The sequence below is a fragment of the Cupressus sempervirens genome, chromosome 9 (genome assembly GCF_028749045.1).
Source record: "Cupressus sempervirens isolate cs-2001-9-10 chromosome 9, ASM2874904v1, whole genome shotgun sequence".
NCBI lineage: Eukaryota > Viridiplantae > Streptophyta > Pinopsida > Cupressales > Cupressaceae > Cupressus > Cupressus sempervirens.
This window is the reverse complement of record NC_143126.1, coordinates 769568375-769640463: the sequence shown is the minus strand read 5'-3', so window position 1 is coordinate 769640463 and position 72089 is coordinate 769568375. Positions and strand designations below refer to the sequence as shown.

The following is a 72089-nucleotide window of genomic DNA, read 5'->3' as shown; positions in this document are numbered from 1 at the left end:
TCCTTTAAATCTAATCAATTTCTTCATTCATGGCTTCAATTCAACTTTCGTTCTTTAATGCATCTTTTACAGATCTAGGTTCAAATTCATTAAGTATACATACACCTTTTAATTTTTTCCTTTTCATTGTACCAAATGACTAATCTCCAATTATTTTCTCCTATGCATGATGGCTTCTGACATATCCAAAAAGTCTAGGCTCCTTCTTTCTGAAATTACTAGGTTCACCATGATCTTTTGAATTATACTCTGGTACCATTGTCTATGAATTGGGTTGAACTAGAGATTTTGGGGACTCAGGTGGTGAAGGTTGTTGATTGCCACTATTTTGAACATTAGGAATAGTATCAGGATCATAGTAAAAAAACACTTATGTAGTCTTCAAGTTCTTACTGCTTTGTTCTTTTCTCTTTTCTACAAACTCATCAATCTTCACATGCACACTTTCTATAACTTTATGATTAGATACATTCAGATATTTATATGCTTTTCTCTTATTGAAATATCCCAAAAGTATTCCTTCATCACTTTTCACATCAAATTTTCCTTTTCTAGACTCCTTCATAATATAACATTTAGTATCAAATACTTTGAAGTAACACACATTAGCTTTATAGCCATACTATAATTCAAAAGGTGTTTGATTTGAATCCTCCATCAATTGAAGTTGGTTCAAGGTATGAACTATAGTGTTCAATAATTCCTTCTAGTATTTGATAGCAACATTATTTTCTATCATCAAGGTCCTTGAAAAAATCATGATTAATCTATTCCTTCTTCTAGCAATGCCATTCTACTAAGATGAGAAGTTGTAGAAGCTTTTCTTTTGATTCCTGTCTCATTGCAGAATTCATTGAATTCATTAGAAATGAATTCTCCTCCTCTATTTGGTCTTAAACATTTTAGTTTATTTCTGGTTTCCTTCTTTACTCTAGTTGGATTCCATTAGAACTTTTGAAAATATTCTGATTTATCCTTCAAATACATAATAGTCATCATTCTTGAATAATCATCAATGAATAAAATAAATTACTTATCTGTCATGTAGCTTTTTGTTCCAATAGGTACACAAAGGTCTATATGGACTAGCTCCAACACTTCTTCAAAATGATAGTTTTTGCTTCTAAAACTTGTCTTGCCCATCTTAGCTTTTTGTTCCAATAGGTCGACAAAGGTTTGTATGGACCAGCTCCAACACTTTTTCAAAACGATAGTTTTTTTTTCTAAAACTTGTCATGCCCATCTTGCCAATTTGACAATTCTTGCACATGCCCATGTCAGGTTTCTTCAACCTTGGAATGCTTCTAACCCTTTTGTTCTTGTTTATGTTTATCAAGTTATTGAAATTTATGTGACATAACCTCTTATGCCATAACCACCTTTCTTCTACTTGAGCAATGAAACATGAGCTTCCATTAAGATCTAGGCAGAATAGATTACCTTTTGTTTTCTTGCCAGTCCCATCCAGATTTCCTATCCCATCCAACAGATTTGCCTTTCCATTCATGAATTCTACCTTGAATCCAATATATTCAATTGAGCCACACTAAGTAGATTATGCTTCATTCCTTCAACCCAATAAAAAGTATCACATCTGAGATCCTTAGTTAGTGTAATACAACCTTTACGTTTCACATAACATTGTTCATCAATACCAAATCTAATATGTCCACCATCATAGTGTACCAAGTTCTCAAATTTAGATTTGTCACCAGTCATATGGTGAGAAAAGAAACTATCAATAATCCATGTATCATTCTTAATAATATATGAGATACAAGCCATCTTATCATTCTCGTCATCTACTTCATCATTAACAACAATGTAGACCATTTCATCTTCATCTTCACTACTTTCAAAATCTTTAGCAATGTAAAAAGATTTCTTACCTTTTTCCTTGTAGTCCTTATATCTTTTGAAGTCCTTCTTGCCCTTGTACTCATCATGCTTCTTTTCTTCTTCGCCTTCTTTGTTTGGACACCTTGCAACAATGTGACCAACTTCATCACAAGAAAAGTAGATCAAAGGAATTTTGTCTTTCTACTTCCCTTTTCCCTTGAGAAATCTTCTTGCAAGTAATGCTTTGATGACTTCGAGATCTTCATCATAACCATCTTCATCCTCACTATTAGATTGCATTTTAAATTTTGCTTCATTCTTCTTGAGTGATAGCTTGGCTTGAACTGCAATCAAAAACCTACTTTTATCTTGGCATGAAATTCTTGTTGGTTTTGTGGAGGTTTTTTATTTAAAGCTAAACACTCTTTGGATTTCTCTTACTAATGAAATTATGTGGTTCATCTAGAAACAAAAAATTGATAGGCAATGAGACCTTATCGAGTTTTCTCTAAAACTCACCCAATCTCTTATCATCTCACACATCATTGTCATCATTGAAGTTCCAAGGGAGAGATTCCTAGTGATGCTTAGAGAAGCTAACATCTTATTGTTCCAGGAAGATGTCTAGATTTCAAATTTTGTTCCCAATGACAAGGACATTGCAAGTCTCAATCACAGTACCACTAGTTCTACACCTCAGCAAGTAGATTACCATAGATTTACTGAACCCAAGCAAGTCCAACATGAGGCCACTTAACTTTTTGACAATAACAACCATAGGGAAGCTACTTGTAGAAACCAAGTTGAAGATGGTATCTATGAAGATAATTGCAATTTGAACAATATCAGTTTTAGAAGCAACTATAATGATGGGTGGGATTGATCTCTTTTGTTTGATCATTTAGCTCTTTTTGATTTAGTAGACCTATTAGATGAATACCTAGGTCCTTTGGAGCTTAGGCCTACACTTTTGTAAATTTTATATGCCTATTGATCTTATTTTACTTCTATATTTAGTTGACCAACTATCTCTAATAAAAAATAATATATTATAATAATATTGTTGAAAATGTAACAAGAATAAATGACATTGCATACATAACATAATACTTTTTGTATTAGATTGTGATATATTTTCAATTATAATAATTATCTATAAGATGTATACATTGTAAGTTTCCAATTTATATATATATATATATATATATATATATATATATATATATATATATATATATATATATATATATATATATATATAACAATAATATATAATTTAAATTTTATAAAAATTGTTGTGAAATATAAATTGTTAATAAAAATATAATTATATACCTTTTTTAAAATTATATATCGAGAGTTCAACAAAAAAAGGGAGGCTGAACCTCAACCCATCAATTCAGGAGTGTTAAAATACAAGATACAAAATATTACAGCTAATTACAAAATTACATAATAAGAGGTTTTTACAGAGAATAATTCAAAAAAGGATCTACAAGTGATGCTAGGAGTGCAAATTATCATCATGGTTAATCGATCCAAGTAGTCTAGCCAAGATTGTCCTCCATCCAAACAACCTTCTTCTACTCCAGAGAATGTGAAGTAATGCCAAGATGATCAAAATTGGGCTCTTTGTTGCCTCTAATATCTTGTAGCAGCTTCTTAAGAGCCTCATCAAAAACAATTTTGTTGCCACAAGACTGGCCCACTCATAATCATTTGTTACCTCATAAATGAACATCAAAGCATGGCCATGCCTGAGGAATCACAAAAGCTTCTCCCTCTCCAGAATCATCATGCAACAGACCTAGGTAGCAAATTTGAAATGGGTGAGTTTTCTAAAAGACTCAGTAAGAGTCCTATCAATGCCTTGGAATTTATACTCATTCCTTAATTTCCAAAAAAATGAAAGTGTTAGGATTAACCTCAAACAGAAATAAAAATTACATGCAAATATAACCAATACAAAAAAATAGTAGATTACATAAAAGAGAACACAAGACACCAAGATTTAGCGTGGTTCACCCAATCCCTGGTCTATGTCCAGCAACAACAAGTCCAATATTATTATTATCCAGTGATTACAACCTGATTACAACCTATAATCTCTTACAACTCAATACCACTACAAGAACCAACTTTTGCATAACACATTATGAAAATCCCTAACCCTGAGTCTTTTTATACAATTTTTTTGCCACTTACAAAATTAGGGCTAGAGTAATAGAAAAATAGAAGCCAATGCCTTTTACAATAATAGCTCATTTTTGGCTTCTAGCGTGCTACCTCCAAAAATTGCTATGTGGCCATTGCCCATCAAACCTGCCCTATATTTTGAGAGGGAAGACACCTCATCTTTGGGGTGCTGCCCCAAAATTCTTGTAGAAATAATCTGGAGGGAAACCACATTGATTAAACCTCTGAGTCTGATTAGGCTCCACATCACTAAAATCTCCCACTTGGAGACTGATCAGACTCCACAATAATAACCTCCCACTTGGAGACTAATCATAGCACTACCAAACCTATAGCTCCCACTAGAATATTAAACCAACCTAGACTCTATTGTTCATTTAGTCTTTTCAATCTAGAAAACCAAACGAAGCTAAAGAAAAATTCATCTTCTCCCTTGTCACTACTTTTGTAAACATGTCTGTTGGATTATCATGTGTATGTTTCTTCTCCAACTTTAACTGTACATCATTCAAAATTGACCAAATGAAATGGTACTGCAACTATTTGAGTTTTTTCTTTGAATGTAGAGCTAAGTTATTTGCAAGATGAATGACACTTTGACTATCTATAAACAAATAATTATCCCTTTGTAGGTGTCCCAATTCTTCCATGAAGAACTGAAGTCATATCATCTCCTTGGTTGCCTCTGTAGTAGCAACATACTCGGCCTTTATAGTGGATAAAGCATTAACATATTGTAATCGAAAAATCTAGCTCACTGTTGCCCCACCAATAGTAAATACATAACCTATAGTACTCCATCTAGTAGCAATATCCCTTGCCAAATCTGAGTCAACATAGCCCTATGAACTGTTAGTAGAGGCCCCAAATTGTAAACACTTACTGGATGTTCCTCTCAAATATCTAAGAATCTATTTAATTGCATTCCAATGCTCAATTCCTAGATGACTCATATACCTGCTAACAACTCCCACTACATGTGCAATATCTAGCCTAGTACATACCATAGCATATATCAAGCTTCCTACATCATATTTCTATCTAAGAAAATAAACCCATACTTTTCTAGTTGCATCATCAATAAATGTAACATAATAATGAGAGCCACCAAGGGAAAATACTTGAGTTGGTCCCCATACATTTGTATGCACAAGCTCTAATTTTTCACTTTTATTTTCCGTCCCAGTCTTCACAAAACTCACTCTATTTTATTTTCCATATACACAACTTTCACAAAAATCCATATTAACACATTTCAGACCTTGTAAAACTTTCTTTGAACAAATTACTTTCATACCTTTCTCACTCATGTGCCAATGTCTTGTAGTGCCTGCCCCTAGTTCGCATTTTGTTATCATTGCTGAACTCTTTTAGAGTTAATTTTATGTTGTTGGTTAGCAGTATTGTTTTGAGATTATCAGATATTGTGCTATGGATTCAGTTGATATGTGATGAGATTACTTAGACTCTACATTTTATGTATGTATGATGATTATTTTTAGTATTCGCAATTATTGATGATGATTATTACATTGCTTTCAATTATTAATGATGATTAATAAGATGATTTATTATCATATGTGTTTTCTTATGGATACTTACCCCATACTTGCATGTGTATGGTGTGTGTGTTTGCTTTTGTATGGCATGTCTGATGTGGTTAAGGAAGGGAGTCGTAGTCACCTGCTAGTCGGGATCTACACGATGCACCACTTCCGGCCATTGTCTGTTTAGTTTAGTATATATTGTGCTTGTACATGCATGGTTTTTATGCAGGTTGCAGGTACCGGGTATTGACTTCCCTGAATTGTCAGGATGAGCGTACCCTATCACATTATCTCAACGATAAGAGAGGGGAGATAAATTCTCAAGTCCAAATCCCAACCCTTTAAGCCATTTATTCTAATTGAAAAATTAGGACAAGTATCTAAGTTGAGTACCCTCCGAATGCATTAGATGATGTAATTCATGATATAAACCCCTTGGTTTGATTTGTATGTATTTTGGCTATGATGGATTTTTTGTATTTTTACCTTTGTGAGTCTTTGGAGTATTTTCTATTAATTAAGCCTAATTAAAAGATTTAATTAATGGTTTAATTAAATGCAAAATTAATATGGTATTTTATTATTTATTTAATTTAATTAATTGAGAAATTAATTAAATAAAATAATTAAATTGGAAGATAAAAGTTATAATATTAAATTTGGAATGTAACAATATTTATTTTAATAATAATATATTTGGAGCTCATTTTTAAATAAATGACTAAATAATATTACTATTAAAACTAATAAATATTTTAGCAATAAAATTTTGGAAAATGAAATTTAAAAGTGAAAAATATATTTTAAATTATTAAAAGATTCTAAATCTCATATGATTAAAATATAAATATATTAAGATTGAAAAGAGGAGATATTAAAGTTAGTTTATGAGACTTAATAAATTAATTAATTTGGAAAGAGTAAAGTAAATTGGAGTTATAAGTTTGCGTGAGAATTAACATGTGTCAACAACACGAGAGTTAGTGCATCAATTAAGCACAAGGTGTCTACAATTCTATGACTCATAAAAAAGAATTGGAAAAGACCCATGCTTAGTTGGTGACACCTTTCAGTGGTTTCAAGAAGCATTCCAAAGGTTTCAAAGGTTTCTTGAGAGCTCTTGATATTCAAGCATTCATAAAAGCTTAAAAGAAAAGTTTAATGGAAGCTACAAGTTTAATGAAAGTTACAGGTTTAATGGAAGCCACGAGCTACAAGCAAAAAAAAAAAAAGAGAGAAGCTTCAAGCTTACATGCATGAGAGAAGATTCATACGCTCATATATTTTCTACTTGCTTCTATGCTCCTTCTAGCACCTCTAATCACTTGGAGGATTCAATCAGCTTGGATTCTTAGAAGAATTGCAAATGATGGGGAAAGAAGAAATTTTCTATGGACTTCTGAGGCATGGCAAATTAGCATCAGTGTCCAGGTGCACTCATCATATTCTCATATTTCCTTTGCACTCTTTCTCTTCCTGTCTTCATCATATCTGTTTTATGTGTCTGAATACTCTCTATGATTGAATCTACTATTTGAAATTGGAATCTTGATATTTTATTTGGATGAGAAGAAAGCAATAGAAGAATCCTAGATCCAATTAAAGAGAAGAAATTAGATCTTAATCGGGTTTGGGTTCGAAATTATGTTGTGAAATTAGAAAGACAAGATTTGGAATTAAAATAGAAATTTTAAAGTGAAAATTCGAATGATTAGATGTAATCTTTCTATCAATTATATTTTCAAATGCATATGAACAAACCCTTTTATGGTTAAATTTAGAGAACAATTATTTTAACAGGAAATTCTTAATTCATCACAAATTGTCCTGTCGCTGCCCCTTGGATAGACCTGAATTCAGTCATTCATAACTTTTTATTGGGATCGAATTTATTCGATCGCTCTAGTCAGAATCGGCGTAGCTTGGCCCTCTCCAACATATTTAAATTTCAGCCCGATCCAACAGTTCATTAGGGAGATATGGCCGTCGCACTGGGACTGTTTTATTCAAGAACAAATGTCTCTTCATCTTCCATAACCAAGAGTTCTTTATGCTTAAACTTCACAAGAATAATATATCAAAGTAATATAATTAGATTTAATAATTATTTAATTAGTCTAAAGACTAATAAGAATGTTCTAAATGAATTAATGGAGATTTTTAATGGAAAGTTGTGGATGGAGCTGATGAATAGAGATATTGAATTAATAGAGAATAGATGACTTTCAATATTAAATATTATTTAATATATATAGTTAAGAGGTGGTAATTTATAAAAGTGTTTAATGATGATTATTAAGAGACTCAAATTTTAATGATATTGGATTTAGATTTAAATAAGAATTATTATATTGACAAGGAGTCATAGTTACATTATAACATTGTTATAACATAGCTACGATTTGAATTATTGATATGCCTTAAAAGTTAGTTAAATAATAACTAATGGGACTTATGGAAATATAGTTTGATGGGTTTATTATTTATTAATGTTTGTTGGGTCTAACAAACTATTAATAAATAATGGTTTAAATAGTTATCAACAAATTTGATTAGAGATAATCTAGTGGAGATTATTTAATGAATTAAAAATATTATTGCAATCTTCCCTTATTAGAATCTTATTAATATGCATTAGTTTTATATGGTCTATTATCTAATCTAATTAAATTAAATTTAATTAAGATTAGTTAATAAGAAGTGTAATTAATTATTAGTCAATCTAAGTAAATGGATTAAAAGAAAAGAGATTTTAATATAGTTTATATAGTGAACTTTTTATAATGTATATTGAATACTATTAAACAATTTTAGAATTGTTTAATGAAGATGATAATGTTAAGAATTTGAAAATTATTCATGTTAAAATCTACAATGAGTCTTATTGGTTTGATAGGGATCTTTTTCAAACAACTCTTATATAGACAAAACATTATTAGAACAATCAGAAAATGGAGTCTAATGGTTGATTTTAATATTGATTAAATAATTGTAAGATGATAATTTATATTATGTTAATTTAAATTTAGAAACTCAAAATGATATTGGATTAAGATTGAATTATTATGTTATTGGTTAATACGTTTGAATACCTTAATGGTATTAAGAGTTAGCTAATGAAGTTCTATGTAAAAGTTCTCTAGATTGATTATTTATAGTTGTGATAAGTTTATTATTTATTAATGTTTGTTGGGTCTAACAAACTATTAATAAATAATAGTATACATAGTTTAAATAGTTATCAACTAATACAAACATAGTTACTCTAAAGGAGATTAGTTAATGATTGAAGTACTGTAAAAGATATTAATCAAATTGAATTGGTTAATAATTTGGAAGATTATCAGTTAACTGAATCAACGTACATAGGAAAAACTTATTTGAGATAATAATATTTGGTATTGAAGATTTATTATAACTTGTTATTATTAAAATATAAATGAGAACATTGTTGCAGAATGATGAATGTGATCTATTAATAAGATTCCCAATATAGCTTGTCATTAAATATTAGCAAGCTATTATTATTATTGAACTATGAACCTGAATATTTGTGTGTGGCTGACCTTTAGTTATTAGTCAACTAATATTCATTGGGTTGATGGTTTGGTTGTGAAATTATTAATTAAATCAATTAACTAGAGTTAATAGGATTTAGTTAATAATTAAGTTATGTAATAGAGATTTAATTGATATAATTCTTTTAATGAGATTGTATAAATATTAATAGCAAGTTGATAGGTCTTATTCCGATGACTTGAATAACGACTTTAGATATTTTAATGGTGAAGACTTAGTAATATATAATTGAGAATTATTAGAACGATTAAAGGTCAAAGATTGTGAACCAATATTAATTGATCATTCTAATAAAGTTATAATCTCTTATTCGAAGAATGATAATTGGTCCTCTTATAATATAACGAATAATGATCCTAGAAAAGTTGAAAGGTTAATTAATTAGAATGTGGATCATAGTTAAATAAAGAGAACAATTTAATTAAAGGCCAATAAGTAAATATTTATCCTTAAGTTATCCTTCAAATGTAATTCTTAATAACAGAAGGATAATGCTATCGGGGAACAAATGGATCAAATGATGAAACTTAAGACACTTGAAAATATACTTGCAAACAGAAAACTGGAAACCTCTACACTGATTCAACTATGTAAGATAGAAAAACCAAAACATGTGTTTGCATTGTGTATTCTATATGCTTCTTGTTTTGGGTTTTGGGTTGACTAGCATTGACCAGTCCTAGGTTGTGACCAGAGGCTCGGGGGTTATGAGATGTGATCGCATGTTGATCTTATTTGGTCTCGATCTTTATAAACCCAACCATGGTTATGTGATCGTATGCTCTATGAAATGTTTGTTATTGTTCATCAGTCTTCGTGTGTGAAGCTGAGATGTATATGTATCTGAGACACTTGAGCTAATCATTTTTGAGTCATCGATCAGTTATCCTTGGATTGCTTTGTAGTCGCCATGATGGGACTAAAGTGTTGATTTATTTTTTGATGATGTCATATTGTGACATGTTTGACTCAACCATTTTGGAGTCTTCGATCAGTATGATTTTAAGATATTATTGGTTGCTTATTGAGAATCAATGGATTGTGATGATATATTTTGGTTATTGAGAACCAATTGATACTTATGATTATCAGTGATGCCTTCAGTTGCCAATAGAGAACTGTTGTGATCATGATTTTCTATGGATGCTTTTCGAATGCTCATGGAGATTTGATGATTCTTATCTTGGAGATTTGATGATTCTTATTATGGATATTTGATGCTTTTATCATTGATATTTGATTATTCCTTTTATGAATTTTCTTTACAGTCACTTGTACAGGACTGTGGTGATTTATGATTCCATGAGCTTAGGGTAGGTTATCTACTTGTAGTGTCGGGAAGTGGCTTGCAATGGGGGTCGGGGCCCCAAGTGGCTGCCAGGGTAACTCATTGTAAGTTTGGTTAATAAGTGATAACATTTACACACTAAATGGGGATTAAATGAACCTAAAAAGATAATTGTTTTGGTTCTCGCCCATGCCTTGAGCGCTTGTATAGGCTAGGATGGGAGTAGTGAGAACGCATGGTTGCGACCTTGCATTCCATAGTATGCCTCGTCAGTATGAGAGGATACTAGTGGCCACATGAGATCTGTATGGACCCATGGAGTTTAGCTAACTACCAGGGTAACTTGTACGAGATAAATGCGATGACACTTATCTGCTTGTAGAGTAGGTTTCCTACATGTCATTGTTGTGCCTCTGAAAATTAGATGTCGATTTTGTGTGTGATTGAAACTTTTGAGTTAGTATACTTTTAGGATTCCTAGACTTTAGAGATTTGTGCTATGTGATTTTGTTAGCCTGTTTGGGACTTGAGACTATCTCCTCAGCACGGTAGGAGTGGACCACTTAGGTTCCACGCGGTCGGGTGGTAGTAATTTTTTCACTCTTATCATTTGAGATCCGTCAGAGACACCGTGGCTGGAGCATTCTTGATTGGTATTTATCTTCATTATGTTCTTGGAGCATTATGATAGATGATATACCTTATGATGGATGTATTTACTGGTATGTTCTTATATTGATGATTTGCATATGTTAGACGATGGTATCCTATGCTTTACTTTGCATATTAGTAGGATGTTTTAGGAGTGACATTCCTACTATGTTATAGCTGATGATCTCTTCGGTGCTTTGGGATGTTACGCATGAAGGGATGGCTAGGATCTACGATGGTCTAATGATGATAGATGGCTAGGATCTACGATTGGGAGGAACCGTGCACTTAGTTTATTTTGTTTGATCTTTATGATAGATGTATATGTCTTTTATGATGATGTATCATGTGATTATCTATACTTTGATGTATCATGGATTGGAATAGGATGATGTACCTTATTTCACATATGTATATTCTTTTAAGCCTTCATACCCTGTGACATGTATAGTGGATGATTGGGCATTTGAAAATGTATTGTAGGAACATTGGATTTATCATTATTATTCATGTGGATTTTGTACTAGATGGATTCATGTATGTTAGTTAATTTAGATGTGATACAATGTTAAGGGATCTTTAAAGAATGTAGCCTGTTATGTATATATGTTATGTTTATTTTCATTTGAATTGTTGCTATTGCTTCCGCAAATGTTAAGAATGGTTTTATCTTTCATGTTTAAAAAAATAATAATAATAATTGTTTGGCAAACTTAGCAAAATTCTTTGGATCCCTTGGCGGGGCATTACATGTCTATTGTGCCATAGTGTTGTATCAAAATCTACAATAGCTATTTGTTCTCCCTAGTCAAATGCAACAACTATTCTTGAACACTCATTTTTCTCTAAAACAATCAAAGCAGAAGGAACAATATAACCTGTACAAAGATATAGGGTGCCTACTTTCAAACCTTTTGTTACTACAAGGGAACCTTTTAAAACCTTTCAATTTTTATCATTAAAAGTAACTACACAACCTTCATCACCGAGTTGTCCTACTAAAATTAAATTCCTAGTTAGCCTTGGATCATGTCTTAAATCATGTAGTAGCCAATGATTCTCATTCTGCAACTTAATCTTAACTTTTCCTTTTACAATAATCTGACAGGGTTCATTATCCCCCAAATAAACAAGCCCAAAATCCCCCTGGACATAATCAATAAAATAGCCTCTATGAGGTGTAGAATGAAATGAAGCACCAAAATCTAAAACCAATGAATCATCAACACTTTCTAAAGATAGAAACAAAACATCCTCTTTTGATTTGTTACTAACAACATTTGCCTCTGTGTTCCCTTATGGTTTATGTCCTTTGTTTTTCTTTCGAGCCCAACAATCTTTCTTCTTATGCCCTATTTTACCACAGTACCAACAATCTCTCGGTTCTCTGAATTGAGATATCTTCCCCTTTGACTGTCCTCTTGATTTCCCAAGATTTCCAAAATTATTTCCTCTCTCAATTGTTCTGCCTGTGCTTTGTGCATTCAAAGCACTTCCTGATGTAGATCCACCTGAGGATTTCCTATGAGTTTCCTCCCTCAAAATAACATTGATCACATCATCAAATTTTAGGGTATTAGATCTAGAAATTGAATTACTCACAACCATTACCAAGCCATTCCATCTTTTAGACAAAGAACACAAAATCAAGAGAGCCCTAATTTCCTAATCAAAATTAATACCCAGAGGAGATAACTAGCTAGTAAAAGTATTAAACTCATTTAAATGATCTGCAATAGATCCACCTTCTATCATTTTCATATTAAATAAATGATTCATGATAAATATCTGATTTGAAATGGAGGATTTTTCATACAATTTCACTAGGGTACCCATCAACTCTTCTGCCATCTTCACTTTTGTAATGTTAAATGTCACTGATGGTGCCAAGCATACTCGAATGCTTCCAAGTGTCTTTCTGTCTAAAATCTCCCAGTCTTCATCTGACATAGTTCCCTATTTCTTGGATTTTTCTTAAAATGACTTCCATAAGTCATTCTAATAAAGATAGTCTTTCATTTGCATCTTCTATAATTGAAAGTTTTGCCTATTAAACTTCTCCACCTTTAGCTTACCCTCGTCTGACATAGCTCCCACTCAACCGTGAGACCTTCCTGCAAAGGATCGCTAAAATTAAATGATGATGATTTGGCTTTTAAAAAAATGATAGTGATCTAGCTTTAATACCATTTGTTAGGATTAACCTCAGATATAAATAACAGTTACATGCAAATATAACCAATACTAGAAAATAGTAGATCACATAAAAGAGAACATAAGACACCAAGATTTAAGGTGGTTCACCCAATCCTTGGGCTAGGTCCACCAACAACAAGTCCAATATTATTATTATCTAGTGATTACAATCTGATTACAATTCGTAATCCCTTATAGCTCAATACTGCCACAAAAATAAATTTTTGCATCACACATTATGAAAATCCCTAACCTTAAGCCTTTTTATACAAGTTTTTTGCCACTTACAAAATTAAGGCTAGAATAATAGAAAAATACTAGCCAACACCTTTTACAAAATAAGGTCATTTTTGGCTTCCTACATGGGCATTGCCCCTTGACCTTACCTTGTACTACAATAGGAAGCACACCTTGGGCACTGCCCCTTGACCTCATCTTGTAGATGTTGCTCCCAGATCCTATAGAAATAATCTGGAGGGAAATTGCGCTGAATAAACTTCTGAGTTTGATTAGGCTCCACATCACAACACAAAGGATGGAAGATGAGAGAATATGCCAAAACAAGTTAACATCTTTGTGATCATGAGTATAAACATGTATATAATTATATAATTTAGTTAAATTAATAAAAAATTAAAACACTTTTAGCTTCAGTGGGAACACCTCTCAAACAAGATTAACTCTATTTTGAATTTGCCAACCTTAAATTTAAAAAATATTTTTTCTTTGATCCTTTTCTACTGTTATAGTAGCTTTGATAGCCATTGTTGGTTTGCATAAATACCTTGCTCAACAGAGACTATGATTTGACATACGACCATAGAAAGTTATCTATTGATCTGTATACTTTGCACAATTTAGAATTCCAATTATGGGCTTTTTTATCTTATATATCCTACCATGCTTGCAAATAATATGATTCATCAAGATTTTCAATGCTGAACATGTCACATATAAAGTGAGGAATCCCTTTATCATGCTCATGTCTATCAACACAACTTCAAAGAATTTACCAGTTGAAAAAAAATATCACAACCAAATAGATTCCTAAATTGGTGGGAATTATCTCAGAAACTCTACCGCTAGAAAATAGAAGAAGAGTGAATTCTAGCAACAACAACAGAGGGCTAGAATTAGCAACAATAATTTATACCAATCCTAGGCACATTTTCTCTTCCATTTCTCCTCACTCATAATGGCCTAAACCATTTTTTTTAGGTTTCTCTAATTTGTAATTAAAACCATCTTCTTGGGTTTCTAGGGTTTTAGAAATTTTACTAAATTCTAATTCTAATTTTAATTTGGAGACTGCTTTGGAAGAATTGTGCATCTAAAATTCCCTCAATCTATCACCACAATGCATTACACATGTACTTAGAATGTCAAAGGTTCAAAAATCTCCCAAAATTGCATTAAGGTTTTTCAATTGGACCGAAAAGCAACAGGGTTTTGAGCACGAATTAGCCTACTATGTTGTTGTGATTGAGTCCTTGGGAGCTGTGAAGGATGTGGACAGTATTTTTGTTATTGCCTCAGCTTTGAAAGCTAAGATATCTAAGAACCCTTAAAATGTAGAAGATACGAGAAATTTTGCAGACTTGGAAAACCATGAGAATGGGGAATTGCCAAAATCTAAATTAAAGCACTATGCATGCAATATTTTAATGAAGAATTTTGGCAGGATGGGAATGGCATAGAAAGCATGGGAAATTTGGCATGCAATGAAGGAAAATGGGATTCAACCCATTATTTTTACTTAAAACTATTTAATTGATGCATTAGTGAATGGGAATTGTGTAGATAGGGCTGAGAGAATTTTGGAAATGATGATCGAAGAAGCTAGAGTTGGGGTTAGGAATGGACCAGATGTTGTTTCCTATAATATGATTATCAAGGGGGTTTGTAAAGGTGGAAGGGTTGAGGCAGCCATGGACTATTTAAGACAAATGGAATTTTATCACTATTTTCCTAATTAGATTACATATTTGACCCTTATGCAGGCATTTCATGCAGAGGGTAGGTTTGATCAGAATTTGTCAATTTTCCAGGAGATGTCTGATAGAAAGTTATAAATTCCTTCCCATGCATACAATTTAGTAATTTGTAGACTATGTAATGAAGGTAGGTCATACAAGGGCAATAAGCTTCTAGGTGATATGTTGAGGAAAGAATGCAAGCCTAATTTGGCAATTTATACGACCCTCGTTGATTCTTTTTTTAAAGTGGGTGACAAGGAGAATGCCCTGAAACTTTTGGAACAGGTGCAGGAAAGGGGATACAAATTGCACAAGTTTACATGCAGCACAATTGTTAATGGACTTTGTAAAGTTGGTGAAGTTGAATAGGCTTGGGATTTTTTGGAATGGTATCAGGTGCTTGGTCTTGATGTCAATGCATTTTCTTATAGTGCAATCATTGATGGGCTAAGTAAAGCTGGTAAAATAGAGGAAGCAGAAAAAGTTTTTAAGGCAATGATTGAGAGGGGATGTGCTGGAGATGTATTCTGCTTCAATACAATCATTAATGGGCTTTGCAAAGATACAAAAATATAGAAGGCTATGAAGATTTTGCATCACATGGAAAAGGAAGGTTGTGAACCAATAGTTTACAGCTATACTATATTGATTGATGGGCATTTCAAAGTGTACAATTTAGAGGCAGCCTTAAAACTGTGGGATGAGATGATTGATAGGGGTATTTCCCCAACTGCAGTGTCATTTAGAACCCTTTCAACTTGTCTCTATCTCTCAAGTAATGTGACTAGAGCATGTAGAATATTGGATGAGCTAGCAACAACGAGTGTGGTTCCTAATACAGCATATGCTAATATGATAAAAGTAATGCACAAGGCTGGCCGTGTGAAACAGGCATGCAAGTTAGGAGATGGAATTATAGACAGGGGTCGTGAAGTTCCTAGAAAAATCCACTGTGCATTCATCAATGCACTATGAAAAGCTGGAAAGGTAGACCTAGCCTTCAAAATTGTGCATAGCAAGATTGACATTGGGTACAATATGTTAGGAAGAATAAAAAAGGTGAATTAAGTTCCAAACACTTGTAGAACTTGACAAGTAGATGTGCTGGTCATATTTTATAGTAGCGAACCAGATGCTTGGTGCAAATCAAAACATTGAAGATAGATTTTGGACAAAGTTTTCCAGCGATTTTGGATATTGAGGTGAGATGCATTCTATTGAATAGTTAAGTGTTTTTAATTAATTTGTGGAAGCACAGTTTTAAGCATTGTATATGGGTTTAGTTTTCTGACTTGATTTCTAGAATTGCCAATTTCAATGCAACATGCATTGGAGTATAAACCCTTCCCCGCCATCATAAATGATATCAGTAGTCACAAACACTTTTAATTCTTATTGCAAAAAAGCAATGCTCTCTTGGGAAGGCCAGACAATATTGTGTCATAAGTTGGCTGTTGTATTTCGTTCGAAAATGAAGGCTAGTTTGCATTGAGGGACCTGTATCATTTCATAGAGAAAATACATAGAGATATGTGCATTTTATTTTCAAGAATTCAATGCATTCAAAAGGAAGCTGCAGTAATTCAAAGAGTTGTTTTATTTTTATATTCTTTCTCAATTGGCAAAATAGTTGATGATTCAATTTCTATATTAATTTGCTCAGTGTAAGTTTTACTCTCTTTTGGTTGGTTACTATTTTATGATAGTTCAATTTGCTGATTATGTCTATTTCTTTTTGAGTTATAGAGACAATAACCTCAAGCCCAATTTTATTGGCAAAATTGTTTGACATCAACCTTTTTCAAATGCAATTTATTCCTCAAATATGTTCCAGGAGGTCTTTTTGAGGTTGGAGCACTCCTTTAAAGACATGATTTTCTTGTAGTAAGGCTATGTACCTAGTTGTTTGATTATCAATTACCTTTTATGATCATTTGTTTGTTTTTCATATTTATTTTATGAATATCTCTTAATGCTATAGACATCCACCTACTTGATACTGTTGGTGATGAACAATGCTTTATGGTATGAAGATATGGGAATCAAGTGTTGTTGACAAAGAATTATCATATTTGAAGATCATAAATGGTCAGGCTTCAATAAAATTTAAAGCTTTATGGATTGATCATTGACATGATAACAATTACATATAGAGAAAGTAAGAGGATTATATATGTATGATTCGTTTCTAAAATCTAATTTATCATACACCTGCTTGGTCCAAATCACTTGTACTTGAAGAATCAATCTCTTATCGTAATAAGGACTTATGCTTGAAATAACTTGAAGGCATAAGAAACTCTAGCCTTCTCCTTGATTGTAGAAGAAACAACTATGCTATATAAAATTATATGTACTTTATTGATCCAATTGGCACTCACATGTTTAGATTTTTTGCAAAAATCATAACAATCTTGATATACCCAGCCCTAGGTATTTTATCATACCAATGCTTCCCTTCCCGACCTACTGCTAGGGTTTTAAAGGGTCACCTTTCAAACCATTAGTTGTTCTCAAACTATGGGGCAAGTGCTAAGCAGCCACAGTCAACTCTAAGAAAATGTGATTAGAGGCATGATTTAATTTCTAATGCCAAATGCCTTCTTATCTTCAAAATAGATATTATCTTGATGCCTATTTTGATTCCACTACAAGTTGTATGTGATAAAATCTTGTAGTGTCTCTCATGTTTGTAGTTTGCACCTTGTTTATTTTGATTCAAGAGATACTTGATACTCTTATTGTTATTTATATTTTGAGATAACTTGAGGGTGAGATGTATACTTTGATTCAATACCATAGATGCTTTATTGCTATACTATTCAGTTTATCATATTTGTATGTTGATGCTATTTTGAGATGACAATAGATCTATGATGATATTTTGGTTATATGGTTTATTGGACATATTTGTTGATTATGTTATTAGATGGATTTTATGCTATGGTTATTTACGTCATTCTTGTATCTTTATGCTTTATGAGAACATGAGTGATGTAAATGGATTAATTAGGTATTTAATACATTTCGCTTCGGCTATTATATTATGCAATTGCACTTAATCATGTCTCTTAGTGTGTATGATTTATATCCCTGGAAATGGCACATGGAGTTAGTGATTGAGCTATTCATATTTACCAATGTCGTCCCTATATGGTTGATGTATCCTTATTTTAATTATTTAAATTAAAACCTTTCAATGATTAGTAAATCCAAACTCATCTGCATTATGTGATTAGACCAATGAGCATGTTTATGCATTTAGAGGTTCACTTTGTCACAAAAGTGTTAAGTGATTTTCTATGATTTTGAGTTTTTGAGTTTTAAATTTTTTCAAATTTAATTTCTGGCAACTTTGCCTTAGGTGAATTCCCATTATGGAGAAGAACTTAATTTTTGTTTGGTTCAATTTGGAGTCGAGCTACTCTAGTTGGCTATTTGCCCCAATCAACTATTCACTCAAAAAGTGAATAAGTATTGAAAAAGTGATTTCATTATTCACTTCTCACTTTTTGAAATACAAGATCTAAGAGCTTTTTGAGAATCCTCTTCTGAAGGATTTGAATTATGTTTGTTTTGGGAGCTGTGAGCATGGGTTTTTCATGAGGTCAGTTTCGTTGGATCTGGCTCAGGGAGTTTATGTTTTGTCATCACTTTTAGCAGATTTGGCAGGTTATTTATTTTATTGCATGGGTCTCAGTTTCTGCCCCTTTTTTAGGTAGGTAGGGCCTTCCTGTTTTATTGCTTTCGCTTTGTTTTAGCTTCTATTTCTTGTAGCAGTATGTTAGGAGGCTAAGAACTAGTGTTGCCCTCCATTTTTGTTTTTTGGTTTTGCCTGGTTGGTCAGGTATGAATGTTTTCCCTATTTTTAGGATGGGGGTTTCGGGTTTTGTGCTATTATGCTGGCCGTTTTGCATACGGTGTTCAAACTCATTTATTTTTAGATTTTTGGGGTTTTTATGCCTAAAGGCCAAATGGGTTTGAATTTCAAATTTTTTTCAAATTTTTGGGTTTCTACCTCATTTTGTGTGTTGCTCTCTTTTTTTGAGTTTTCTTGGCACAATGTGGGTCGTGGACCTGGATGATCCGTTTGGATATCAGTCAGACCACTATTGCATTTTTATGTTGCATTGGGATGTGTATTGTGTCCATTCTCTCAATTTGTTTTCAGTTGAGGGACTTTCTACTTTGTGTTCTCATCCAGTCCTTGTGATTTGATCTCTGTGATGGTGGTGTGCCACACATGAGTACGTGCACATCCATTTTTTGGGTGACTGGCGGTGCCCAATTTTTTTGTTGTACTTCTAGAAGTTATGATCATTGGGGTTGGGTTGAGAATTTGCATGCCTACAAGCACTCATCATTGGATGAGCATGGGTAGGGTAGGGTGGCATATGGAGGGGGCTTCTATCTCTACAACTTGATACCTATTTCCCAAGGGTTGGCATGCAGAAGCCTTGTAAACAAGTGATAACTAAACTTAAACATTGGGTGGTAATAAAATGTAAAGATAATAAAAATAATTTGGGATGTGCTCCTTCCATTGGGAAGTGGAGTGCTACTAGTACCAGCTTGGGATTGTTGATGTCAAGCGACTCTTCATGATGTTAGCCCCTACTTAGTAGCCCTTTGAGTGTCTGACCAAGACCTGTACTTTATGCATTGTCTATTTCTTGGATTCAATCATCATACTACCTAGTGTGTGTGTTAGCCATGGATGTTGCTTGTGTGTGTTTGTGGTTGGATCATTATCTCCATCTGCATGGTGGGTGTGGACCTATAGGTATCCCATGGTTGGGAGGCATAGCTATCTAGACGACTACTAGAGATCGATGTACAAAGATAGTCTACTATTCTAGTCCAACCGTTGCTGGATGTTTTCACTTGGTACTTCGGGTTTCAGAGTATGCTTCTTGTGAATATGTTTTCATTGGAATACTTGTGTATCATGTTTAGATAACATTAGATTTGACGCATTTCCTTATTATTATGATTAGCATGTGATAGGTGATGTTATCTACTTGTAGGATTATCTTATGCTTTGTTTCTAGTATGCTAGATTTCCTTATGCTTATGTTGTAGCATGCTTAGTAGTGATGTCCCTATTATGATAATATCAAAGATCTAGTTGGTGGCTTGGGATGTTATGCATTGGCGATGGCTAGGAACCATGATGGTCTTATGACGCTATTGACAATTGGGAGGAAGCATGATGGTCTTATGACGCTATTGACAATTGGGAGGAACCATGTACTTAGTTGTTTTGTTCACTACAATGTTAATTTTGTTACTACAATGTTGCTTTCAATACACTACGATGTTCCCCTTCTATACTATTATTTCTTACTATTTTTTAGATAGTGTTGTTTCTATCTTTTAGATTTGGTGAGAGTGTTCTATCCTTGAAATGTGGACCTAGCGCTCCTTGGTGTGGGGGCTTTATACTCTATTTTTATCCTTTGTTTTTTTTCCTTAAGTGTTTCTTGTTTTCTTGGGTGACCATGTGTCAGCATGGTGTGATACAATAAATTATCTCACACACATTAGAATTGTATCATGTGTTCCCTAATTGTGTCACATGCCTCTTGAAGTTTTTTCATGCGATTCTTTCCAGTATCACACCCCCTTTGAAGAATTGTTGTACGATACCCTTAAAGTATTGCATGCCCTTGTGAGTTGTATCGGTTAGAGGTTTTAGTGGCAGATATGGTTCTCAGAACCAAAGTGCTCAAAATTCTGGATAGGATACATAGTATTCTCAATCCTCAAAGAAGGGCTAGACCCATTCAACACACTTTAAGCGTGGACAATGTCATAAGTTTCAAAAAGGGTTTCGGACCAAGGTTGGATAGGACTCTGGTTTCTCCGGTAAGAAAGGGAATAACTAGAATCAAGGGCAAAAATCTCAGTAGGATCATCCTCCTTAGAGCAGTCAACAAAATTCTAGAAGGGGTAGTGCACCTTATCCTAGTGCTACCCAGGGTGGTCACGGAACATGTTCCAACTTTGTTGGAAACTGTTATTCTTGTGGCTAGCTTGGCCGTAAATCTTTTGAGTGCTTCAAAAAGCCATCTTCAGGACCTAGTAAGGGTGCAGTGAGATTTGAGCCTAGTGTATGAGATGCGGCTAGGAATCACAGAGTGTTTGCGGTGGTTGGCAACAGTCAAGCAGATCATCAAGGTATAGTACTCGAGGCTACAGGTACATTGTATGATATGTCAACTTTAGTTTTGTTTGACTCTAGTGCTTTAGATTCTTTTATATCTCCATCTCTTGTTCAATGATGTGGGCTAGTGGTAGTGCGTTAGGTTGATAGATGGTAGGTTGAGTTAGCCATGGGTTCCAAAGTGGCTATTGACTCACTGGTTAGGAGTTGTGTTTTGAATTTGGGAACCTTTACCACCATAGTGGATAATTGACAATTGATTCACCCGCCCCCTCCCATCTCTTAGTTACTCTAAATATTCTAATGGGGGGGACTTGTCGCATTCACCAAAATCTTTAAGGGAAGCAGGGAGACACTTTAATAGGGTTGTAGGTTTTTGGTTATCTGGGCCACTAAGCCATTCAAATATGTATGTAAGGGAAAGAGGGGAATTTCCAAATATGATTCCACTTATTCTCTAACATATATTTTCTAGAACCCAAATAAAGAAGAGTGCAAATACTAAATTCAAATTATAAAGGGGAATGCCATACATGAAAATTTACTCTTTGGCCCTTATATGATAATGTGTATGTAAATTGAACCAATTGCTTAAATAATGTAAATCTAGATGCTATGTGCATACAATTAGCCCAATAAAGATATAGATCTAGGGTAAAGATATGAAAGGAAATAAAATATGAAATACTCATTTTTAAATGCACTGAGGAAGATGTATTTTGGCTCTCAAATTCACAGATCTTAACCCTTTTCTCAACATCTGACTGTGGATCTCGTAATGAAATGATGAAAGGAAGAAAACCCAAAAATCTCCAAGCAAAAGGATAGAAAGGACTAGGTCAACTTATTGGAAGGATGTCTTATGAAATGATTGACATAGTTTAACGACATTGTAACAAGCTTCTCCAGAAAGCTCCTGCAAAGTAGGTTCGAGATCTGTAAGCTCTAATTGATATCTTGCTTGCTGCAAATAGAAAAGAAGGATTTTTGTGGTTGGGTTTGATGAGGGCTTACCTCGGTCAAGCCCTGTGTTAAGGAATTAACTATTAATGAGAAATATAAATGAGTGAAAACAAGATAAATGTTATGATTCACCTTGTCCAAACCCTTGTTAAAAAAGATTTTGTATGTAATTTGTTGTAAATCTTTGAATTAGGAATGTAGGGTATCTCCACACTTTTCTATGGATCTACCAAAATGGTATCATGGTTTCATGGATGTAAATGTGCATCAATGAAGAAGATAATAAATGCTTGAGTGTAGATTTCCTCCCTTGATGACCAACAATAAGCTAGATCTTGAAGATTAAATGCTCACAAAGTGTTCTTAATTGCTAGATAGAAATCTCCTTGCTTTATTGTCTTGAATACTTGAACTCCTTGAATGAAAAAGCCATAAACCTTGACTTGAGAGCAAGAGCTTTAAAATATCCTCTTATGTTATGAAAATGAAACCTTCAACTCTCCTTATATATGAGTTTTTGAGTGGGAAAACAATACAAGCTAACTAGAGAGCATAATAGAACTAATCAAAATCCAGAGGCCTTTTAGGGCCTGATCCCCAAAATTTGGGGGGCTAGGTTACCTAGGTCGACCTAATCTAGAATAGGTCCATCTAAGTTGACTTGGTCCTAGAGGTCAAGTTTAGAGTACCACTGAAAGAAGAGACATATACCATAAGAGATAGGATGCAAAGTGGATGAAGATAGGATAAAACAGTGTTGAGCACAGGTACATTCTATTGGAAATATAAGAGGAGTAACTTAGAGGGGAGGGGTGAATCAATTACCACAAAAATAAATAACAAATCCATTATATTTAAATACCTTTAATGTATTAATCACAGTTAACTTAGTTGCAAAAATAGAAAGAAAATAACATGAACACATATGACACTGATATTTAACGTGGAAACCCAACTCAGGAAAAACCACCAATTGTAACTAGTTAGTGTTTTTCAATCTTCTAAAGTGAGCCCTATTAGGAGCCAACCCTATTAAAGGTTAAAAAATGCACTATTAGGTGTGAACCTATTAAAGGATTTAATCACCATGTTAGGAGTGGCCTTGTTAGAGGTCTTTAAAAATCTATAAATGCCACCTTGTTAGAGGATTTGGCAAATAGTTGTTAAGCTAACTATGTTAAGAGATTTGATACACTACTACAATTGTTAGAGAGTAACAATGATATGACCTAATTGCTGATGCAACTAAATTACTTATTTTAGATCTATATTCTAGATTTGAATACTTGATTATCCTTGACTAGATAAAACATTCGAGCTTGGTTAACTCTGCTATCCTTCCAATTTGTTTCCTTGATTTATCTTTTACAACATCACCTTATATTTATATCTTCTGCCTAGTCAAGTTAGCTTGAATATACTTACAAATATTCAATATTCATCTCTGAAGTCACCTAGACTTAACAAATAAATTCATCAAACTAAATATGTTGATTCAATAAAATCCTTCGTTAGCCTACCTAGCTTGGTCAACACTAACTTAGAAAAGAATTTCTTAAGACTTTCTAAGTTAACCACATGAACTTAGTTAACACTACATTCTAAATTGATATCCTTTGGTAACTGAGTGAGCTCAGTTAACACTAGTTCTATGCCAACTTCTCTTTGGTGCCTATGTGAACTCAGTAGACATTATCTTCATGAAAAGTTTCTTTCATGTTCTAGTGAATCTTTCCAAATACTATCTCTAAACTAGGTTTACTCTAGAATACTTGATAGACACTAGAAACTGTCTTCATCATCTGAGTGAGATCAACAAACACTGATTGGCAAAGACTTGAAATTTTGTGTAACATCAAAGACAATATACAATTGAACAATTTTTTTCAACAATCTCCCTCTTTGACATTGATGACAAAACAACATGTCATAATAAAATAAAATTTTAGAGAAAAATAAAAACAAGGATAATATCCTTAGTTTCAGTCTGATTCTCATCCATGATTACTCCCTTTGTCAGTGTGAACTCCCTCTGATATCAATCTCTGATTGTTGTGACTACAATATCAAACTCTCACTCTTTGATATCAACTCAAGTTCATTCCCCCTTTTTGACATCTCTAACTTACATAAAGAATACCTCTAACATGTGATAGAAAACTCTCTCTATTAGACATAATGTTTCTCTAATGTATGATAGAACTCTCCTTCTTTGACATCGCATGCCGAATATAGCATTCAATGAACTTCCATGTACATGATGTATTGATTCATATGTAATTTTCCCTTTACAATATTGCATCAACTTGACTGATAGGGGAATGACCCTAGTTTACCTCTTACATATAAAAATGCATCCCTAGGTAACGGCTTGGTAAATATGTCTTCAATCTATTCTTTTGTGTTTACATATTCTAGTCTTACCTCCTCTACTTGCACCAATTGTCTTAAAAAAATGATACTTAATTTCAATGTTCTTGGTTTTGATATGCATCATAGGATTCTTCAAAATGTTAATTGCACTAGTCTTATCACAAAAAACAACAACTAGATCCTTGATCTCTTCCTTCATACTTTTCAACAATTTTTTTAACCAAACAATATTTGAATAATTGACTATTGTAGCAACATATTTTTCTTCTGTTGTTGAATGAGAGATATAGTTTTGTTTCTTGCTTGTCCAAGATACTAGACTCTTTCCAAGATAGAATGCTCCACTACTAGTGCTTTTTCTATCATCAATGCTTTCTACCCAATCAATATCAGTGAATTCTTTCAACTCAAAGTTGCCTCCTTTCTTATACCAAAAACCATAATCTTTAGTACCCTTTAGATACCTCATGACTCTTTTGATTTCCATAATATGATTTTCTTTTGGATTAGCAAAGAATCTTTCCACCATTCCAACTACTAATTCTATATAAGGTCTTGTATGCACCGCATATTGAAGTTTTCTAATCATTGATTTGTATGTAGTTTGATCTACTTCTTTTGAATCATCATCTTTGGAAAGCTTATGTCCAGCAGACATAAGTGTTCCAACTGGTCTAGAATCCTCCATTCCAAATGTATTCAGTATCTTTTTGGTGTGCTTTGATTGAATAATATGGATATCACCGTTCTTCTATTGAATTTGCAGGCTAACAAAGAATTTGATAACTCCAAACATTGACATTTCAAAGTCCTTACTCATTTCCTCAAAAGAAGATTTTCATAAATCATCATTTCCAGTAAACAATGTATCATCCACAAAGATTTATGCAAACACAATCTTCTTATCTAGTCCTTCTTTGATGTATAGGTTGTTGTTATCATTAGTTCTTTGAAAGCTAATATTTATGAGATACTTGTGTAATCTCTCATCCAAGCTCTAGAGGCTTGTTTGAGACCATACAAACCTTTGTGTAATCTACAAACCATGTCCCTCTTGCTAGGATCAATGAAACCTTCAGGATGCTCAATATAGACTTCCTCTTCTAAGATTACATTTAAGAATGTTGATTTCACATCCATCTAATACACTTTGAATCATTTGTGTGTTGCATATGAAATGAGTATTCTAACAGCCTCTACTCTAGCAATAGGAGCACACATTTCTCCATAGTCAATACCTTCCTCTTGAGCATAGCCCTTACAAACTAGCCTTTCCTTGTTTCTTGAAACTTCTCCATTCTCATTCAACATATTTCTAAATACCCATTTTGTGCCAATTACATTCTTATCCTTAGGTATAGGAAAAAGAATCCATGTCTTATTCCTTTCAATCTGATCAATTTCTTCATTCATGGCTTCAATCCAACTTTCATTCTCTAATGCATCTTTTACAGATCTAGGTTCAAATTCATTACTAAGATATACACCTTTTAATTTGTTCCTTGTCATTGTACCAAATGACTAATCTCCAATGATTTTCTCCTATGCATGATGCCTTTTGACATATCCAGAAAGTCAAGGCTCCTTCTTTCTGAAATCACTAGGTTCACCATGATCTTTTCAATTATACTCAAGTACCACTGTCTATGAATTAGGTTGAACTGGAGATTTTGGGGACTCGAGTGGTGAAGGTTGTGTATCACCACTTGCTTGAACATTAGGAATAGTATCAGGATTATAGCAAAAAACACTTATTTAGTCTTCAAGTTCTTACTGCTTTATTCTTTGCTCTTTTTTGCAAACTCATCAATCTTCACATGTGCACTTTCTTTAACTTTATGAGTAGATACATTCACACATTTAAATGCTTTTCTCTTATTGATATATCCTAGAAATATTCCTTCATCACTTTTCACATCAAATTTTCCTTTTCTAGGTTCCTTTAGAATATAACATTTAGTATCAAATACTTTGAAGTAACACACATTAAGTTTATAGCCATACTATAATTCAGAAGGTGTTTGATTTGAATCCTTCATCAACTGAACTCGGTTCAAGGTATCAACTACAATGTTCATTAGCTCCTTCTAGTTTTTGATAGCAACATTATTTTTTATCATCAAGGTCCTTGATAAATCCATGATTCATCTATTCCTTCTTCTAGCAATGCCATTCTACTAAGATGTGCCTAGTGTAGACACTTTTCTTTTCATTCCACTCTCATTGCAAAATTCATTGAATTCATTAGAAATGAATTCTCCTCCTCTATTTGTTCTTAAACATTTTAGTTTATTTCTTGTTCCTTTCTTTACTCTAGTTGGATACCATTTGAACTTTTGAAAATATTCTGATTTATCCTTCAAATACATAATAGTCATCATTCTTGAATAATCATTAATGAATAAAATAAATTACTTATCTATTATGTATCTTTTTGTTCCAATAGGTCCACAAAGGTCTATATGGACTAGCTCCAACACTTCGTCAAAATGATAGTTTTTGCTTCTAGAACTTCTCTTGCCCATCTTGCTAATTTGACAATTGTTGGACATGCCTATGTCAGGTTTCTTCAAGCCTTGAATGCCTCTAACCCTTTTGTTCTTGTTTATGCTTATCAGGTTATCAAAATTCACATGGCATAACCTCTTATGCCATAAGCACCTTTCTTCTACTTGAGCAATGAAACATGAGCTTCCATTAAGATCTAGGTAGAATAGATTACCTTTTGTTTTCTTTCCAGCCCCATCTAAATTTTCTGTCCCATCCGACAAATTGGCCTTTCAATTCATGAATTCTACCTTGAATCCAATATATTCAATTGAGCCACACTAAGTAGATTATGCTTCATTCCTTCAACCCAATAAGAAGTATCACATCTGAGATCATCAGTTAGTGTAATACAACCTTTACCTTTCACATAACATGTTTCATCAATACCAAATCTAATACATCCACCATCATAGTGTACCAAGTTCTCAAATTTAGAGTTTTCACTAGTGATATGGTGAGAAAAGAGACTATCAATAATCCATGTATCATTCTTTATAATATATGAGATACAAGCCATCTTATTATTCTCGTCATCTGATTCATCCTAAATATCAATGTAGACCATTTCATCTTCATCTTCACTACATTTAGAATCTTTAGCAATGTAACAAGATTTCTTACCTTTTTCCTTGTAGTCCTTATAGCTTTTGAAGTCCTTCTTGCCCTTGTACTCATCATGCTTCTTTTCTTCTTCACCTTCTTTGTTTGGACACCTTGCAGCAATGTGACCAACTTGATCACAAGAAAAGTAGATCAAAGGAATTTTGTCTTTCTACTTCCCTTTTCCCTTGAGAAATCTTCTTACAAGAAATGCTTTGATGACTTCAAGATCTTCATCATAACCATCTTCATCCTCACTATCAAATTGCATTTTAAATTTTGCTTCTTTCTTCTTGAGTGATAGCTTGGCTTGAAATGCAATTAAAAACTTGGTTTTATCTTGGCATGAAATTCTTGTTGGTTTTGTGGAGGTTTTTAATTTAAAGCTTAACACTCTTTGGTTTTCTCTTACTAATGAAATTATGTGGTTCATCTAGAAACAAAAAACTAACAGGCAATGAGACCTAATCAAGTTTTCTCTAAAACTCACCCAATCTCTTATCATCTCACATGTCATTGCCATCATTGAAGTTCCAAGGGAGAGCTTCCTAGTGATGCTTAGAGAAGGTAACATGTTGTTGTTCCAGGAAGATGTCTAGATTTCAAATTTATTTCCCAATGATGAGGACATTGCAAGTCTCAATCACAGTACCACCAGTTCTACACCTCAACAATTAGATTACCACAGATTCATTGAGCCTGAGCAAGTCCAACATGAGGCAACTTAAATTTTTGAAAATAACAACCTTAAGGGAAGCTACTCATAGAAACCAAGTTGAAGATGTTATCTATGAAGATAATTGCAATTTGAACAATATCAATTTTAGAAGCAACTATAATGATGGATGAGATTGATCTCTTTTGTTTGATGATTTAGCTCTTTCTAGTTTAGTAGACCTATTAGATGAATATCTAGGTCCTTTGGAGCTCAGGCCTACACTTTTGTAAATTTTATATGCATATTGATCTTATTTTACTTCTATATTTAGTTGACCAACTATCTCTAATATAAAATAAAATTTTATAATAATATTGTTGAAAATGTAACAAGAACAAATGACATTGCATATATAACATAATACTTTTTGTATTAGATTGTGATATATTTTCAATTTTAATAATTATCTATAAGATGTATATATTATATGTTTCCTATATATAAAGTTCTATAATATATAATTTAAATTTTATAAAAATTGTTGTGAAATATAAATTGTTAATAAAAATATTTATATAATTATATACTTTAAAAAAAAAATTAAATATCGAGAGTTCAAAAAAAAAGGGAGGCTGAACCTCAACCAATCAATCTAGGAGTATTAAAATACAAGATACAAAATATTACAGTTGATTACAAAATTACATAATAAGAGGCACTACAGAGAATAATTCAAAAACGGATCTACAAGTGATGCTAGGAGTGCAAATTATCATCATGGTTAATTGATCTAGTTAGTCCACCCAAGACTGTCCTCCATCCAAACAACCTTCTTCTACTCTAGAGTATGTGAAGTAATGCCAAGATGATCAAAATTGGCCTTTTTGTTGTCTCTTATATCCTGTAGCAGCTTCTCAAGAGCCTCATCAAAAGCAATTTTGTTGCCACAAGACTGGCCCACTCATAATCATCTATTACCTCATAAATGAACATCAAAGCATGGCCATGCCTGAGGAATCACAAAAGCTTCTCTCTCTCCAGAATCATCATGCAACAGACCTAGGAAGCAAATTTGAATTGGGTGAGTTTTCTAAAAAACCTAGTAAGGGTCATATTAATGCCTTGTAATTTATACTCATTCCTTAATTTCCAAAAAAACCAAAGTGTTAGGATTAACCTCAGACAGAAATAACAGTTGCATGCAAATATAACCAATACCAAAAAATAGTAGATTGCATAAAAGAGAACACAAGACACCAAGATTTAACTTGGTTCACCCAATCCCTGGGCTACGTCTAGCAACAACAAGTCCAATATTATTATTATCCAGTGATTACAACTTGATTACAATCTATAATCTCTTACAACTCAATACCACTACAAGAACCAATTTTTTCATAACACATTATGAAAATCCCTAACCCTAAGTCTTTTTATACAAACTTTTTTCTGCTTAAAAAATTAGGGCTAGAATAATAGAAAAATTGTAGCAGACACCTTTTACAATAATATGTCATTTTTGGCTTTTGGTGTGCTGCCTCCAAAAACCCCTATGGGTGAATTGCCTGTCAACCCCACCCTATATTGCAATAGGAAACACACCTCATCTTGGAGGTGCTACCCCCAATCTCCTGTAGAAATAATCAGGACGAAAACTACATCGATTAAACCTCTGAGTCTGATTAGGCTCCACATTACAAAAATCTCCCACTAGGAGACTAATCAGACTCCATAATAGTAAACTCCCACTTGGAGATTGATCATAGCACTACTAAACCTATAGCTCCCAGTGTAATATTAAACCACCCTGGACTCTATTGTTCATTTAGTCTGTTCAGTCTAGAAAACCAAAGGAAGCTAAAGAAAAGTTCATCTTCTCCCTTGTCACTACTTTTGTAAACATGTCTGTTGGATTATCATGTGTATGTTTCTTCTCCAACTTTAACTATCCATCATTCAAAACTAATATACCTAGATGACTCATATACCTGCTAATGACTCCCACTACGTGCGCAATATCTAGCCTAGTGCATACCATAGCATATATCAAGCTTCCTACATCAGATTTCTATCTAATAAAATAAACCCATACTTTTCTAGTTGCATCATCAATAAATGTAACATAATAATGAGAGCCACCAAGGGAAGATACTTGAGTTGGTCCCCATACATTTGTATGCACAAGCTCTAATTTCTCACTTTTATTTTCCTTCCCTGTCTTCACAAAACTCACTCTCTTTTGTTTTCCATATACACAACTTTCACAAAAATCCATATTAACACATTTCAGACCTGAAAAAACCATCTTTGAACAAATTAATTTCATACCTTTCTCACTCCTATGCCCAAGTCTATTGTGCCATAGTGTTGTATCAGAATCTATAGTAGCTATTTGTTCTCCCTGCTCAACTACAACAACTATTCTTGAACACTCATTTTTCTCTAAAACAATCAAAGTAGAAGGAACAATATAACCTATACAAAGATATAGGGTTCCTACTTTCATACCTTTTGTTACTACAAGGGAACCTTTTGAAACCTTTCAATTTTTATCATTAAAAGTAACTACACAAACTTCATCACCGAGTTGCCCTGCTAAAATTAAATTCCTACTCAGCCTTGAAACATGTCTTAAATCATGTAGTAGCCAATGATTCTCATTCTGCAACTTAATCCTAACTTTTCCTTTTACAATAATCTGATAGGGTTCATTATCCCTAAAATAAACAAGCCCAAAATCCCCCTGGACATAATCAATGAAATAGCCTCTATGAGGTGTAGCATGAAATGAAGCACCAGAATCTAAAACCCATGAATCATCAACACTTTCTAAAGATAGAAGCAAAAAATCCTCTTCATATTTTTTACTGACCACATTTGTCTCCTTGTTCCGTTATGGTTTATCTCCTTTGTTGTTCTTTTGAGTCCAACAATCTTTCTTCTTATGCCTTATTTTACCACAGTACCAACAATCTCTTGGTCCTCTGGATTGAGACCTCTTCCCCTTTGACTTTCCTCTTGATTTCCCATGATTTCCAGAATTATTTCCTCTCTCAATTGTTCTACCTATGCTTTGTGCATTCAAATCATTTCTTGATGTAGATCCACCTAAGGATTTCCTATGAGTTTCCTTGCTCAAAATAGCACCGATCACATCATCAACTTTTAGGGTATTAGATCCAGAAACAGAATTATTCACAGCCATTACCAAGCCATTCCAACTTTTAGACAAAGAACACAAAATCAAGAGAGCCCAAATTTCTTCATCAAAATTAATACCCACAGGAGATAACTAACTTTTAATAGTATTAAACTCATTTAAATGATTTGTAACAGATCCACCTTCTGTCATTTTCATATTAAATAAATGCTTCATGATAAATACCTTATTTGAAATGGAAGATTTTTCATACAATTTCACTAGGGTGCCCATCAACTCTTTTGTCATATTCGTTTTTGTAATGTTAAATGTCACTGATGGTGCCAAGCATAATTGAATGCTTCCAAGTGTCTTTTTGTCTAAAATCTCTCAGTCCTCATTTGACATAGTTCCCTATTTCGTGGATTTTTCTTCCAATGACTTCCATAAGTCCTTCTGATAAAGATAGTCTCTCATTTGCATCTTCTATAACTGAAACTTCTGCCTATTAAACTTCTCCACCTTTAACTTACCCTCATCTATCATAGCTCCCACTCAACCGTGAGACCTTCCTGTACAGGATCGCTAAAAGCAAATGATGATGGTCTGGATTTTAAAAAAATGATAGCGGTCTGGCTTTGATACCATTTCTTAGGATTAACCTCATGCATAAATAATAGTTATATGCAAATATAATGAATACCAAAAAATAGTAGATCACATAAAAGAGAACATAAGACACTAAGATTTAACGTGGTTCATCCAATCCTTGGGCTAGGTCCACCAACAACAAGTCCAATATTATTATTATCCAGTGATTTCAATCTGATTACAAACCATAATCCCTTATAGCTCAATACTGCTGCAAGAACCAATTTTTGCATCATACATTATGAAAATCCCTAACCCTACGCCTTTTTATACAAGTTATTTGCCGCTTACAAAATTAAGGCTAGAATAATAGAAAAATATTAGCCAATGCCTTTTACAATATAAGGTCATTTTTTTCTTCCCCTATGGGGGCATTGCCCCTCTACCCTACCTTGTACTACAATAGGAAGCACACTTAGGGCACTACCCCTTGACCCTATCTTGCAGACGCTGCCCCCAGACCCTGTAGAAATAATATGGAGGGAAATCATGCCAAATAAACTTATGTGTTTGATTAGGCTCCACATCACAACACAAAGGATGGAAGGCAAGAGAATATGGCAAAAAAGATTAACATCTTTGTGATCATGAGTATAAACATGTATATAACTATATAATTTAGTTAAATTAATAAAAAAATTAAAACACTTATAGCTTCAGTGAAAACACCCCTCAAACAAGACTAACTCTATTTTTAATTTTCCTGCCTCAAATTTAAAAAATATATTTTCTTTGATCCTTTTCTACTGTTACAGTAGCTTTGATAGCCATTGTTGGTTTGGATAAATACCTTACTCAACAGAGACTATTATTTGACATGTGGCCATAGAAAGTCTTCTATTGATCTATATACTATGCATAGTTTAGAATTTTAGTTATGGGCTTTTTTATTTGATATATCCTACCAAGCTTGCAAATAATATGATTCATAAAGCTTTTCAATGATAAACATGTCACATATAAGGTCAGGAATTCCTTTATCCTGCTCATGTCTATCAATACAACTTCAAAAAATTTACCAGTCATAGAACAATATCATAGGAAAACATATTCCAAAATTGGTGGGGATTATCTCAGAAACTCTAACGCTAGAGAATATAATAAGAATGAATTCCAGCAACAACAATAGAGAGCTAGACTTAGCTAGAATAATTTATAACAATCCAAGGTACATTTTCTCTTCCATTTCTCCTCACCAACAATGGCTTGAACCAATTTTTTCAAGTTTCTCTAATTTGTACTTAAAACCCTCTTCTTGGGTTTCTAGGGTTTTAGAAATTTGACTAAATTATGATTCTAATTTTAATTTGGAGACTAATCTGGAAGAATTGTGTGCCAAAAATTCCCTCAAGCTATCTCCCAATTCATTACACATGTACTTAGAACGTCAAAAGTTAAAAAAATCTCGCAAAATTCCATTTAGGTTTTTCAATTGGACCAGAATGCAACAGGGTTTTGAGTACGAATTAGCCTCCTATGTTGCTGTGATCGAGTCCTTGGGAGCTATGAAGGATGTGGACAGTATTTGTGTTTTTGCCTCAACTTTGAAAGCTAAGATATCTGAGAACCCTAAAAATGTCGAAGATACAATAAATTCTTCAAACTTGGAAAACCATGAGAACAGGGAATTGCCAAAATCCAAATTAAAGCTCTATGCACGCAATATTTTGATGAAGAATTTTGGTAGGATAGGAATTGTAGAGGAAGCATGGAACATTTGGCATGCAATGAAGAAAAATGTGATTCAGCCTGAGATTTTTACTTACAACTATTTAATTGATGCATTGGTGAATGGGAATTATGTAGATAGGGTTGAGAGAATTTTGGAAATGATGATCAAAGAAGCTAGAGTTGGGGTAGGAATGGACCAAATGTTGTTTCCTATAATATGATTATCAAGGGGGGTTTGTAAAGCTGGAAGGGTTGAGGCAGCCATGCACTAGTTGAGACAAATAGAAGTTAATCATTATTTTCTTGATCAGATTACATATTTAACCCTTATGTAGGCCTTTCATGCAGAGGGTAGGTGTCATGCCCAAAATACAGAGGGCAAGAACAGACAATTTTTTTTTTATATATTAATAATTAAAATTAAATACACTAAGTGCGATATGTTTTTTTCACAAGTTAAGGTACATGTATAATGTAAGACAGAACAGGTTCTCCTTTCAGGACTAGATCATTAAATCTAAACATTTTTTGCTAAATTGATTAATTCAATTAATTAATTTAAACAAGCCAAATTAAATTATTTAAAGGATCTAGCTCATTATCACTTTTTTTTACTTTGAAAATATTTTAAACATTCAGATAACAATTCAAATAAATACCAATCTAATTATTTTTAAACATTTGAAATAAAAAGGACTTACTAATTAATATAATATCACATCCATAATTTAAACTTTATTCAAGATTTATTCTAATAATAATAATTTTATTTAAATCTATAATCTAACTAAATTTTATAACCTTTACTAATCTAAAACATTTTAAAATAAAATAACACTAACTCTTGATTTGAAAAAGAACAACATAACCACTTAACATAATAACTCTAAATCATTTTAAAAATAGATTAAATAAAATAACTAACTTATTTTCAACAACATATTAAACCCCTAACGATACTAACCTTTCTTAAAAAATAAATCTAACATTAACTAAAATATAGAATAACAACTAACTAAAACTTTAATGTACTAACTACAATTAACATAACACTTAAAATAACTAATAATTTTAACATATAATAATATAAAAAAATATTAATTAAATTATTAATTGTTAAAACTAACTAAATATACAAAAAATATAATAATTTAAAATTACTTAAAACTATCACTAACTCATTATTTAAAACACATATTAACATTCTTAAACTAAGATTTAAATTAAATCATATAACATAAACTACCTACAATTTAAAACTTTATTTGAAATATAAACTAACCTACACACTTCCTAACTCCCACTAACTCCACATCACACCCTCCTTTTCTCCACCAATTTCCCTTTAACTTTCCCCTCTTTCAACTCTAGCACCAACATGGGGCTGTAGCAGCACCCAACTGCTAACCACCCCACGTGGGGCCCTTTCCCAAAAACTGCCCAAGGATAGAAGGATGGTACGGTTTTGGGGGAGTTTTCAAAAAAAATAGTTTCATTTTTTAATTTCAACTTGACACGCCACTCAAATCGAAACATGACGCTTTTTTTTTCAAATATGTCACCCCCTAATTCATTAGTTCTACCATCTGACACATCAGACCACAAGAGGGTACATTGGGAAGCATAGTTATTCAAATTAATGCACCTAGGAAGTAATGAGTGGGTTGCACTAAAAGTCTTAGGATAGGGGGGTAATAAGTTTTAAAAGTTTATTAGGTAGGACTATTTTTTAATAATATATTTAGGATATTTTGATATATTTTTATTTCTTTTTTTTTTTTTTTGATTTTTGTGATTTAATGGAGTTTCACAAATGATTCTCAAAGGAAATCAAAAAGGAATATTCTCTATTACATTTAGAGATTAAATTTTTTTTCATACAAAAACCAGTGAGCATTTCTAAACAAGGAAATTTTAAATTTTTTTTCAAAAGTCTTTTTTTTGTCGAAGTGTGGATTTTTTTTGAATGCATCTATTTTTATAACAATGGGCATATATATATATATATATATATATATATATATATATATATATATAAAGTATAGAATTTGATTGTCAACTATATTTCGCGTTTAAGGAAAATTATATATATATATATTTATTTTAAAGTGTTGAATTGGTGCAAAACAAATCTATTTAACCAAGGAAGTATATATTTGTTTTATTTTTCTCTCTACGTTAATTTTAATCATTGACTTTACAAATTTGTTTAACTTAATGTAAGGTTGTTTTATCTCCTAATAAACATGAAATTGAATTGAAGTTCCAACCATATCCGAAAAAAAAAATCTTAACATAATTAAACTCAAAATTCAATAAATTGCATGTCACCCTTTATCCATTTTTCAAAACACACATGCATAAACTGAAATACTATAAGACCCAATGCAAGAATATTACTCAATCACTTTTTCTATTAAACCACTTGATTCAAAGGCTCTACCAGGAAAGAACCAGTAAGAAAACTTGACATCCTTTCCACTTCAACAATACGTTTAAATACATTTTTACACAAGATTTCAATCCTAAGGAGAAAACTCCCACATAACTGAATTTCAATAACAATTTGAATTTTCTTCTTGGGCCTTACAAGGGATCCATTTCAATTTCTGCAATACATCACGATGATCAAGGAGAGAATGAAAACTAACCGGGTGACACAAACATATCATGAAGACAAAATCAGACATTCACTAACATCCCGGGGTTTGTACAATAGGTTCGACATTGAACTAGACTAGGGAGAATGTGGATTTTTCCAATAGGAGATGTCAGACACAACACCATAAAAGGTGCCCTTTTGGGGCTATAAACTCAAGAACTTTTGTTCTTCCATTCTTACATTCCAAAACTCATACGTGGTTTGTGCTGGCAAGTAGGGGCCATAACACCCTACCCTCTCTCCCTCTTCTTGTCCTGAGAAGAGACTCTACACTGTCAGAGTCCAACTAAAGACCTTCCCTCATACATGGCCACTTCTGTCCTATCTGAGGGTGAGTAATGCCAAAACAACCCAAATAATCCCTTCGAAATTTAAAGCAAAATGCAAAGGAAGAACATTCAAAGAAACATGTTTCAATCCCTCCCAAAACATATTCAACACACATACAAATATACAAATACAATAAAACAGAAACATGAAGCACAACATGAACAAAATGAGGTGACCTATTTCTACCTTCAAAATTGAGTTATTGCAAATGAAAAAATTTGAGATGAGCATTCCCTTGCTTCTCCTTCTCCTTCAATCTTGAATTTCACTCTAAAACTAGAGGTTGGGTGAACACTCCAAACCCTCTCAAAAATGCCTCTAAAAAAGATCCTCAACTCAACCACCTCAAAAAGGCAATAACTCCTCCACTTGCCCAAAAGTTCTAGAGGCTTCTAACTCAACTAGACCTAAGGCTAACCTCAAGGTGGAGTTAAAGTTATCCCACCCGTGAAATCATTCAATTTTCGTAATAAAGCAAAAATGGAGTTTTTGAGTGACCATAAAAGTCAACAAAAGGGGCTAGGGGGGGTGGAAAATGCCCCCAACCCATAGTCATACCCTTTGGGTACTTAGATTTCATGTTCTTATGCCTTTACAATTAATTAGGAACCTAACAAATGCTAAGAAATTTTAGGACTTTCTAACAACCTTCAAAATCCAAAATTAAACACTAATCCAAATTAGGGTAATTAATCTCGATTACTAATTGATTAGCAAAAAGGGTAACAAACCTAATCCAACTTAAATCTTTAGGTTATTTGGTTAACCCTAACTATCATGCTGGAGTACATATACAATTTATGAGTGTCAAGTGACACTATTAAAAAAACACTGTTACGAAACATTAGCATTTAAAGATTACAGAATGATACATTCATACATCTCATGATACAAATAAAATACGAACAATAGGGTTTGCATCTTTCATCATATTTAACCCTGGTTTCAACAAATGGTACATAGGGTTCAGTTTTGTTTCTCCATTAGATTTCTCTACTAAAATATCCTACACACATTAGTAGCTCAAGAAAATTACATGCATATATGTATATAATGTATCAGGGAAATCACATAAATTAAAACATCCATCTTTCAATTGGTTAACTATTTATCTCATTTTTTTATTCATATTCTTAATCATTAAAATTGCATAATCAAAGTGTTAATTTTGCATTCGCTTACTTCATCAGTTTACATGTTCATAAAGCATTAAATGACATAATCAAATATATGAAAGTAAAACATAACACAACATGAAATAATATAATATGTTTAGTGTATCCAATAGTGTCTCGACATATCGAGTCATGAGTATCAAAATAATAATGTATCAACTACACTGAGATGGGTCAGGGCGAGGCCTCACAGTAGCTTTGATTAGACTTTATCACTTTCCTAGGAGATGTTTGATAGAAAGTTAGAAATACCTTCCCATGCATACAATTTAGTGATTTTTGGACTATGTAATGAAGGTAGGCCATACTAGGGCAATAAGCTTCTAGGTGATATGTTGAGGAAAGAATGCAAGCCTAATTTGGAAATTTATATTACCCTCATTGATTCTTTTTTTAAAGTGGGTGACAAGGAGAACACCCTAAAACTTTTGGAACAGGTGCAGGAAAGTGGATACAAACTGGACAAGTTTACATGCAACACAATTGTTAATGGACTTTGTAAAGTTGGTGAAGTGGAATAGGCTTGAGATTTTTTGGAATGGTCTCAGGTGCTTGGTCTTGATGTCAATGAGTTTTCTTATCGAGCAATCATTGATGGGCTAAGTAAAGCTGGTAAAATAGAGGAAGCAAAAAAAGTTTTTAAGGTAATGTCTGAGAGGGGATGTGTTGGAGATGTATACTACTTCAATGCAATCATTGATGGGCTTTCCAAAGCTATAGACATATAGAAGGCTATAAGGATTTTGTGTTGCATGGAAAAGGAAGGTTGTGAACCAACAGTTTACACCTATACTATACTGATTGATGGGCATTTCAAAGTGTGCAATTCAAAGGCAGCCTTAAAACTGTTGGACGAGATGATTGATAGGGGTATTTCCCAAACTATAGTGTCATTTAGGACCCTTTCAATTGGTCTTTTTCTCTCAGATAATGTGACTAGAGCATGTAGAATATTGGATGAGCTAGCGACAATGGGTGTGGTTCCTGATACAACATAAGCTGATATGATAAAAGTCATGTGCAAGGCTGGCCATGTGAAAAAGGCATGCAAGTTAGCAGATGGAATTATAGACAGGGGTCATGAAGTTCCTGGAAAACTCCGATGTGCATTCATCAATGCACTGCAAAAAGCTGGAAAGGCAGATATGGCCTTCAAAATGTTACATAGCAAGATTGGCATTGGGTATAATAGTTCAGGAAGAATAAAAAGGCGAATTAAGTTCCAAACACTTGTAGAACCTAACAAGTAAAGTGCAAACTAGATGCCTGGTAAAATTGCAAAACATTGAAGACAAATTTTGGACAAAGTTTTCCAGCCATTTTGGAGATTGAGGTGAGATGCATTATATTGAACAGTTAAGTGTTTTTAATTAATTTGTAGAAAAACAGCTTCAGGCATTGTGTATGGGTTTAGTTTTCTAACTTTATTTCTAGAATTGCCAAGTTCAATGTAGCATGCATTGGAGTATAAACCCTTCCCCATCATCATAAATGATATCAATAGTCACAAACACTTTTAATTCTTATTGCAGAATAGCAATGCTCTCTTGGGAAGGCCGAACAATATTGTGTCATAAGTTAGCCCTTCTATTTCATCCCAAAATGAAGGCTAGTTTGTATTGAGGGGCCAATATCATTTCATAGAGAAAATACATAGAGATATGTGAATTTGATTTTCAAGAATTCAATGCATTCAAATGAAAGTTGCAGTAATTCAAAGAGTTATTTTATTTTTCTTTTGTTTCTAAATTGACAAAGCAATTCATGATTCAATTTCTATCTTAGTTTGCTCAGTGTAAGCTTTACTCTCTTTTGGTTGGTTACTGTTTTATGATAGTTCAATTTTCTTATTATGTCTTTTTGTTTGAGTTATAGAGACAATAACCTTCAAGCCCAATTTTATTGGCTAAATTGCTTGACATCAACCTTTTTCAAATGCAATTTATTCCTCAAATATGTTCCAAGAGGTCCTTTTGAGGTTGGACCACACCTTTAAAGGCATGATTTTCTTGTTATTAAGGCTATGTACCCAGTTGTTTGATTATCAATTACCTTTTATGATCATTCATTTGTTTGTCATATTTATTTTATGAATCTCTCATAATGCTATAGACATCCACCTACTTGATACTGTTGGTGATGAACAATGCTTTATGGTATTAAGATATGGGAATCAAGTGTTGTTGACAAAGAATTATCATATTTGAAGATCATAAATGATTAGGCTTTAGCAAATTTAAAGCTTTATGGATTGATCATTGGCATGATAACAATTACATACAGAGAGAGTAAGCGGATTATATATGTATGATTCTTTTCTGCAATCTAATTTATCATACACCTGCTTGGTCCAAATCACTTGTACTTGAAGAATCAATCTCTTATCATAATAAGGACTTATTCTTGAAATAACTTGAAGGCATAAAATAGCTCTAGCCTTCTCCTTGATTTTAGAAGAAACAACTATGCTATATAAAATTATATGTACTTTATTGATCCAATTGGCACTCACATGTTCAGATTTTTTTGCAAAAAGCATAAGAATCTTGATATACCTAGCCCTAGGTATTTTATCATACCAATGCTTCCCTTCTCAACCTACTACTAGGGTTTCAAAGGGTCACCTTTCAAACCATTAGTTGTTCTCAAACTATGGAGCAAGTGCTAAGTAGCTATAGTCAACTCTAACAAAATGTGATTAGAGGCTTGATTTACTTTCTAATGCCAAATGCCTTCTTATCTTTAGAATAGTTATTATCTTGATGCCTCTTTCAATTTCACTACAAGTTTTATGTGATAAAATCTTGTAGTGCCTCTCGTGTTTGTAGTCGGTGCCTTGTTTGTTTTTATTTGAGAGATACTTGATACTCTTATTGTTATTTATATTTTGAGATGACTTGAGGGTCAGATGTATACTTTGATTTAGTACCATAGATGCTTTACTACTATACTATTTAGTTTATCATATTTGTATGTTGATGCTATTTTGAGTTGACAATATATCTATGATGATATCTAGTTATATGGTTTATTGGACATATTTTTTGATTATGTTATGAGATGGGTTTTATGCTATGGTTATTTATGTTATTCTTGTATCTTTATGCTAACGTGAGTGATGTAAATGGATTAACTAGGTATTTAATGCATTTTGCTTTGTCTATGATATTATGCAATTGCACTTGATCATGTGTCTTAGTGTGTAGGATTTATATCCCTGGCAGTAGCACATGGAGTTAGTGATTAAGCTATTCATATTTACCAATGTCATCCCTATATAGTCAACGTATCCTTATTTTAATTGTTTAAATTAAAACCTTTCAGTGATTAGTAAATCCGAACTCATCTACATTATGTGATTAGACCAGTGAGCATGTTTGTGCTTTTAGAGGTTTGCTCTATTGAAAGTATTAAGTGATTTTCTGTGATTTTGGATTTTTGAGTTTTAAATTTTTTTGTATTTGTGAGGCCTCACCCTGACCCATCATAGCATAGTTGATACTTTATTATTTTGATGCTCATGACTCGATATGTCGAGATACTATCAGATACACTGAACATTATTATGCTATTATATGTTGTGTGATGTTTTACTTTTAGATGTTTGATTATGTCATTTAATGCTTTATGAACATGTATACTAATAAAGTAAGTGAATGCAGAATTAACACTTTCGTTATGCAATTTTAATGATTGAGAATATGAGTAGAATGAGATAAACAATTTATTATTTGAAAGATGGATGTTTTAATTGATGTTATTTTCCTGATACGTTATATACATATATGCATGTGATTTTCTTGAGCTACTAATGTGTGCAATGAGTGTGCAGGATATTTTAGCCGAGAAATCTAATGGAGAAATGAAACTAAACCCTATGCACCATTGTGGAAACTAGGGTTAAATATGATGAAGGATGCAAACCTCGTTGTTCATTGTTAATTTGTATCGTGGATTGAATGAATGTATCATTTTGTAATCCTTAAATGTTAATGTTTCATAACAGTGTTTTTATAGTGTTACTTGACACTCATGAAATTGTATATGCATTCCAGGATGATAGTTAGGATTAACTAAATAACCTAAATATCTAAATCAGACTAGCTTAGTGACCTTTTTTCTAATTAGTTAGTAATTGAGGTTAATTACCCTAATCAGGATTAGTGTTTAATCTGCATTTTTGAAGGTTAGAATGTCTTAGAAAATTTCTTGGCTTTTGATAGGTCCCTAATTAATCCTAAAAGCCTAAAATCATGAAATCTAAGTACCCAAGGGGTATGGGTATGGGTTGGTGGCATTTTCCACCCCCCTAGCCCCTTTTGTTGACTTTTATGGTAACTCAAAAACCTCATTTTTGCTTTATTGCGAAAATTGTTTGATTTCATCATGAGTTAGATAACTTTAACTCCCCCTTGAGGTTTACTTTAGGACTAGTTGAGTTAGAAGTCTCTAGAACTTTAGGCAAGTGGGGGAGTTATTGTCCTTTGGAGGTGGTTGAGTAATGATCTTATTTAGAGGCATTTATGAGAGATTTTGAGTGTTCACCCAACCTCTAGTTTTAGAGAGGAATTAAAAATTGAAGGAGAAGGAGAAGGAAGGAAAAGCTCATCTCAAATTGGTTCATTTTGCTATAACCCTATTTTTGAAGGTAGGAATCCTTTAGCTTTTTTTGCTCATGTTGTTCATGTTTTGTTCATGCTTAAGTTATTGTGTTTGCATTTGTATGTTTGTGTGTGTGTTGAGTATGTTGGGAGGGATTGAAACAAGTTTTCTTAAATATCTTTCCTTTGTGTTTTGCTTTGAATTTTGAAGGTATTTTATGGATGTATTGGCATTAATCACCCTCGGATAGGGAAAAAGTGGCCATGTATGGGGGAAGGTCTTTAGTTGGACTCCAACAATGTAGATTCTCTTCTTAGGATGAGAAGAGGGAGAGAGGATAGGGTGTTATGGCCCCTACTTGTCAACACAAACCACGTATGAGTTTTGGAATGTAAAAATGGAAGAACAAAAGTTTTTGAGTTTATAGCCCCGATTGGGCACCTATTATGGTGTTGTGTCTGACATCTCCTGTTGGAAAAATCCACCTTCTCACTAGTCTAGTTCAATGCTGAACTTGTTGTGAAAATCTGGGATGGGAGTAAATGTCTGATTTCGTCTTCATGATATGTTTGTTTTTTACCTGGTCAGTTTTCATTCTCTCCATGATCTCCATGATGTTTTACAAAAGTCAAAATGGATCCCTTGTTAAGGGCCAAGAAGAAAATTCAAATTGTTATTGAAATTCAATTATGTGGGAGTTTTCTCCTCGGGATTAAAATCCTGTGCAAAATTGTATTTAAACTTATTATTTAAGTGGCAAGGATGTTGGGTTTTCTTACTGGTTCTTTCTCGATGGAGCCTTGAATCGGGTGGTTTAATATAAAAAAATGATTGAGTAAAAAAAATTTAAAAAAATTGTGTGTTCTTGCCCTTTGTATTTTGGGCATGACATTTTGGTATTAAAGTCCATGTTTCAACACTAGGAGCCTAAAACCATTATGTTTCTGAAACTTAATCTAAACTTTAAATTGTGTAGGATGCCTCCCGTTACACAAAGCAACCGACAAGGTAGAGGTCATAGGGCAAGAGGTGGTAGAGTAGGACAGGAGGATGGACCACCACCACCACCACTACCACCACCTCCGCCACTGAACTCGAATTAGAACATTTTGGATGCCCTTCAGACATTGATTGGTGTAGTCTAGCAGAGACTACCACCTATAGTACAACTAGGGTAGTAGATTCCCAAAGGGGAAGCACAGGATCCTGGAGGAGGCGAGGCCGGTGGTAGAGAGAGGAGTAGGAGTCCCCCACTGAGGTAGGTAGGGGGACAGGGCAAGCATGAGGGTGAGTCAATACATTAGAGAGGACCACCACTCGATAGACCTCCTAGACATATAGGAGATGATATTAGGGAGTTGATATGACTCAAACCACCATTCTATACTAGTTCCACTATGGGAATAGTAGCAAAAGCCTTGTTACAGAGTCTTTGGCAGTGCTTTGGGTTACATCCTTATGGGAGTAATCTGAAGGCATTTCTAGCAGTCCATCAGCTGAGGGGAGATGCCTCCAATTAGTGGCATCAAGAGGAGACTATAAGAGGAGTGAGGATGAATACCCTCATATGGGAGTCATTCTTGGAGAGATTCTGGGATAGGTACCTATTTGAGCACTTCAGATAGAAGTAGATTGAGGAATTTTATTCTCTATGGGTCTCACAATTGCTTAGTATGAGAGCAAGTTTCTTGAGCTCCTTCCATATGTTGAATACATGAAGGATGAGAAACTATGATTACATCATTTCATCATGGGCCTAAATTTTACACTCCAAGGTTTGACCTTCCCTACCACCTTTAGATAGGTAGTTGAGATAGTACTAATTGCTGAGGATACTCGAGGTAGATAGAAGTCATGAGATCAATCTTAGAACCAAAAATCTACCCAATAGAAACCCCCTTGGAAAGGGAATCAAAACTATATAGTAGGGTTCTCTAAGGGCCAATAGTCTCAACAGTAGAAACCTTCACAGGGTTATCAGGGCTCCAATCCCAAGCAGTGGTAGTCATAGGGTCCCAAGCAGGATCATAAGGTACAAGCCCCATAGTGTCAGTCAGTAAAGACTCAGCAGTCTTCTAGGGGTGGATATAATGGATCTAGCATGTCAGGAGGCCCACAATAGTCTAGATCATAGGGTGCACAATCTTATACCCGAGGACCATGCTACACTTGTGGTGGCATGGGTCATATAGCTAGAAAGTGTCTGTAGGGACAGTCATTCGGTGGTTAGAGAGGGGCTTTTTTAGAGCCGATAGTTGGAGACATGGGTAGATCCCATAGAGTTTTTGCAACGGTTGACAACCACCAAGATGAGCATCAAGCTATAGTTATTGAGGCTATAGGTATAATAGAGGGTAGTATGGTTGTTGTTTTATTTGATTCTAGAGCTATTGTCTCTTTTATATCTCCATATGTAGTGCAGCATTGCGGGCTAGTGGTAGTTAGACAGGATGTTAGTTGGGAAGTAGAGTTAGCCTCAAGAGCCAGAGTATCAATTAGTTCCATGGTGCATAATTACCTGATTTAGATTGGAGACATGTCCACAATGTCTGATCGACGCATTACCCTTCTAGGTTATTATGATGTTGTTCTTGGCATGGATTGGATTTATGCCCACAGTGTTAAGATGGATTGTCATCAAAAGAGGGTAGAATGTGTGGACAAGTTTGGGATCTCTAGAGTGATTTTTGGGGTAAAGAGACCTGTATAGCTTCGTATGATATTTTCTATGTAGCTTACATAGTGCATATGAAAAGGATGTCAATTGTTTGCTATCACCATTAGTGATAGAGAGGAGGATTCTAAGGGAGAACCATCTCTCGATGATTTTCCAATCATACAGGAGTTTGTAGATGTGTTTCCTTCATAGCTCCCTAGTATGCCTCCACCTAGAGCAGTGGACTTTCATATAGATCTTGTGCTAGGAGTCGAGCCAGTATCGAGAGCACCATACAGGATGACTACTCATGAGCTTAGTGAACTAAAGACTCAGTTGGAAGAACTCTTAGAGAAGGGACATATTCGACCTAGTGTGTCACCTTGGGGTGCATCGATGATCTTCATAAAGAAGAAAGACGGATCACATAGGTTGTGTATTGATTATCGACAGTTGAACAAAGTAACCATCAAGAACTAATATCCTCTTCCCAGAATTGATGACCTCTTCGATTAGTTACAAGGTGCCCGAGTATTTTCAAAGATTGATCTGAAGTCAGGTTATCATCAGTTGAGGATTGTGGATAGTGATATCCCCAAGACTACATTTTGTACGAGGTATGGTCACTACGAGTTCACTGTGGTACCATTTGGCCTCATGAATGCTCTAGTTGTATTCATGAGCCTCATGAATGGAGTATTTTGTACCTTTTTGGATAATTTTTTGGTCATTTTTCTTGATGACATTCTGATTTATTTTCATGATGAGAAGGAGTATGAGGAGCACCTAAGACAAGTATTGCAAAAGTTGAGAGAGAACCATTCATTTGGTAGCTTGTCGAAGTGTGCATTCTATAGACCTGAGATATATTATTTGGGTCATGTCATATTAGGTGATGGAGTCTCAGTAGAACCATCAAAGATTAGGGCCATCATGGATTGGCCAACACCCACTAGAGTCACTAAAGTGAGGAGCTTTATGGGACTAGTAGGATATTACTGACACTTCATTGTGAGATTCTCTAGATTGGCACACCCAATCACATCTCTTCAGAAAAAAGGGAAGAAGTACGAGTGGACAAAGAAGTGTGATAGAGCTTTTCAAGAGCTCAAAAGAGCCTTGACAAGTGCACCAATTCTTGTAATACCAGATCCTTCTATGGATTTTGTGGTGTGCATAGATGCATCTTTGGATGGTATAGGGGCAATCCTTATGGAGGATGGATGACCTATTTCCTTTGAGTCTAGAAAGTTGAAGACTCATGAACTCAATTACCCTACTTATGACCTAGAGCTTGTAGTAGTGGTTCATGCTTTAGTGAGGTGGCGACACTTCCTTCTAAGTCATAGATTCGAGCTTCATTTCAACCACCAGAGCTTGCAGTACATATTTACATAGCTGAACCTTAATGCAAGGAAAAGAAGGTGGATGGAGTTCCTCTATCAGTATGATTTTGATGTTCATTACATCAAGGGAAAGGAGAATGTGGTTGCAAATGCCTTAAGTATAGGCACCATGAGCTTTCATCTATGACTACTTGCACTAACTTGAGAGAGCGGATCCTACAACACTTGCTAGCAAATGAGCTTTATGTAGAAGTTAGTCAGATAGTGCATTCTTAGAGACCCTTAGAAGGGAAGTATTTAGAGTATTCCTTGGATTCTAATGGACTCTTGCATCATAGGGGACGTATGTATGTACCTTCCATTAGGGGTTTGTGCGAGCTCATTGTACTTGAGGCTCACAGAACACCTTATGTAGCGCACCCTGGTGTTAAGAAGTTACATGTAGATCTAAGACAGTTGTATCATTGGCCAGAGATGAGAGTGCAAATTGCTAATGTAGTTGCGAGATGCCTCGAGTGTTAGAGGGTGAAGGAAGAGCATCATCATCCCAGTGGGCTCCTTCAACCTCATGAGATTGTAGAGTGGAAGTGGAATGCTATATCTATGGATTTTATTATTGGTCTCCCCATGTCATCTCGTCTCCATGATGTTATTTTGGTGATAGTTGACACGTTGACCAAGGTTTCCTATTTCTCACTCATGCATACTACATACACAACACGAGCCATAGCCCAGGTGTTTTTGCAAGACATTATTAGACTTCATGGTGTTCTCCATAAGATCATCTCCGATAGAGACTCATTATTCACTTCATCTTTTTGGAGAGAGTTGCAGGTAGCATTGGGCACTAGGTTCAATTTTAGTACAGTGTACCATCCTTACACCAATTGTTAAACTAAGTGAGTGAATCAAGTTTTCGAGGACATGTTGCATATGTACATGATGGACCATCAGGCCGAATGGGAGGAATACCTATATCTTGTCAAGTTTGCCTATAACAATGGACACCATTCCTCCATAGGTGTGCCACCTTATGAGGCCTTGTATGGAAGATCGTGTAGAATGCCCTTGAGTTGGGATAGGATTGAGGATCAAGTATCTATTGGTCCTCAGTTAGTAAAGGAGATGGAGCAGTAAATGACCCTGATTAGATAGTGCCTAAGAGAGGCACAAGATAGGTAGAAGAAGTATGTTGATGTGAAGAGGATAGATCAAGAGTATCAGATTGGAGATAATGTCTTCTTGAGGGTGCGACCGCACAATAGTTCAATTCAATTTGGAAAGGGCTCTAAGTTGGCACCTCAGTTCATTAGACCGTTCGAGATCCTAGAGAGGATAGGACTAGTTGCATACCACTTAGCTTTGCCACCTAGCCTGTCACACATCCACAATGTGTTTCAAATTTTAGTACTTAGAGGATACATTTATGATGAGTCTCATATTATATATTGGGATGCTTTGTAGGTGGAGTTAGACAGGCAGCTAGTGCTGGAGCATGTCCATATTATTGCTCGACGGACCCTAACTCTTCGAGGCTAAAAGCTGGACTAGATTAGGGTCTAGTGGGATTGTTATGATGAGGTCATGGCTTCATGAGAGGATGCAACATAGATGCAATCTCAGTACCCATATCTTTTTTATGAACTCTAAGAGGAAGTTCATGCCTAGTGGGGGAGGATGTGAGGCCTCACCCCAACCCATCATAGCATAGTTGATACTTTATTATTTTGATACTCATGACTCGATATGTCGAGACACTATCAAATACACTGAACATTATTATGCTATTATATGTTGTGTGATGTTTTACTTTCAGATGTTTGATTATGTCATTTAATGCTTTATGAGCATGTATACTGATGAAGTAAGTGAATGCAGAATTAACACTTTCATTATGCAATTTTAATGATTAAGAATATGAGTAGAACGAGATAAACAACTGATTGTTTAAAAGATGGATGTTTTAATTGATGTGATTTCCCTAATACGTTATATACATATATGCATGTGATTTTTTTGAGCTATTAATGTGTGCAATGAGTGTGCAGGATATTTTAGCCGAGAAATATAATGGAGAAACAAAATCGAACCCTATGTACCATTGTGGTAACCAGGGTTAAATTTGATGAAAGATGCAAACCCCGTTGTTCATGTTTAATTTGTATCGTGGATTGAATGAATGTATCATTTTGTAATCCTTAAATGTTAACATTTTGTAACAGTGTTTTTATAGTGTTGCTTCACACTTGTAAAATTGTATATGCATTCCAGCATGATAGTTAGGATTAACCAAGTAGCCTAAAGATCTAAGTCAGACTAGGTTAGTGACCTTTTTGCTAATCAGTTAGTAATTGAGGTTAATTACCCTAATCAGGCTTAGTGTTTAATCTGCATTTTTGAAGGTTGTTAGAATGTCCTAAAAAATTTCCTAGCTTTTGATAGGTCCCTAATTAATCCTGAAAGCCTAAAATCATGAAATCTAAGTACCCAAGGGGTATGGGTATGGGTTGGGGGAATTTTTCACCCCCCTAGCCCCTTTTGTTGACTTTTATGGTCACTCAAAAACCTCATTTAAAAAAAAAAAAAAATTGTTTGATTTCATCATGAGTTAGATAACTTTAACTCCATCTTGAGGTTTACCTTATGACTAGTTGAGTTAGAAGTCTCTAGAACTTTAGGCAAGTGGGGGAGTTATTACCCTTTGGAGGTGGTTGAGTTATGATCTTATTTAGAGGCAATTTTGAGAGGTTTCGAGTGTTCACCCAACCTCTAGTTTTAGAGAGGAATTAAAAATTGAAGGAGAAGGAGAAGGAAGGAAAAGCTCATCTAATATTGGTTCATTTTGCTATAACCCTATTTTTGAAGGTAGGAATCCTTCAGCTTTTTTTGCTCATGTTGTTCATGTTTTGTTCATGCTTAAGTTATTGTGTTTGCATTTGTATGTTTGTGTGTGTGTTGAGTATGTTGGGAGGGATTGAAATAGGTTTTCTTAAATATCTTTCCTTTGTGTTTTGCTTTGAATTTGGAAGCAATTTTATGGGTGTATTGGCATTACTCACTCTCGAATAGGGCAGAAGTGGCCATGTATGGAGGAAGGTCTTTAGTTAGACTTCAACAGTGTAGAGTCTCTTCTCAGGATGAGAAGAGGGAGAGAGTGTAGGGTGTTATGGGCCCCTACCCATCAACACAAACCACGTATCAGTTTTGGAATGTAAGAATGGAAGAACAAAAGTTCTTGAGTTTATAGCCCTGATTGGGCCCCTATTATTGTGTTGTGTTTGATGTCTCCTATTGGAAAAATCCACCTTCTCCCTAGTCTAGTTCAATGTCAAACATGTTGTGCAAATCTAGGATGGGAGTGAATGTCTGATTATGTCTTCATGATATGTTTGTTTGTTACTTGGTCAGTTTTCGTTCTCTCCACGATCTTCATGATGTTTTGCAGAATTTGAAATGGATCCCTTGTTAAGGGCCAAGAAGAAAATACAAATTAATATTGAAATTCAGTTATGTGGGAGTTTTCTCTTCTGGATTAAAATCCTGTGTAAAATTGTATTTAAACTTATTATTAAAGTGACAAGGATGTCAGGTTTTCTTATTGGTTCTTTCCCAACGGAGCCTTGAATCAGGTGGTTTAATAATAATAAAATGATTGAGTAATATCCCTGCTTATTTGATTAAGATTAATTAGGTAAAAATGATGATATATATATATATATATTGTTGCTTTTAAAATCAAGATATGATAATGAAGATTCATTGTTTTGATTTGCATCTCAATTAGTATTTTTCATGAGTATTAGGAAGTTAAAATGTTCAACTAGATTATTCATGTTTTACAATTAATCCTAAAATAAACTTAGAAAATAATAATAATAAGGAACAATATATATATATATATATATATATACTTGTCTTGAACATTCCATACTTTGGAAAAAAAGCCTTTAAAAATAAAATTTATTCTAGAGCCAAAAAAAAAGCCTCTGGATTTTGTATTCTCATTTAGCAATAGAGAATATTCTTTATAGATTCCTTATGTTAGATTTTAAATTTCAAAAAAATAAAATTATTTTTTATAAATATCCTAAAATTCCCACCTAATAATCTGTATACACTTAATACCCCCCTTTTATCCTAAGACTTTGATCACACCCCACTCATTATTTTCCCTAGGCATAGCAATAAGTTTAAAAGCCTTGATTTATGGGGATGATGTCACCCTGCGTGGGGATCAAGGTCAGATAAGATTGGAGGGAGAAGGTTGTTTAAAAAAAAAATCAAACCACAAATTTACCTTTTTAACTTTCCACCATTTTCTTCGTTCTGCGCCTAACCTTGGAGGGTCCTATCATGCGTGGAAGGGGGCAAGACCTGCACATTTGTAGGCTTGGTCAGTGTTTGGCCACCTTGGACAATGCACCTCCACTTGGAAAGGTGCTTAGGAGATGTAGTGTAGGGGGGGGAGGGTCAGTTAGAATTTGATTGAGTTAGGAATTTTTTTTAAATAAAGTTTTAAAAAGTTTAGTGATAGTTGGTAATAAAGTTTTTATTTATTTATTTAATTTAGTTTAAGTTAGTATTTAATTAAGTAATGTTTTAAAAAGTTAGTTTTGGGTGGATTTTAAATTAGTTAATAGAAGTTAGTATTAATAAAATGTTTGTTAGTTTTAATTTGTTAGAAATTTAATTAATGTGTTATAGTATTTAATAATTTTAGATTTTAGTATAAGCAGAGTTATTAAATTTTAATTAGTTTTATTTTCATAATAGTATATGTTAATATCATTATAATTTAGTGTTGAATTGTTTTAATATTGAATCATTTTTTTAAAAAAAATTTAAAAATTATTTCTATGATTTGTATAATGTGTTGTTTAAAATAAGTTAGTTGAATTATTAATTTGTGTAAGAATAATTTAGAAGTCATTATGTTAGTAATTAGTGGTTGTTAAGTCGAATTTTTGTATTAATTAAAGTTAATTGAAGAGATTAGTTAATTAGTTCATTTTAATGTTAGCGGTTATATTGTTCTTAAATTAAGGTTAGTGTGATTATGAGATTGATTATTATAGTGTACAAGATTGAGCTAGGTTTTAGATTAAACCTTAAGTGTGGAATATATAACTAGGTAAATGTTTAGTATTACAAGTCTACTGTAGTCAGATTGATTTATTTTATTAATAATATATTACCTTAAAATTAAGGAGATAACGAAGAAAATGCCAAATCAATTGATTAATGATTGTTCAAATTCATCGATCTACTCCTACACATTGACTTCAAACTTAAATGGAAATGTCAAGACACTATTTGGGGAACCATGATGTTGTCTTGCAATGTACCTATGTCTTAACTGATTTACAACTTATCAACTTAGTGAATTGAAATGTATTAAATAAAAAATAAAAAATAAAAAAATTGTGTATTCTTTCCCTCTGTATTTTGGGCATGACAAGATTTAATTTTGGGTAGCTTTGCCTTAGGTGAATTACCATTACGAAGAAGAACTTAATTTTCATTTGGGCTGATTTGGAGTTGAGCTCTCTAGTTGGCTATTTTCCCAAATCGACTATTCACTCGAAAAGTGAATAAGTATTGAAAAAGTGATTTCATTATTCACTTCTCACTTTTTGAAATAGAAAATTCGAGAGCTTTTTGAGAATCCTCTTCTGAAGGATTCAAATTATGTTTTTTCTAGGAGTTGTGAGCATGGGTTTCATGAGGTCAATCTCGTTCGATCGAGCTTGAGTAGTTTATGCTTTGTCGTCACTTTCAATAGATTTGGCAGGTTATTTATTTTATTGTGCGGGTTTCGATTTCTGCCCCTTTTTCTAGCAGGTAGGGCCTTCCCATTTTATTATTTTCCCTCCATTTCAGCTTTTTTTTCTTGTAGCAGTATGTCACGAGGTTGAGAACTAGTGTTCCCCTTCATTTTTGTTTGTTGGTTTTGCCCAATTGGTCTGGTATGAATGTTTCCCCTATTTTTGGGATGAGGGTTTGGGGTTTTGTGCTGTTATGCTAGCCATTTTTGCATACGGTGTCCGAACTCATTTACTTTTAGATTTTTAGAGTTTTTATGCCTAAAGGCCAAATGGGTTTTAATTTCAATTTTTTTCAAATTTTTGGGTTTTTACCTCATTTTGTGTTCTGCTCTCTTTTCTCAAGTTTTCTTGGCACAATGTGGGTCATGGACCTGGATGATCCATTTGGATATCAATCATACCACTATTGCACTTTTATGTTGCATTGGGATGCATGTTGTGTCCGTCCTCTCAATTTTGTTTTTCATTGAGGGACATTCTTCTTTATGTTCTCATCCAATCCTTGTGCTTTGATCTTCGTAATGGTGGTGCACCACACACAAGTATGTGCACGTACATTTGTTGGGTGACCTACGGGGCCCAATTTTTTGTTGTACTTCTGGAAGTTATGATCATTGGGGTTGGGTTAGGAATTTGCATGCCTATGGGCACTCATTGTTGGATGAGCATGGGTAGGGTAGGGTGGCATATGGAGGGGGCTTCTATCTCCTTACTCTGATACCTATTTCCCAAGGGTTGGCATGCATAAGCTTTGTAAACAAGTGATAACTAAACTTAAACATTGGGTGGTAATAAAAAGTGAAGATAATAAAAATAATTTGGGATGTGCTCCTTCCATTGGGAAGTGGAGAGCTGCCAGTACCAGCTTGGGATTGTCGATGCCCAGCAACTCTTCATGATGTTAGCCCCTACTTAGTAGCGCTTTGAGTGTCTAACTAGGACCTATAGTTTATGCATTGTCTATGTCTTGGATTCAGTCATCATACGGCCTGGTGTGTGTGTTAGCTATGGATGTTGCTTGTGTGTGTTTGTGGTTGGATCATTATCTCCATCAGTACGGTGGGTGTGGACCTATGAGTGCCACGTGGTTGGGAGGCATAGCTATCTACACCACTTCTAGATATCGATGTACAAAGATAGTCTACTATTCTAGTGCAATCATTGCTACATGTTTTCACTTGGTACTTCGGGTTTCAGAGTATGCTTCTTGTGAATATGTTTTCATTAGAATGCTTGTGTGTCATGTTAAGATGATGTTAGATTTGAGGCTTTTCCTTATTATGATGATTAGCATGTGATAGGTGATGTTATCTACTTGTAGGATTATCTTATGCTTTGTTTCTAGTATTTTAGATTTTCTTATGCTTATGTTGTAGCATGCTTAGTAGTGATGTCCCTATTACGATACTACCAACGATCTAGTTGGTGGCTTGGGATGTTATGCGTAGGGGATGGCTAGGGCCCACGATGGTCTTATGACGCTATTGACAATTGGGAGGAACTGCATACTTAGTTGTTTTGTTCACTGCAATGTTAATTTTGTTATTGCAATGTTGCTTTCAGTACATTGTGATGTTCCCCTTCTGTATTGTTCCTTCTTACTATTTGTTAGATAATGTTGTTTTTGTCTTTTAGATTTGGTTTGAGTGTTCTTGCCTCGAAATGTGGACTTGGCACTCCTTAGTGTGGAGGTTTTATACTCTATTTTTATCCTTAAGTGTTGTTACATATTGTGCCCCTGCCAAATATTTGAATTTTAAATACTTGCCTGCCCAACAGTCACTTCCTGATTTAATGTTATTTTAAAAATCCCAGGAATATCAAAAAAAAAAAATGTTTGAACCTTATGATATTTCTTCCCCACGCATTTCAATGTTTCTGTGGGCCCGCAGGTCCCCATCGTCAGATCAAGAAAAATCAATGGTTGGCACTATCTCGCTATGGGAAGTTGCACATTGTTTTTCCATAGTGACATAGCGCCCTTTAGTTGCATATCAGGTGGGTCCTCCCTTTCCTTGTTGTTTCTCCAGCACTGAGTTTTGATAGATCCCTGGGGGGCACTATGGCACTATCAAAAAATCTGTGTTCCTCGCCATTAGTGACATAGTGCTAGAACATAAAATGATACTGCGACAACATCAGAAGGAAGGTGGGTCCCAAGCATGCTGCGTCAGATATCAGTGATGAAGTGTGGCACACATTGATAGTTGGTCAATTTTTTCATTGGCTAAAGTATGACTGTGTAGAATGTGGGTCCTACTTCCCTTGGCAGGTCGCAAACGAGGACTTGTCAGACAGGTTGGCACATGGCTAGTTCTTATTGGTTCGTATATTGATAGGTCAGATCCATCTTGCTTGCTGCCAGATCTCAAAAAATCAACAGTGGGCACTATCTCGTTATGGAAAGTTGCAAGGATATTACCCATAGCAACATAGCGCCTCGATGACATGTAGCAATGTGGGGTCAAGTGTTATGAAACTGCAAGGATGGTACCAATTCAGGCTGAGTCGGATGCCAAGTGTGCTGAGTTGGTTCGTGGGCCCAAAAGTTTTAAGGGAAAAGCACAATAATACGACTAGTCTTCATGATTGTGAGATCAATCCGGATCAATGGTGGGCACTATCTCATTATGGGAAATTGCTCAGAGGTTATCCACAGTGACATAGCGCCTCGATGATGCATGGCACAGATGACATCATGGGCTCGCCCTCTCCAAAGTAATATTTTGGGTCATCCTTGGTGGCAGTTGTTAGGTGGGTCATAGTACAGTGGTGATATTTCATTGGTCCACTCAGCCAACTCGGTGTGCAATCATGCAATTTTGTTGATCACCATAGATCTAAGGAAATGGATGGTGGGTGTTATCTCGCTATGGAAAGCTGCAAGGATATTACCCATAGTGACATAGTGCCATTATGCCACATGGATCGGTAGGGCCAGGTCTCGCCAAGATGAGGATGCCAGGTGATGCCAAGTGGTTGCCAAGTGGTTCGTGGGCCCAAGTTTTCAAGTTTCTTTTAAGGAGATAACACAGTAATATGGCAGGTCTTCACGATCGTCAGATCAGTCTAAATCCATGGTGGATGCTATCTCGCTATGGGAAATTTCTCGAAGGATATGCATAGCGACATAGCGCCTTAGTGACACATATCCTAGTGGGTCCGGTGGAGGCAGTAATAGTTAGATGATCTGGCAGTTAATGTGACTGTCGTAGTTGGAGTTTGAGGAATTGGCGCAATTAGTAAAGAAAGATTGGTCAACCTCGGGGAGACCCACAAGGTGGCATAAAGAAATGAACTAATTGGTCCACGTGACCTGTTTTGCTTACAGTGTTCGGCTAACTCGCTGACTCTGCTGATTCATGCACCAAAAAGGATAAGAAATCAAGGTTTTACATGAATCTGATCTTCATGATCAATTCCAACCACCAGAAGTGAATGTGAAGCATGCAAAGACACTCTACCACCCCAATCTAATCTATCTACTTGGTCAGAGCACAATTATAGCACCACTCTGTCTTCTCAAGGTCCTATTTTAGTTAACAGTTAGATTTTGTGGTACCTAAAGCTATACTTAGATCAGATTTCTTTAGATCCCCATGATTGTTCTTGGTAGAGCCTTGATGGTGGTGGTTGCAGGATAGTTTTGGAGGGAAAATCTTAGTTATGCCTAAACTGTAAAGGCAATTTTTGTGAATTTTGTAAAGGTCGACCTTTCTCTATTTTCTCTATTATTGCTCTACAGATTCTCAGTGTAAATTCCCCTATGCCTCTGAACTACATGATTCTCTGCCTTATCTCTTTCAGCCATTGGTATGAAAGTGCAAGCTTACTGGTGTTTTGTAGAGATCTATGATCTGCATGACTATATCTCCTTGGCCTATGAATGATAATATAAGTGAATCTTTCTTTCCTTATGTCATTCATCTTGGTCTTCTGATCTACATGTGATTATTAGATTAAAGTAAGTTTGAATGTGTATATTCTTAGTTTCATTCTGGTTCAATAGTGCAGATATGGGTAGAGATTGATCTGAACACTCTATTTTGGTGCATCGCCTCTTTAAATTAGATTAAGTAGATTTTCTTTCATGCTCTCCTTGTCCCTTTTTCTCTCCAAGAGTAGTTAGGTGCGCCCTGATAGTAAGAGGAAGCTGGACTTCTCTGGAGACTCAACCTCACAGTTTAAGTCTCACAGCTTAGAGGTTGTTTCCATGTTTCACTAGGTTGTCCTCATGCATAAGCTTTGGAAAAGGGTGCAAACCTCAGTGACAATAGTTTTTGGCATGCCCGGTGGGACAAATTTTCAAAAAAATTCGAGCCTACTGGTGTTAAAAGGGAATATTTCAAGATCAATACCGAGGAGATAGTACTGGCTTCGATGTTTAAGCCTTCAAGAGGCTCATTCTTCAAAGTACTTGGCGACTCTGAGCTTCAAATACATATTTGGTTCCAGACCAAAGTTGCAGTTATTTATGCCGAGAGCTGAAACAAGGGCATCTTCTAGAGGTAAGTTTTAGTATCAAGAGCTTTCATTTTCAAACCCTAGAAGAAGGAAGACTAGAGTATCTTTATCATTAGATACGAGTGCAATAGTAACAAATACCCCTGCAAGATCTATCTCTACTCCTCCTACTATTAGATCTTAGCCTAGATTGTCATCAGTACATATCAATAGATCACTTGTCTATATGGCGTTGCCTAGAGCTCATACTTTTGCCACCTTTAATGGTGGGAGCCCTCTCTTATTAGCCCAAAGACATGACATACCAGTAGTTACCCTCAAAAGTATACTAGAGTTTACTGGTGAAACTTCTATCTCTCCCTCAAAACACATTCAAGAGGTTGCAAATGTCTGCAATATCCATAGTATTACAGAAAATGATGTTGCAGTTAGGCTCCTAGCCTCATCCTTGAAAGGAAAAGCACTACAATGGTATAGAGGTTTAGCTCATGGTTCTATAACAGATTGGGATGGATTAGGAGCAAGATTGTGCAAACATTTTGAGGATAAAAGTGACTATTTGTCACTTTTAGAGCAGTTGACTACTATAAAAAGAGCCCCCCATGAATGTATGAATGATTTTAATTATAGATTTTAAAAGAAATGGGATAGAATACCTACTTTAGTGAAGCCTACCCCTGGTAATGCCTTCTTGCATTACCTTAGAGCTTTTAACAGTGATGTTGCCACTACAATCCAAACTATGGGAGGAGATACCTTGCCTAATGCTTATGACATAGCAATAAAATTAGAGAACATCCTAATACAAGGAGGTAAGCTAGCTCCAAGGCCTCCTATGCCTTTCTTCCCTGATGTTCCAAATCATCAACCAACAATGGCTCCCCTTCCCACAACTTCTACATCACAATCCCTTACTCCAGTCCCTCAAGCTTCCACATCTTCAAATGGAATAGATGAAATCAAGGAGATGATGCAATCTCTGATGCAGAACATGGACAAAAGAGAGAAGAACCTTGATAAAAGATTGCAAGATCAAGGGAAGAAGTTAGAAGATCAAGGAAAGAGGCTAGAGGATAATTTCTCTATGATGCAGAAAGTAAGCAACAAGGTGGTGACTTTAGAAAGACAGCAAGCTCAAGGTAGCAAGCCTCATCAATTGCAATATCAAACTTCAAGCTGTGGTAGGCCTCCAAATCCTAATCATTGGAACAATTCTTTTGATCAGAGTAGGTAGGGTGGCCATGCTTCAATCTCAAATGTAAACCAAAGTAGGGCCATAGTCCCTCAAAACAATATGGCTCAAGATCAAGATTTTTGTCCCTCTTGTAACTACTCCTATGCCTATTGTATGTGTCAGAAGGCTGAATCTTTTATGGCTTTGATAGTCCAAGAACCTGCAAAAAAACAATCATACAAGGAGAACCAATTTAAAGATGCCTCAGATGTGCAAAGACAGGGTGATTGCTCTTTTATAAATCATCAGATGGAGGAGCATTGTAATGTAAACCAAGATTCCATTACTCATAACACTAGAAGCAAAAGAAGAGCTATGGAAGATGTTGTCCCTCCTCCTCCCAATCAAGCCTCAACTTCAAATGTGATATCTCATGAGAAAGAAGCAAATAATCAATCAAGTACCTTTCAGTAGCAAAGGTAAAATCATGGCAGAAAGGATGCAAGTGATCCTCAGGTTATTCCATCTCAACCTCATACAATTGTAACTCCCAAAGCTCCTACCAAAGCACCTGCTATGTCATTCAGTGTGGTAGAGAAAATGAAGAAGAAAAATGTGAATATCTCCAAGTGGGATGTTGTTGCTACTATAACCATGCAAAAGAGGTTGTTGCAGCAAGAATTGGAAAGTATTGAACCAAAGGATCAGCCACTCAGTATGGAAAGTGCCACAAGCCTAGTACAACCATCAAGGAAAGTAGAAACAAGTAAAAAGGTTAGGCCTCCCCCATTCTATGTTTCTTTAATTATAGGGGGCAAACTAGTCCATAATTGCATGATCGATTCGGGAGCTAGCAGTTCAATGATGCCTAGGTGTGTTGCTGATGCTTTGGGAATGAAATATGAGCCCATTGTCAGGGATGTATTACAGTTGGATGGGAGTACTGTCAAGACTGTAGGGATCCTTAGGAATGTGGAGATGGCCTTACATGCATGCCCTGGTTGTACTGTAACCCTAGATATATCTGTTGTTGAGGTCAAGCCATATTTTGCCATCTATCTGTCAAGAGACTTCACTGCCCAAATAGGTGGTTTCATATCTTTTGATTGGTCATATATGTCTTTTAAAATGAGATATGGAGCCAACACTTCAATTAGAGCAGAGCCTCAAGCCCTCCATCATACTGAATCTTACACCCCCAACCCCATCAACATGAATTTCCCTATTCTAGAGATGGATGAGAATGACATAGTGAATGAGCCCACCACTTCCCTAGTAGAGATACCTAATTTTTTCTTGGATGAATGGGCTAATGCATATCAATTTGGCCCTATGTTAGAAACCCTTCAGACTGGCCTCAGTACATATTGTATATTAGAGAAGAATGCTTTAGTTCCCAATCTTGTAGAGACTAAAGAAGATGTAAGTGGGATATGGAGTTTGTACTTTGATGGATCAAAGAATAAGAATGGGTCAGGGGTTGGTGTGATGTTAATTTATCCTGCAAAAGTAAGGTACTATTTGTCCTTTAGGCTCCAATTCAGTTGCACTACTAATGTAGCCGAGTATAAATCCTTGATTCAAGGTCTCCTACTTGCTCAAAAAAGAGGAATTCAAGCCTTAAGGGTGTATGGAGACAGTGAGTTGGTGGTTAATCAAGTGAGAGATCAGAATACCACCAAGAATGGTTTGCTCAAGTCTTATAAAAATAGGGTATGGGATTTTCTTTAAGGTTTCAATGCATTTAATATTCAAAGCATCCCTAGAAAGGAAAATAGATATGCTGATAGACTTGCAGCAATAGGTGCATCTTATGATGTGCCAGGGAATTTGGAAGAGGAGAAGAAGCAACAAATCAGAGTGGTAGTAAGGCCTACTATCCTTGATAACAACATCCATTGGCAAGTGTTTGAGTCTGATGAGAAAATTGTGAGCTTCTTGTAGAATGAGGCAGAATTTTTAGAGAGAAATCAGTCAAGACTGCAGGATCAGTATGGTGATCAGATCATTCATCTTAGTTCTAAAAAATTGCCTAAGGGTCTCATTACCTTAGAGAGTGTTTTTAATCCTGATGATCAAGCAAGAGGTAAGGCCATGAACCTAGCTACTGATGAAGATGACTACACTCCAGTCATGATTGCCGATGGAAAGTCCTTAAACATGGGGAAGGTATGTTCTAAAATTGAACAAGAAAATTTTATTCATCTATGTCAAGAATTTAATGATGTATTTTCTTAGACATATGATGACTTAAAGGGTTTTGACCCAAGGTTGTTTCAGCATACCATAGATTTAATTAATGATGTAAAACCAGTAAGACAAAAACAAAGACCAGTGAATCCTAAAAGTGAACCCTTAATGAGAAAAGAGCTATCCAAATTGATTGAAGCCCACATAATTTTTCCTAACAAGCACTCATCATGGGTAGCAAACCTTGTCCCTATTAGGAAGAAGAACAGAGAAATTAGATTGTGTGTAGACTTTAGGGACCTTAATCAAGCTTCCCTTAAAGATCACTACCCTCTCCCTTCTATGGAGCAGATTTTGTCCAAGGTCAGTGGTTCAAAGAGATTTTCATTTCTTGATGGATTTTCTAGCTACAATCAAGTGCTAGTTAAAGAGTTTGATAGGTACAAGTCTGCATTTACCACTAAATAGGGTACCTATGCTTATTGTAAGATGCCATTTGGGCTAACCAATGCAGATGCTACATTTTAGAAGGTAATGGAGATGGCCTTCAAAAGATTGATTGACAAGTTTGTCTTAGTTTACCTTGATGATATCACTGTGTATTCAAAGGATGTAGAAGATCATTTTGATCATCTAAGACAGGTATTCCTAAGATGCAGAGAGTTTGGGGTTTCCCTTAACCTAAGCAAGTGTGTCTTTCCTACTAACCAAGGAAAATTATTAGGACATATTGTATCTGAGGATGGCTTAACCATTGATCCAGAGACAACAAAAGAAATACTTGTCCTCCCTCTTCCTAAACACAAGAAAGGGTTGCAAAGTTTCTTAAGTAGGATAAATTTTGTGAGAAGATTTATCCCTAATCTTGCTACCATGGTGAAACCTCTTACAGCTATGCTCAAGAAAGGTATGGTCTTTGCATGGATTTTAGCTGCTACAGATTACTTCACCAGATGGACAAAGGCAGTTGCAGTGAAGGATGCCATTGAATCTTTAGTTGTTGAGTTCCTTGGTGGAATTGTAACCAGGTTTGGTGCCCCTTCAACCATTATTTCAGATAATGCAAAGTCTTTTGTTGGAGCTCAGATTTGTGCATGGGTAGTGGATCATAATATCTATTTGAGCACATCCTCAAATTACTATCCTCAGGGTAATGGTTTGGCTGAGTCTTCCAACAAGAACCTGATCAGGATCATGAAAAGGACAATAGAAGATAACCAGAGGTATTGGCATAAAAAATTGAAGACTACATTATGGGTTGATAGAATAATGCCTAAAAGGTCAATAGGAAATTCACCATTTGTGTTAGTTTATGGTAGAGAAGCAAGGCTTCCAATTTCATTGGAGTTCCCATCCCTAGAGCTAGCTCATCAGCTAGAGTTGATTGAAGATGATGCCATGATAGTAAGAATGGCAAAGCTAATGGAGTTGGAAGAGAAGAGAAGTAAAGCTGTGTAGACCCTAATGACACACCAGTAGCAGGTAAAAAAGAGTTTTGATAGGAAGGCTAGGGTCAGAACTTTCAGAGAAGGTGATTTAGTTTTGAAATGGGATGTAGATAGGGCAAAACCAGGGAGACACTCAAAATTTGACACATTATGGAGTGGTCCCTATCTGATTGTCAGTTGCAAGCAGGCCAATGCTTTCCAACTAAGTAACCCTGGTGGTGGAATTTTGCCCATCCCAGTCAATGGGATCTATCTCAAACTGTGTTTCTAACAAGGGTTGAGGTTTTGTACATAGTTAGCTTAGTCTCATTTCTAGTTTTTTCCCTGCTTTTCCAAGAAGTGCACGAGCATAGGATTGTCTCTGTGAGATAGAAAGTTTTGAAATTTTGAAGGTTGTAAAAGGAGGTTTTGGTCTCTAGTTCGAGTTGCAAAGACAGGGGTTTAAGGGTTTTTCTCTCAGAGGTAGGGTCATGATTTCATAGTGTACGCAGGATCTACATCCTTTGACTCTATAACCCAATGGATGCATGAGGTCATTGGTCTATGCATAGCAAGCTAGCATCCCCTGTGAGTCGTCAAAAATGTTACATATTGTGCCCCTGCCAAATATTTGAATTTTAAATATTTTCCCACCCAACAGTCACTTCCCGGTTTAATGTTATTTTAAACATCCCAGGAATATTAAAAAAATTAAATGTTTGAACCTTATGATATTTCTTCCCTGTGCATTTCAATGTTTCTGTGGGCCCGCAGGTCCCCATCATCAGATCAAGAAAAATCAACGATTGGTGCTATCTCGCTATGGGAAGTTGCACATTGTTTTGCCATAGCAACATAGTGCCTTTTGGCCGCGTGTCTGGTGGGTCCTCCCTTTCCTTATTGTTTTTTCGGTGCTGAGTTTTCATAGATCCCCAGAGGGTACTATGGCGCTGTCAAAAAATTTGTGTTCCTCGTCATTAGTGACATAGTGCCTAGACAAAAAATGATACTGCGACGACATCAGAAGGAAGGTGGGTCCTAAGCATACCCTATCAGATAATAGTGATGAAGTGTGGCACACATTAGCAATTGATCAATTTATTTATTGGCTAAAGTATGACTATGTAGAATGTGGGTCCTACTTCCCTTGGTAGGCTGCAAACGAGGACTTGTCAGATAGGTTGGCACATGGCTAGTTCTTATTGGTTGGTATATTGATAGGTCGGATCCATCTTGCTTGCTGCCAGATCTCAAAAAATCAACGGTGGGCGCTATCTCGCTATGGATAGCTGTGAGGATATTACCCACATAGTGCCTCAGCGACACATAGCAGGGTGGGGCTAAGTATTATGAAATCGCAGGGATGGTACCAGTTCAGGCCGAGTAGGATGCCAAGTGTGCTAAGTTGGTTCGTGGGCCCAGAAGTTTTAAGGGCAAAGTGTAGTAATATGACGAGTCTTCACAATTGTCAGATCAATTCGGATCAACGGTGAGTGCTATCTCGCTATGGGAAATTGCTCGGAGGTTATCCATAGTGACATAGTGCCTCAGTGATGGATGGCACAAATGACATCATGGGCCCACCCTTCTCCAAAGTAAAATTTTGGCTCGTCCTTGGTGGCAGTTGTCAGGTGGGTCATAGTACAGTGGTGATATTCCATTGGTCCACTCAGCCAACTCGGTGTGCAGTCGTGCAATTTTGTTGATCACCATAGATCTAAGGAAATCGATGGTGGGCGCTATCTTGCTATGGAAAGCTGCAAGGATATTACCCATAGCAACATAGAGCCATTGTGCCATGTGGATCGGTAGGGCCAGGTCTCACCAAGATGAGGGTGCCAGGTGATGCCAGGTGGTTGCCAAGTGGTTCGTGGGCCCAGGTTTTCAAGTTACTTCTAAGGAGATAGCGCAGTAATATGGTGGGTCTTCACGATTGTCAGATCAGTCTAAATCCACGGTGGGTGCTATCTCTCTATGGTGAATTTCTTAGAGGATATGCATAGTGACATAGTGTTGGGCATTCATTTTGCACGAGGTCAACGGCAGGAATCCATAGTGTAATTCCTCTCTTGAAAAGCAAATCTTTTTAAGGATCCACTCCAAGGTTCAGTGTTTGTCTTGCGAAGTACCAAAATTTTCTCAGTAGAAGATAAATGTGAATGTTCACGAGGAGGCCATTGCTGGTTCTGAAAAACTCTTTTACCTTGGAATCAAGTAAAATCTGTTCGTTCTCTCAAAATATCACACCAAAAGAACAATGTTTTTGTATTTTCTGTTTTTTTCAATGAATGCAACTCTAACAATGCAGCTAGTATGAGGTCCTATTCTAACAAGGGGGTTAGCAAAGAAAATGATGAAACTGAAAGCAAATAACTTGAAATTGAAATTCCTAAACGGACATAAGCTACAAAACACAACACGCTGTGAGTTAAACCTTCAAAGAAATCGGTAGGAAACTAATGAAAATAGGAGTAGCACTTCCTAGAATCCACTGATGCAATCGTTGGTGAGAATCTGTAACAAATCGAATGATGTTTCACTCTTCATCAAATCGCAAGGCCACGAAAAGTGCGCTCATGCGAGACAAAAAGCTATGTAGACACAATCGGGTGATCTCTTCTCAAGCTCGTTACGTCAACGGAATTCATATATCTGAAGCAAACACCAGAACTAAAAGATCGCACAACCAAAAACAGTGCAATAAACCTTTGGCTCAATCACAATCTCATGAATAAATCCACAAAACAATGACACATTCAGGCAAGAATAACTACACTCTGAATGCTAGCACCAAAAGCATAACTTTATTGCATAATAACAGCGGCCCTTTTTACATTTTACAATGGGATATTTATAAGAAATCGTCTCCTCAATTTGTGTTGAGAGTGAGAGATATCTTAATGCAATAAAATGCTTTTAAAAAACAAAAAATAAAAATAAAATAAAAAACAAACTAAATATATACAAACTGACCATCTAACTGGTGCTTAGAGGGATTCCATCCATATTTTATTCATTATTTGGATGCATGAGCCCTTTACATGTCAAAAACAATGAAAGCATTAGAGAGAAAGTAGGAGGAAGCCATTAGTTGAAGTGGAAGTGCATGGAGACACCAAAAAATAGAAGCTGGCCCTTCACTAAGCGTGTGTCAGTGTTAAACTTGCCATCAGAATGTGCTCCCAATGCATGGAAAGTGTTATTTTTGGAACTGGCAGTTAACTATCGGCGCATTTTTGAATTACGAAGCTACATGAAAATGCGGACCTGTGTACCTGCGGAGCTGGAGACCTATGGAGCTCAATTCGCCAAAAAATCAACGTTCCCAATTTTGAAAATGGTTTTTGGGTTTTGCTCAAATGAGGTTTTAGATCACTTTTGTATATGCTCCATGCCCTTTTTTGATGATTTACACCCTCTTTATAGCCAATTACTTTCATAAACTTGCACTCCTTCCACTTCTTCAATCGAAAATCTCAAGGCACCTGCGTTGAATCTTGTCCCCAGTAGTTGCATAAGATCAGGAACCTGATTTGCTTTATGTGTCCAACCTCTGTATCTTTGACCTTTGTCTTCTCTCCACCTGTCTAATCCTTTCCGACGAGAAACCAAGTGATCCAAACTATCCAAGATGATCAAATGTTTGCAACTTTTCACATTTTTTTATTTTTTGTAAATTTTTCTAGGTGTTTTTAAATGACCTTTTTGGAGGTCTTCTGCTCAAAATTTCAAGTTGAAACTTTCATCAGTCTCTAAAATTGGGCAACCAAAGGCTTGCTATTTTAGGGTCTAAGATTAGATCTTCAGTTCTTCTTTCCAACGGTGTAAGCAGTTCTGAATTCAGAGGCCCGAGTCAAAAGTTATGACATCGACAAGTTGAGGATGTCATTTTTACCTACAAAAGAAGCAAACATTAGTCTGTAGAGTTAACAATGCATAGCAAAGACACGGTGCAGCGGTGCGTGCGCAGGGCGGAGTGTGGCGCGGCGGAGCGTGGTGCGGCGTGCGCGCAGGTGGTGGAGCAGGGCATGGCGTGGCTCTGTGCGCATGCATGGCGAAGTGTGGCGCGCGCAGGCATGGCGTGGTGGAGCACGGTGCGCGCACACGTGGCGGCTCAAATTTTTTTTTTTTTAATTTTTATTTATTTTAAATTTATTTTAATTTTAATTTTAATTTTTTCAAAATTTTTCAATTTTTTGTGTTTTTTCAATTTTTTTGACTCTAAAAATCTAAAGTCTAAAAAAAAAAAAAACTCTTCTCCTCCCGACTCTCGAATTGTGAGTCCGGGAGTCGAAAAAAGTAGGGGGTCCCCATTCCTAGTGAGGAATAGGGCGTGTGTTGTGGACACCACAACACATAGCACCTCAGTGACACATGTCCCAGTGGGTCCGATGGAGGCAGTAACGGTTAGATGCACTGGCAGTTAATGTGACCATCGCAGTTGGAGTTTGAGGAATTGGCACAATTAGTAAAGAAAGATTGGTCAACATCAAGGAGACCCGCAAGGTGGCATAAAGAAATGAACTAATTGGTCCACGTGGCTTGTTTCACTTATAGTGTTTGGCTGACTCGCTGACTCTGCTGATTCATGCACCAAAAATGATAAGAAATCAAGGTTTTACACGAATCTGATCTTCATGATCAATTCCAACCACCAAAAGTGAATGTGAAGCATGCAGAGACACTCTACCACCCTAATCTAATCTGTCTACTTGGTCAGAGCACAGTTATAGCACCGCCTCTATCTTCTCAAGGCCCTATTTTAGTTAACAGTCAGATTTCATGGTCCCTAAAGCTATACTTAGATTAGATTTCTTTAGATCTCCATGATTGTTCTTGGCAGAGCCTTCATGGCAGTGGTTGCAGGATAGTTTTGGAGGGAAAATCTCAGTTATGCCTAAACTATAAAGGCAATTATTGTGAATTTTGTAAAGGTCGACCTTTCTCTGTTTTCTCTATTATTGCTCTACAGATTCTCAGTGTAAATTCCCCTGTGCCTCTGAACTACATGATTCTTTGCCTTATCTCTTTCAGCCATTGGTATGAAAGTGCAAGAATTCTTTGCCTCTTACTGGTGTTTTGTAGAGATCTATGATTTGCATGACTATATCTCCTTGGCCTATGAATGATAATATAAGTGAATGTTTCTTTCCTTGTGTCATTCATCTTGGTCTTTTGATCTACATGTGATTATTAGATTAAAGCAAGTTTGAATGTGTATATCCTTAGTTTCATTTTGGTTCAATAGTGCATATATGGGCAGAGATTGGTCTAAACACTCTATTTTGGTGCATCACCTCTTTAGATTAGATTAGGTAGATTTTCTTTCATGCCCTCCTTCTCCCTTTTTCTCTCCAAGAGTAGTTAGGTGCGCCCTGATAGTAAGAGGAAGTCAGCCTTCTCCGGAGACTCAACCTCACGGTTCAAGTCCCATAGCTTGGAGGTTGTTTCCATGTTTCACTAGGTTGTCCTCATGCATAGGCTTTGGACAAGGGTGCAAACCTCAGTGACAACAAGTGTTTCTTGTTTTCTTGGGTGACCATGTGTCAGCATGGTGTGATACAATAAAGTATCTCATGCGCATTAGAATTGTATTTTGTGTTCCCTAATTGTGTTACATGCCTCTTGGAGTTTTTTCGTGCGATACTTTCCAGTATCGCACCCCCTTTGAAGAATTGTCGTATGATACCCTTAAAGTATCGCATGCCCTTTTGAATTGTATCACCTAATCCTTGAAAATTTCACCCTACTTATTTACAAGTATCACACAATACTAGAAACTTTCGCCTAGTGCTAATTTAAAGTATCGCTTGGAAATTGTAAAAGCCTATGCAAGTGGGTAGTTGGAAATTTTTTGCAAGACCTAAAATTTTTTGGAAGTGTTTCAGGTACCCTCTTCGGTGTTCTTCAATCCTATGGTTTCGCATTTTGGATTTGAAATGTTTCTATTCAAATCCAATTCTATATCTTTCTATTGTTAGTCCTTTGGGGTTTAAAATATATTGTTTAGGTATAAGTTTACTTAAGATATATTTTAATATATGTGATGATTGATTTGAGATAGGTTCCAGACCTCTACATGCTAAGATAAAGATTCTAGGAAATTTTAGGCCTTCAAACTTAGCCAAATTTCAGGGCTTCGGGATTTCAGACTTAGCCAATTTTTAGGTGTCATCTTTTGTCTTTCAACTTGGTTGATCTCTTATGTTTTCTTGTTTATGTTTTGGTCAGTGGTGATGCTTGGAGATCTTTGGTGGTTGGTTGTTGGTTAGTCTTACATTGCGATATTTATGATCCATGTATGATGGTTGTCTTGTGCTTTCATACTTGTTAAAAAAATTATCTTGCTTATATTTCATCCTTGTTCTAAGGATCTCCGAGCGGCCACATCTGGTATCAGAGCCCATGTTACAACATTGGGATCTCTGTGTTATGCTTCCACTATTGTTTTGTTTTCCATTGTGTATTATTATAGTATGGTTGTTAGTTTGATATCTTGTTGTGCACGGTTTTGACTCTTATGCTTGTGATCTAAGTGTGCTGACATTATCTTGTTGTTCCTATAGTGATGCCTCATGCACATAGACCTAATGGCCATGGTGGTACCCATAGCAATAATTGTGGAGATGAACACAAGAAGAAGGGTGTCAGGAAGGAGGGGTAGAACAATGTAATAACACTAATCAAAATGGCATGGAGGCATTGTTGCCAGTGATCTAGGAAATTCTTGCTCAATTGGGCCCTCGTGTTGAGGAGGGCCAAGAGGATCATACTTAGGAAGAGGGATCTCATCATGGAGATTCCCATCATTCAAAGCATAGAGACGAGGAAAGGGAATGTGAGCATTCCTATACTCCACCAGCTGGCAGAGGGCATCGTCAGGGTGGCAGGGACCACAACAATAAAGATTCCATTAGGTCGGATATCATGAAATCTCTTTAGCAATCCAAACTACCATTGTATGATGGCAAGGGAAGTGGCCTCGAGGCTAAGACTTGGTTGTTGGACATGGAGCACTACTTCACCATGTATCCATATTCAACTAACATGAGGGCTTGTTGTGCAATTATGTAGTTGAGGGACCATGCATCCATTTGGTGGAATATTAAGAGTCAAAAGATTTAGATTAGTGTTGCAGATCTCACCTAGGAGATCTTTGAGGAGAGGTTTTGAGAGAGATTCTTATCTCCTCAGTTTAGAGAGGCCCGTATTGATCAGTTCCACACAATCTGACAAGGTAACATGTTAGTAGATCAGTATGAAATCCAATTCTATGAGCTTAGGCAATATTCATGCTACAATAATGACAATTCACTCTTGGGTCATCATTTCATCTGAGGCCTTAAGGATGCCCTCATTGGAGAAGTTTGTATGCACTAGCCTAGGACTCTTGTTCTCATTGTGGAGAAAGCATGTATTGCAAAGGAGAATCTGGCTAGAGGTTTAAGTGGCAGATTTGGTTCTCAAAATCAAAGTGCTCGAAATTCTAGATAGGATACATAGTATTCTCAATCCTCCAAGAAGGGCTAGACCCATTCAGCACACTCTAAGGGTGGACAACATCATAAGTTTCAAAAAGGGTTTTGGACCAAGGGTGGACAAGGCTCTAGTTTCTCAGGTAAGAAAGGAAATAACCAAAACCAAGGGCTGAAATCTTAGTTGGATCATCCTCCTTAGAGAAATCAATAGAATTCTAGCAGAGGTAGTGCACCTTATCCTAGTGCTACCCACGGTGATCGTGGAATAGGTTCCAACTTTGTTGGAAACTGTTATTCTTGTGGCCAGCCTAGCCATAAATCTTTTGAGTGCTCCAACAAACCATCTTCAGGACCTGGTAAGGGTGTAGCAAGATTTGAGCCTACTGTATGAGATGTAGGTAGGAATCACAGAGTGTTTGCGGTAGTTGGCAACCGTCAAGCAGATCATTAGGGTACAATATTCGAGGCTACACGTATGTTGTATGGTATGTCAACTTTAGTTTTGTTTGACTCTGGTGCTTCAAATTCTTTTATATCTCCATCTCTTGTTCAATGATGTGGGCTAGTGGTAGTGCATCAGGTCAATAGGTGGTAGGTTGAGTTTGCCATGGGTTCCAAAGTGGCTATTGACTCACCAGTTAGGAGTTGTGTTTATGATTTGGGAACCTTTACCACCACAGTGGATCTACACATTCTACCTTTGGGATCGTAGGACATTGTGTTGGGCATGGATTGGTTAGCTGCTTATCAGGTGAGTATCGATTGTCATCACAATATGATACAGTGTGTTGATGACATAGGTGGGTAGGTGGAACTTTTGGGAGTCTTGGGACCAATCTCACCTTAGATGATCTAAGCTAATCAGCTAAAGCAGAGTGTGCAAAAAGGTTGTTAGTTGTTTCTTATTTATGTCAATGATATCGAGGAAGCTGAGAGCCATATAATGACTCTTGATGATCACCCACTCATTTGTGAGTATGCAGGTATGCCACCGTAGCGTGACATTGATTTTTGAATTGATCTTGTACCAGGAGCGGAGCCTATTTCACAAACTCCTTACCGCATGACTACGCAGGAGTTGATTGAGCTTAGATTATAGTTGGAGGAATTGTTGGCCAAGGGCCATATTCATCCTAGTGTATCCCCATGGGGTGCACCAGTCATTTTTGTGAAGAAGAAGGATGGTTCATTGCGTTTGTGCATTGACTACTCGATCAACACTGGGACTCGGCAAGATCTGAAAGAACTTGGTCAGAACTACAACTTGGAAAGGTCTGAAAGAACTCAGTCAAAACTACAACTCAACAAGCACATACAAACTCGATTAGGCTTGCGAGAATTAACAAAAGTACAAGTTTATAAGGCATCCCAAGATGCTCCTGCATTAGATACATCTGGACCATGGATAATTGATTCACCCGCCCCCTCCCATCTCTAAGTTATTCTAAATATTCTAATGGGGGTGGCTCATCAAGTTCACCAAAATCTTTAAGGGAAGAAGGGAGACACTTTAATAGGGTTGTAGGTATCTGATTATCTGGGCCATTAAGCCATTTAAATATGTATGCAAGGGAAAGAGGAGAATTTCCAAATATGATTCCACTTATGCTCCAACTTAGATTTTCTAGAACCCAAATAAAGAAGAGTGCAAATACTAAATTCAAATTATAAAGGGGAATGCCATACATGAAAATTTACTCTTTGGCCCTTATATGATAATGTGTATGTAAATTGAACCAATTGCTTAAATAATGTAAATCTAGATGCTATGTGCATACAATTAGCCCAATTAAGATATAGATCTAGGGTAAAGATATGAAAGGAAATAAATTATGAAACTCATTTTTAAATGCACAGAGGAAGAAGCATATTGGTTTTTAAAATCACAGATCTTAACCCTTTTCTGAATATCTGACTATAGATCTTGTAATGAAATGATGAAAGGAAGAAAACCCAAAAATATCCTAGCAAAATGATAGAAAGGACTAGGTCAACTTATTGGAAGGATGTCTTATGAAATGATTGACATAGTTTGACGACATTGTAACAAGATTCTCCAGAAAGCTCCTAAAAAGTAGGTTCTAGATCTATAAGCTCTAAATGATATCTTGCTTGCTACAAATAGAAAAGAAGGATTTATGTGGTTGGGTTTGATAAGGGCTTACCTTTGTCAAGCCTTGGGTTAAGGAATAAACTGTAAATGAGAAATATAAATGAGTGAAAACAAGATAAATGTTAGGATTCACCTTGTCCAAAACCCTTGTTAAAAATTTTTTTGTATGTAATGTGTTGTAAATCTTTGAATTAGGAATGTAGGGTATCTCCACATTTTTCAATGGATCTACTAAAATGGTATCATGGTGTCATGGATGTAAATGTGCATCAATGAAGTATATAATAAATGCTTGATTTTAGATTTTCTCCCTTTACGACCATCAATAAGCTAGATCTTGAAGAGTAAATGCTCACAAAGCGTTCTTTAATGCTAGATAGAAATCTCCTTGCTTTATTATCTTGAATACTTGAACTCCTTGAATGCAAAAGCCAAAAACCTTGACTTGAGACCAAGAGCTTGAAAATATCCTCTTATGTTATGAAAATGAAACCTCCAACTCTCCTTATATATGAGTTTTTGGGTGGGAAAAAATACAAGCTAACCAAAGAGTATAATAGAAGTAATTAAACCCCAAAGGCCTTTTAGGACCTAATCCCCAAAA

At 35.3% G+C, this 72089-nt stretch overlaps 3 pseudogenes; all 3 read left to right on the top strand.

Moving 5' to 3' along the window:
* The first annotated feature begins 14231 nt into the window (after positions 1–14231).
* Positions 14232–16371, top strand: LOC149540960 (pentatricopeptide repeat-containing protein At1g71210, mitochondrial-like; annotated as a pseudogene).
* A 16942-nt stretch (positions 16372–33313) lies between these two features.
* LOC149540959 (uncharacterized) lies at positions 33314–39460 on the top strand (annotated as a pseudogene).
* Positions 39461–65826: 26366 nt separating this feature from the next.
* LOC149540958 (uncharacterized) overlaps positions 65827–72089 on the top strand; it is a 22502-nt pseudogene continuing 16239 nt past the window's right edge.